Here is a 71,945-nt window from a genome sequence, read left to right on the forward strand (position 1 = left end):
GATCTGATAATCATCCACATCTGTTTCTAGTTAAGTCCATTATCCTCGGTATGTTTTAAGGTCATCTTCTACTTTTATCTTTTTCGTTTTGTCACAGAGTCCTGGTTTTTGTGCTCCATATTGCTCCTTAAAGGAGTAAAAAAAAATTATACATGATGACATCACAGAAACCATCCAGAAAATGAATGGCGCAAAAAATCTCTTATTGGGGTTCAAGAAATACATTCAAAATCCACTAATGAGACGTGTCAGGGACATCCGGAGGCAGTTTCAGGATTATTATGGGATGGCCACAGAACCACCCCGCCTTCGCCCATCAGTGGCCGGGATAGGCTCCGGCACCCCCGCGACCCCGAAAGGGACAAAGCGGTCAGGAAAATGGATGGATGGATGGCCACAGAACCTTCAGCTTAGTACACAATATTTGCAATTTAAAAAAAAATAAATTCTTCAAATTCTTTGTACGCTTTCTACAAATTATGCATGTTTGGTATAAAAATCACTGTCAGGATATTATTGACGGCGGGTAAAAACCCAAAACTGTGTTTACAGTTTCCTTTATTGATATTCACACATTTGTTTGTGGTTCTGATTTGACTGAGAAATTATTTTAATTAGCAATAATTGCATTAAAGTTCTTACTTTACCAAATGTAAACTTTTTATTTTTTGTAAGAATTTATTGAGATTCATGTTGAGTAAGGATTTTCTGCTTTCATACAGAAGAAAGATTAGAAAAAACTCTGGATTTAACCACAAGTTGAGGTTTTCTACTGTACATAAATGTGTTTTTTCTTCTTCTCTTCATCTGAACACACATTGTTGGCCCCCTGGGGCCTGCGTCTGAAGCACATGTCATAAAGTATTTTTAACTCCTTTGCTAAGCAGAAACGAATTTGTCTTCAGAGCATGAACGCGTTTTTCAGTGTTTACTCTGGTGCCGGCTCATAAATCTTGGCAGCTTTTGCTGCACATTTTACGTTTTTTTCCTCTCAACTTTTCTGTAAATGACAATAGATCCAGTAGTGAAATGAAAACAAGAATAAAAGCCAGATCTTCTGCACTGTTCGGCCTCTCTGGTCTCCAGGGTTCTGACATGGCCGGCGGTATGGGCCACAGGATGATTAGATTAGAATTGTGATGTGAGTTTCTTCAACTGAAAAATGAAATGGGGTTCGGGGTGTTACCAGGCTCTCCTGCATTATTTAAACGACTGAGTCTCCAGTTTTTGCTCAAAGCTAAATTTCCTGCTTTCCTTTTATTGTCTTTTGATGCAGAAAGATATTTTTTTCTTGTGAAAGCAGTGAAAACACTCCTTTGAGATCATAAACCCAAGTTCAGGTTGGGTGTTTTGACATTTCTGCAGCACACGCTGTGTTTTTGTCAGATTTATTGATGGTTTTCCTTCATTTAGACCCCATAACTCCTCTTTTGTAACGAGACAAACCTTTTATCTCACTCCTAATAGAGTCCAGTCATCTTGAAGACGACATGAATGCGGCGCTGAGTCACCGGCGTCTTCAAGAGCAGCTGCTCGTGACTCTCCGTCTCTTCACAAACATAATAGCGCCGTAAACAAATTAAAACTTAAAATCGAGTTATTTTTGCTTTCAGGTCCCCAGACCTTTTTGCACTTCTTTCTTTACCCATCGACTCATTGTTCTCCACGGATTTCCCAAAGGTTTAGAAAGCCAGCAGATGTTCCTTTTACCACGTCTGAGAAGAAGCTCTAAAAAGTGTTACTTAACCACGACCCTGTAACCTTCCTCCTCCTCCCCCCTCACCATGTTTTTAACGTTGGCGTCACAGTGCGGCTGAAGACTTTAAAGTGTGGATCCTTCTCAGACAGAAGCCACAACAATACCATCAGCTGGGCTGCAATGAACATTGACATATTAGGAAATTTGAGTTTGAAGTTGCATTTTCATGGGAAAACTATCTGACATCACAGAGTGAGACCGCACCCTCCAGGAAGAGTCTGCTCTGCCAGCTCCGCCCCCAGTCCAACACAACGCCCATCGTCTGTGCTTCTATCCTTGGACCTCGTGGACCTCGCCTCTGGCTCATCTTTTCCTCGGACCTTTCCTCCACCTATCCTCCAGTCCTATCTGGCTGAACTCTCTTCAAATACATAGTTGTAGAGTTAGATAATCTAATTCCTCTTTAGCAGTCCTAGTAAATCTCCTGTTCGTCCTAGAAGAGGATCTCCTTCATATTGACATTCTTAAGGTTTCTTCTTTCTTTCCTGACTCAGGATTTTTTTAGGAGTTTTTCCTTACCAGGAAGGAGGGTCTAAGGACAGGGATAACCAGTTTTATTTAGTCTGTTTAGTTTAGCAATCAGCTAATATTTATACTTCTGACCGACTTTCTCCTTCTGGTAAATTTCTGTCATGAAGCCCAGCGAGGAAATTCTTTTGTGATATTGGGCTATATAAATAAAATTGAAATGAATTGAATTAAAGATGTTTGGTGTACTTTGACTCCTCTCTTTAAAAAAAACAAGTAAATCTTTTAAGCTAAGTGTGGAACTTTATTCATTTTCATTTCAGGAGTTATTGACAATGACACATCTGATTTAAAACAGCAGCTTTGGAGCTGTCAGTCTGAAGGACTGTCAGTTAAAGATGATGTGTGGCACAGCTGCTTCATAGCTAATTTAAGTTTCTTTGTACATTTCTTTGTTCCAGCCTGGAGCATTATTTTACATTGTCAGACGGCTTTTTTCTCACCCAGTTACAGCATTTCACACCCTAGAAAAATCACCTGCGCATCACAATCAGTTGTTGGTATTTATCTCTATTGTTTGTTCACCTGTTTTCCCTCAGTTATTCCTGCTCTGTGTTTAATACGATGTAAAAACCCAATTAATTTGTACAAACACTAAAAAAAAATACTATTTGAGCGACAGACGCACTATAGGCAAAAAGTGGCCATAGAGGACGCAGCTGTGCACCACATCACTTTTAATTGAGGTTGCCTTAAAGTGGCAGCTCCGAGGCAAAGACGTCTCACTCTGTTAAGTGGCTTTTTGCTCCCACTGCTCTGCCCTTCTGTTTCTGTAGCTTTTAATGCACATACACTAAAACAAGGGTTCGGCTTTAATGGTAAACAGGAGCAAATCTGCCCAAAAAGTGCAAGAATTTAAACGTAGATTTTACAAAACTGTTACTTTTTAATTAAATAAAGTTATTTTAATATAAAAATAGGGATGCTATGACACCTGAAAAAGGGTGTCCGGCCTTCACAGGGTCTGTTATGCAAAAGGTAAAGTGTTGACAGGCTGGAGGTGGTGCGGATTTAAGAAAAAATAGCCTTTAATGACTGAAAGTTGCCCTTTTTCTAGGATTAAATGTGTAAATTAGGTTATAAAGTTATGTTTTTTATCATTATATTGGAAAAAATAACAATTAATTGGCTTTCATTTGATATTTTAACTCATTTGCTGCTTTTTTTAAATGGAAGTACCACAGAAAATATTGAATAGAATTTCTAATCATATAGATCTAGATCTGATCCATTCTGCTAAGACCATCTGATCAGACGAATTAAAGGAAGAGTCACCTTTAATGCGCGTCTTCATCATGATCGGGGTGCTAAGTGCCACAGCGGGGTAGTTAGGCCGGGTTGTTGCCGTGTTTTTCATCTGTCACTTCTCATACATGGAAAAGCTTTCAGGGCTGACATAATGACATGGTTTTTATAACATGCTGTGTTAGGTTTTCTCAGCTGTCAGAGGTGAGATATCCATTTGAAGAGAGATTTTCCTGAGCCGGATCTCCGCGATCTATCAGGACGACGTACAGTACAAAACCCTTTTGTCTCTAACTAAGGTTTAGGAGGCATGTCTGCACAATTCACCCGTTTAAAGTAAATTAAGATGGTTTACAAGTGTAAAAATAACTTAATTAACATAAAGTGTTCATTAGGTTCTGATTTATTGACTATAATCCAATTAAATCCAAATATGTTTCTAAAAAAATATAGAAATTAACTCAATGACTCAAAAAAGAAAGAGTTTCATTGGAAGTGAATATTGTTCAGTTTAATGTCATTGTGCACACGGGCAGCAAACCAAAGATAAATAAAGTCAGGGCTGTATATTTCAACACATAATTAAAACTAAGTTAATAAATGAGTTAAAAAAGCATTTTTTCCTTGTTGAGTTGCTGTTTGCTCAGTGTCGCCCCCAAGCAGTCAGTCCCTGGAACTACATGACTTTCTAAACACTAAAAATTTATCTACGGGTATGCTGCGGCATACGTTATTAATTATTAGTGTTTCTGCATCGGCTAAGAGGGTTGAAGGTCGTCTGTAGGTCAGGAGTGGGTAATATTATTACAATTTTTTTTCTTAAATATATTTACTTCTTATGTTATTTGTTTTTTATTAACATTCTGAATTAAAAGTGCTATATAAATAAAGACTGACTGATAGGAAGTACAGTTTGCTATCAAAAACATAAATAGTATTTATTACTAATTTTTACTTATTGTCTTATACTCAAAGTAACAGGTAAAGCCTCGGTCCCTGCAGGTGTTTGGGTTCCCGGGTCCGTGGGGGTCGTAGAGAAGAGTGGCCACATCTTCAGGGTGTCTTTCAGATCCCTTGAGGCTCATACGGTCATGTCAAGGATGTCATAAAAATACTGTCATAGAGGGGTAATTCTTTAGTGGGGTATTAGTACTTAGTACTTCATCTGGTACCGGTTTGGGTCCGATACCATGTCTGGTACTGGTTTGGGTTCAGTACCACATATGGTACCGGTTTGAATCCGGTACTACATCTGGTACCCGTTTGGGTCTGAAACCACATCTGGTACTGGTTTTGGTCTGGTACAACGTCTTGTACCAGTTTGGGTCCGGTACTACATCTGGTACTGGTTTGGGTCTAGTACCACATATGGTAATGGTTTGGGTCCAATAATCCATCTGGTATTGGTTTTGGTCCTCTACGACATCTGGTACCGGCTTGGGTCCAGTACCGCATGGGTACCCATTTGGTACCCGTTTGGGTCCGATACCGCATCTGGAACTGGTTTGAGACCTGTACCACACCTGGTACTGGTTTAGGCCCGATACAATGTCTGGTACCGGTTTGGGTCCAGTACTGCACCTGGTACTGGTTTGTGTCCACCACCGCATCTGGTACCGGTTAGGGTCCAGTACGTGTCTGGTACTGCTTTGGGTTCTGTATCACATCTGGTACCAGCTTGGGTCCAGTACCACATCTGGCACCAGTTGGTACTGGTTTGGGTTTTGACTTTACGAACAGCCAGCACTTCAACAAACGAATTGGGTTTTACCCTTCAGGGCTGTTGTGACTGAACATTTGGGCTTTTTGCTGCCTCTCTGCTGTCTCAGTATTTTCCTCTTGCAGAACAAATTCTTCTTCTCACTTAATGTTTTACAAGAAAGTTGGGAATCATAATTTTTGGATAGTGAATTAAACAACCATCCCAACACTCAGTCCTACTCAGTTTGCCGCGGCTCCACCGCAATTGATTTCTTCGGTGGAGTTGGATTCATTTTCTGCTCCACTTTGTTGCACAATCTCTCTCGATTTGAACAACATCAAAACATGTAAAAGAAGAAGAAGAAAAATAGTAATTTCCTGGTTTCATTCTGGGGTTTTCTGCTTTAACCCAGCAGAAGGACAGGAACAACAAACACTTGTTATAACTTCAAGCTTTTGAACTTTAATTTAACAGAATTAAGTCCAAGATTTCCCATAAAACTCTTAACTTTTAAAGCAGAATGAATGTTTTGTTATTTTTGTGGATTAACCTGCAGCTGCACTTAGAAACTAAAAATGTACTTTAAAGCCATTAGATTTATGTAAATTCATCTCTGCTGGAATACTAATTAAACTGTAAAATGTCCATTTAAAAAAGATAATTCTGGTGTCTTTTATAGTCAAACTAATGATGAAGTTTTGACCTCAGCGTTGTTCCTCTGGCTGGTCAGCTGCTGCTCTCAGACCATTAGTGACCCTTCTGTTTCACTGGGATGTTCGCTCATCACCACTTAGCCTTAGCAGGTTAAATGGCCTCAAGTTCGCAACCAAACATCTGTTTAAAGACGGAGGAATGGTGCTGAGAGGCTCTTCAGGAGTTCAGATCTACAGAGTATAAGTATGGTGTGTATTACGATGCGGTACGAATTGCAAGACTGTACCAGAACAATTTTTCTATTTTTTTTAAGAGTATGACATAGAAAAACAGTCTGCCTAAATATATTTAGGGTTTAGATGGAAAATAAAAGTAGGATGCTGAAGGACACTCATAAATAATTTATTAAATATCTTTTAGTTAGCATTTTAAATTGATAAGTATCGCCAAACGAAATATCGCGATATATCGCCAAATCGATTTTCTCCTAGTAATTACTCCTATTTATGCAACATTTGTTTTTTAATTCAAACATTATAAATATTTCTCTTAGTTAAAAATACTTTAGACAAGTGCAAATTGCATAAATCCTTCTAATAACATCCAAAAGAAAATCAAACAAGATTTAAACTTAATCTGAACATAATTCAGACAAAATTCAAATGTTCCTCAAGACTTCTTAATCTGATTGAGTAGACACTACTGGTCACAGAAGGGATCCTAATTCCAAATGTTTTGGTGTTTGTTTCAATTTTTATGAGGCTTTTTTGTGCGTTTGCTGTATCCTTTTGCATCAACTGAACATCTAACGACCAACACATCAAGCAAAAATAATCTGACCATCATCCAGAAATGATATATTCTACATATCAAACAGTATTCTTAATCATCTATTTTTCATTTAGTACTCCATGCCTCTGTTTGGTGGAGTGTGATTCATATGTTGTCCCTCTTTCTCTCTCCCCTCTGGGGGAGCAAGAGAGATTCCAGATTCCAGTTGGCTCTTCTGTGTTCCTGTCTTTGGTAGTGGACCTCGCCTCTGGCTCGTCTCACGGCCCCAGCTGTCCCCCAGTTCCTTCATCTAGATGGAGCTGATGAGCTCATTCTGCTGTAACACTCCTGGTATATCCTGTCCGTCCTGGGAGAGGATCACTTCTTCAGGTGGACTTTCTTGGGATTTTTACTTCTCTTTTTTTCCAGAATCTGATTTCTTTTAGGAGTTTTCCTTACAGAGAAGGAGGATCTTAGAGCACTGATGTCCAGTTTAGCTTAGTTTAGTTTAGCAATCGCTATTGTTTACATTTTGGGATTGATTTTAGTCTTTTAAAGTCTTTTAATACAACTGTTTTATGTTATTTAGGGTGGCCAACATAAAAGCAAAAACCACAACACAACGACAAAAGTTGAAGTATGACAACAAAAGGCTAAGCACTACAACAGAAGCCACAACACAATGACAAAAGCTGAAGCATGATGACAAAAGCCGAAACACAACAACAAAAGCTGAAGCATGACAGCAAAAGCACAACGACAAAAGCTGAAGCAGCACCAGTGGCTTGAAACTGGATGAAAAGGCAGTAATTTATTTCCGTTGTGAATCATTTCTGTTGTGTTGTGGCTTCTGTTGTTCTTCAGCTTTTGTTGTCATGCTTCGACTTCTGTTATTCTTCAGGTTTTGTTGTCATGCTTTGGCTTTTGTTGTCATGCTTCAGCTTTTATTGTCATGCTTTGGCTTTTGTCATTGTGTTGTGGCTTCTGTTATCATGCTTTGGCTTTTGTCGTCATGCTTCGGCTTCTGTCGTTGTGTTGTGGCTTTTGCGTTTATGTGATCCATGTGGGCCACCGTAGTTATCGGACCATATTAATAAAATTGAATTGAATTTTCCGCTTCTGATTCCTTTCAATAAAGAAATACTCATAAATGTTATTTAGAACTTTTTTATATGTTTCCTCCATCATCAGAAAAACGCCAAAAGAACCCGTCAAAAACACAATTTTTATTGGAACGTCTCTTTAAATGTTCAGGATTCTGAGACGAAGCAGAAGTTAAGATCCTACAGTGTTACCGCCCCACTTTCCTTTGGCAGAGTCTCTGCAAACAAATTCCTGTCTGTTCAGCTCACATTTCAGTTCTGACCGATACATATTTGTGTTCTCGTTCTAATGTTCTGAAGAAGCCTAAAAGAACTCCAGAGATTCATCTGCTCTTCTTTTTAAGTCATGGAAGTGATTTAAAAGCCATTTTGCGAACTTCAAGTGAGCCGTCACAAACCATCTCCTCAACAGCGTCCGTCTCACCACGACGGCGTGGATGAACTGTCGCCCAAACGCTGCACCTCCAGACGTCTCGCCTCCTCTGCATCCTCATTCTCCTGACACGCTCAGAACCGAATTAGCCATAAAAAAAGCAACTGTGATTGTTTTGTTTCTTATTTTGTTCCATATCTGCTCATCCTTTTGACTCAGATACATTTTCCTGCAGAACTGATGACATGAGTGACGATTGATCGTGATTTTAGTGCCGCTGACTTTTAGCAACGTCTGGAGTGTGCAAGTGGGAAAAGGAAATATGAAAGATGGTTGCAAAAAAACAAAAAAAAAATCAGTTTATGTTGAATGTTAATCAGGTGTGGGTGGCAGCACTGGAGTCACGTTTGATTATTTTGCAGTCTGTATGTAGGACATTTGATTAATGTAACATTAAGCTAAATGAACAGAAGACTGCCAACAGAAACAGATAACATTAGAGTCCTCTCCAAGAGCCGGGGCCGTGCCAACGGCCTGAAGAGGTCCAGCTGGAGTCAGGGAGGAGGACTGTTGCCAGCACAGACGCGCTGCAGCCTGCAGGGGCCACAGACTGGATCCTAGTTGACCGTGGCGTTGGCCTGTTTATGTATCAACATCTTAAAGTGGAAAGGGCAGGCAACTGAGCTAATGATTGTGAAGCATGAAAGAAAGAGATCACATGAGGCGCTGATGTGATCCCGGTTCTGCTGCTGCTCTGGTCTCTGTAGCACAAACTCTGACAGAGGTTTGTGAGATGCTGGAGGTTTTCAGTTGAGAAATGTCTTTCAAATGTCAGAAAAATAAAGAAAATAATCACATTTTGGCATTATTGGCTTATTTTATGAAGGCCAACATGTGATCCTGTTTGCAATCTGTCTGCAGCAAAAGCTAAAATAGGAGGAGGGCGAAGCGTCTCCAGCCCAGATAAAACACCAGGTTGTGTCAGGAATCTCATCCAGCATAAAACTCTCTGCCAGACTACCTGAGCAAATCAGTAAAAGCTGATTCGCCATAAATTGATATGTCCAAAGATGTACAGACAGATTTATTCTTTTAGTTTAAAAAAAGGGAACATTATTTAAAATGCTTTAAGGAGAAATACATTACAAAGTGTTATTTAGGTTTGTCCACTTCCATTGAAGATAAACTGAATTTTTCAGAAGCTTAAAACAAACAAACAACAACAAAAAAAAAGCAGAAACTTTTCAATAATTAGATATATTTTTTTATTATTATAAGCCATTTAGTGCATAATAGTGAGGACATTTATTTTTACAATTGAATTATTTAAATGGTTTTAAAAAGAGAAATACTAAAAAATTCCTTGACATACAAATTTTTACAGAGCCCCTAAAGGGACATCGGAGTAAAAAAAATACAAAACAAAAACAAAAAATTGTTTCTTGAGCGCATCTGGTGAATATGAAAACTAACACCAGTTATTATCAAGTGTGCACAAGAAACCAGCAATTTTGTTTATTTTCGGCATCTGTAAATGACTAGATTCTCTTCAACAGTCACTATCTCAGTACATGAGAAGTCACACCAGTTGCTATCTGGAACAAACCAGTTACTATCTGGACTAAACTAGTTGCTATCTAGTACACACGAGAAGTAATGCGAGTCACTATCTGGTGTGCACATGAAGTAGTACCAGTTACTAAATGGTGCACACCAGCTACTACTCGGTGCACACCAGTTACTATATGGTGCACACTAGTTACTATCTGGAGCACACCAGTTACTATCTGGTCCACACCAGTTACTATCTGGTGCACACCAGCTACTACTCGGTGCACACCAGTTACTATCTGGAGCACACCAGTTACTATATGGTGCACACCAGTTACTATCTGGAGCACACCAGCTACTACTCGGTGCACACCAGTTACTATCTGGTGCACACCAGCTACTATCTGGAGCACACCAGCTACTACTCGGTGCACACCAGTTACTATCTGGTGCACACCAGTTACTACTCAGTGCACACCAGCTACTATATGGTGCACACTAGTTACTGTCTGGTCCACACCAGTTACTATCAGGACCAAACCAGCTACTAGCTGGTACGCATGAGAAGTAAGACCGTTATTATCTGGTGCACACCAGTTGCTATCTAGACCAAGCCAGTCAATATCGGGTTACTATCTGAACCAAACCATTTACTATCTGATGCGCACGAGAAGTGGTGCCAGTTACTATCTGGTGCACACCAGTTAGTTACTATCAAACCAAACTTGTTGTTATCTGGTGCGCCAGATAACCAGTTTTTATGATTTTTTTTATTTCAATGTCCCTTTAGGGGCTCTGTAGATGTTCTTTTGCAGATTTTGAAAAAAAGGTAAAAAGACATTACACAAATTGTGCTTTCACTCGGTACAAAGACTTTGTCCTTCAGCACATTTGTGATGTACGTCACTAACACACCTTTTTATAATTTGACTCACACTTTTTAAAATCAAATAAAACACCTAATAGGGGGATTATTTTTGCTTCGTGAAGCCCAATGAGGCTGTATTTCATACTTTTTACTGAAGACCTTCAAGCTCTTTGGCCTGATTACAGAAAATACATTTTTTTAACTGGATGTTTGGAAACAAGTCATGAGTCTCTAAAGTCATGAGAACTGCAGGAGACTTAGTGGGACAAAAAGAAAGAAAAGAACACGCTTTGTGTTTTCATTTTTTAAGTTTTTCCTTGTGTCATATTTATAAGACGAAAAGTTTGTTTTTCAAATTAAAAGACTTTGGGAGACTTGTGGCTCCTGAAATCTATTTTCCCCAATATTGTTTTGGATCGTATAGCCATGTACATCCATGGTTCTTGGAATTTGTTGGAAAAATGTTCAGCAGATAAAGACTCCACAGGACAAGATGTTCTCAGAGAATCTGGAGAAATCTCTGTGGGCGAGGGGAGTAAACTGAGCCTTGAAGACCCTGGAGCAGCTTTACATTAAAAACAGATATTGTTGTGAAATTGGAATTGATTCGTGGGAATGCAACAGAAAATTACACTAAGATCATCATCATCTGCCGAAATGTCCACAAACTCTCTGGAGAAACAAAGTAAACATGCGCTGAGAGACGTCTTTTCATGGAAAAAGTCAATTTAAACAAAATTCAGTCCAAATGTGGTCAGAACATATGAAGTCTTCTGTGCATAAGGTTTCAGTCCCAATGAAAACTAACCAAATTAACAGCTGCTGCAGGTTCTCCAAATAGGAAAAACTCTTTAAGCAAAGTTTTTCTTTTATTTAATTAACAACAAATTGTCAGTTTCAGGAGTCTTTGTGACATCAGGTTCTGACTTAGATACTCAAAGCAGCCTGAAATGGGTTTAAATGGTTGAAACAATAAATAAAAGACCAATATCTTGGGTAATAAAACGTCAGTCTACCATTTTGGGTGATGATGTGGTGTGCTAATAGTCAGTCTTTTCCCTGTTTACTATGTTCACTATTACCAAGTCCACCAGAAAAACAATCATCTTCAGTAATCTAAAGAATGATCCGGTGAGGCATCAGAAACTGAGGTTACAGGTGACAAAAATGGGAGTAATTTGCTCAAAATGTTCACTTGCTTCAGTTTATTTGTTAGAACGAAGCTTCAAACCATCGACTGTACCTGAGAACTGGAGCGACTGAGTGTGATGTCACCTATCCAAAATGGTGTACATCTTGTTACCATCCAAATTAAGTAAATTCAGTCGCTATTTTTTCTTTTTTTGCTGTACGGACGCCGCCATGTTGGAGCCAGACGTCGTCACTAAGCAGTCCGAGTCGGTTCGAGTCGGCATTTCTATGGTAACCACTCTGGCCAATCAGGAGGGAGCTTGAACATAAAATATTTCAAACGTTTGACCGTTGGACGTCAGGCTCCACCTACTTTTACTGAAGGATCTGATTGGCTAGTAGATAATTTGAATAACTTGCACTACAGAAAAAAATAGAATGAAAAAACACTAAGGATTAGTGAGATTGTGCTAAATAAAAATGGATCAGATGAAGAACGGTTATTCTGACCAATAGAATGACTGAGTAACAGCTGTTTATTTCTCTAAAGAAGTCTGTGGGATTTTCTTGCAGCCAGCAGGTACTTCCTGTTTGGAACACCAGGGGGAGGAGTCACTCAGTCCAGTTCTCATGTACAGTCAATGTTTCAAACCAAGCAACTTAAAGAGACCCTACCATGATTTACTTTAACCTTTCAGAGTGAACTATATCTGTATATCTAATCATATATTATCTTTGGAACATTAAAAACAAATTATTTATGAAATATTAGTGATTTTTCGTGAGTTTGTCAGGATGTTAACCCTTTATGAGCCTCGCGTCTAAAGTAACGAACACCTGTTTGAGCTGGAGTTTATTGAAGACAGAACACAACTGGAAGTTATACCATATTCTGCATCTAAAATGAACGTTTTTTGCTGATCTCCACTAGCTCTGTGGAGAAATTGAGTGTTGGGATGTGTCCAAATTCTCCCCTACTCACCATATAGTGCGTTTGCAATTTTCTAGTGCAGTCCGAATCTACTAATTTCAGAATTTCCCAGGAGTCTTTGCAAAAAACTAGCGTGTATCGATGCTCACTAGATTGGCAAATATAGACCACAATGCATTGCAGTTGAACAATTTTGAACAAAAAAACGTGTTTACATTTTTTTTTTTTTTTATAAACCATTTACATTTTCATCATCAGAACACAGAGGAGTCATAAATAAATGATTTGATTTTGACTTTGTGAAATCGAGACGTCATATCCGACATTTAGAAAAACGAAAGAAAAGTAGAACAAATCGTGTCCGAATTACCTTTAAAATCCAGAGTCCTGCACTATATAGTTTTTTAATAGTTAGAGGTTAGGGAGGGAATTCAGACACAACCCTGGTGTTAGTCTGGGGGCGGAGCTGTCAGAGCAGACTCTTCCTGGAGGGGGCGGTTCACATCGATCTTACATCAGCACGTTTCCAACCGCTCGTTTTCGTGGGTATGGGAGGGGCTGCTGCAGACGGCACAGGTTTTTAGAGGATTACTCTTAAATACATGAACGGATCAAATTACCACTTTGGGGTTCCTTATAGAGAAGAATGAACAGTAAAATGCATTTAAAACCTCAAAAAGTAGAATTTTCATGGTAGGGCCCCTTTATTTAGGATTGTTGTATAAATGATTAAAGTTGTTTTATTAATAACCTTTGAGTTTTGTTGTCATGTTTTTGTGGAACTTCCTCATGGATCCAAACTTATAGAAATAACTTTATATAGTAGCCAGTATTTTACACTAGAACGCTCCAGGTAAAGACACAGTCCAACTAACAATTTTTAATATATTTAACTTAAAAATTTAAGTTTCACAAAAATGCTCATAAACAGGACAAGGTTAATTTATGATAAAATCCCTAATAGGAATTTCTCAAGAGGCTAACCTTGGTGTTTTCATGGAAGAACTTGTTTCATTAAACCATTATAAAAAAAGTAAATAAACAGCCTAAACAAGACATAAACAGTCAAATCAGCATGGAAATTAAAATTCAGATGCCACAGAAAAACTGGTTATTAAAACAAAAAAGGAAATTAGAAATAAAAATAAAGCAGAATGGAAGAAAACAGGAAGACAGGATAGAAAAAAGAGAAAATACAGAGGCTAATATGATTATATATGAAAAAAGAGGAAAAATTACAGCATGAAGGTCTACGCCTGCAGTTTTAAAGCTGCAAAATGTTGACCCTGGCAAAGCATTGTGGGTAATATTGATTAGTAAAAAAGCAGATAAAGTGTGTGGACAGAGAATGGACCAACTGTGGAAAAAGATGAGAAAAAAGAAGAAAAATATTTAATAAATATATTGGTGGATTTAAAATAAATAAAGCTTCAACAACAACTAAACGGATAGTAAAAATATTTCTTAGCTGATTTAAAAATAAAAAAACTTTTTTTCAGGAAAAACAATTATTGATAAAAGCCTTTTCCAAATGTAATCAATCTGACACCAGCCGTTCTGGACTTAATGGCAGATCAATTCTGATGATTAGTTAACCTCAGAGGCAGGAAATGACATAATGTCATTGTGTGTTGAGGCTGTTACAAAAAACAAAACAAGATTTAAATCTTGGTTAAGATAATTCAAAATAATTCCCAAAAAATCATTTTTTAATTATAATAAATGCTGCTGGAATTGTAAAATTAAAAAGTATTTTCATGTAAGAGTGTTTGTTTTATTTTTTCAACAGCATTAGCATTGTGAGTTTGCAAAAATGCCGTTTCCTCTGTCGATCGCTCATTTCAGAATATTGCATAAATTTAACGCATGAATCATTGGCTCAAGCTGAACAAAACAATATAGCACATTGTATGAATATATCAGGAAAGTGGGCGTGGTTAGCAAAAACATGCGTTACTAAGGAAATGAAAAAATGTACTTTAGCCGATTCTTCTAAAAATATAACCAACTTATCCGTCACTCTCGGGCGACCAAAAAGTAAAATGGTTGCTATGGAGATAAAACAAAGGAAAAGCCGCCATCTTGAAAAAAGTTTGTGAATTTGTACAGGCGGCGGGGGAGAGCGAGGGGCGTGTAGTGCCAGCGTCAGCGGGGGTGGGTAAAAAGGACACGTTGGGGGAGGGGTTGGGGTAGCGTTAATATTTTTCAGTAAAATTGCCCTTTTGCTTTGTTTAACTTGTTTTGAGGTAACACTTAAAAATACAGATATACAGAGATGTAAATAATATGCAATATTCTTCATTAAATACACAATTAATTACGATTTACTGTACATGAATTATTTTAACTCATGTTTTCATGATTCTTCCTGGGACATTATAAACTTTATTTGCAGTCAGGGAATCTCCTGAACAGCATTTGCGTGTTAATATTAAATCCATGTATTTGCCGCCCATTGCTTCCTGTTCGTTGTCGTCCCTTTCATGTTTTTTTTGTTTTTTCAAATGTCATATCTCCAGTCCTCCAATACTTAAATCCAACTGTTTTTTAAGCCCAAATCCTGCTGTCCTTTAGGTCTAAATCCCGCTGTCCTTTTAAGCTCCGATCCAATTGTCCTTTGGAAAGATGATCAGCTTCTATTTATTTTTCAGAAATCTCATGAAACTAATAAACCTTTGATACCGGCGAGCAGTAAGCTGGAAATTTACAGGCAGAATTGGGAGAAATGTTGAGTATTTTAAATGAAAAGTAAAGTGAATCATTTATAAATAAATAAAATCTAAGAGATGAAATGGAAAAAGCACATTTAAGGTCGTTTTTACTCCATATTTTCTTTATTATAGCCCTAAAAATGGGCTTTAATTTTTGTTTTTCCAGTCTTGCTCTTAGTAATAATCAACAAATATTTAAAAACGGAACAAAAACTTAAACTATTGTCTGTTTTTTGCATTTTGAGTAAAATGGGATCAAAGAAACCGATTGAAATGTCAATAATTGTTCCACAAAAAGAGCATTTCTAGAGGTTAAAACTGATCATTAATAAAACAGATTTCCTTGGATTTTCCTGAAAGGATTTCTATAATTGTCATAAAAGCATCTCTGCTTTATTATGGTCTGGATGAGGAAAAACACTTATTTGTATTACCCATCATTCCGATGATGGACCCTCACTAAATCCTCCACAACTGACATACGTCTGACTTGTAAACATCTCTAAAAATAGAGATTAATATATTTTCTAATTGATTATGTACAGTTTTTAGCTAAAAAAGACTCAAATATGTTCTGATCATTTTATTAAATCAACGTTTTTATATTTGCTCCAGTATATTGGATTCTTTAGATGTTTTTATGATCCTTCCGTGAGGATATCAGGCCCTCTAGTGTTTCAAGTGAGTAAATGATAAAAAAAATTAAATTTAAATAAATTGTCAGAATTTTGGACAAACAAGTTGTGGTATTGCTGAAGGAAACATTAATATCTGCACTAAAACATGATTTAAATAAGACGCACATTAATAATTTAAGTCGGGGGGCTAGACTTGATATTCTCAGTGTCTCCGTGTACAAAAGAGTAATTGGATGAATATTGAATCAGCAAAAGCATCTATTATTTATTGATCTGTCATCTCACATTGAGGCGGCGAAAGGTCTGCAGAGTCAGAAGGAGTCAGAGAAGATCAGACAGATGTCCCCGCTGCAAGAAAATTTATTTATAGAGAAAAAATTAATCTTTTATGACAATTGCAGTTTTATTAAGTGGGAAAATGTTAAATAATCAAAGGATGCCTTGATGAAAACTCAGAGAAAACTAAATTAAAGACGTTTTAAGACCTCAAGAATGTGTGTTATTGAAGTTGTGTCTTTGTTTTCTTTTAAATATGAAGAAAAAAAGGTAAAAGTATATTTATTTTAGACAAATATTATAAATGATTGAAACTTTGTTTCATTTTATTTCAATTTATAGACTAATGTAGAACTTACAAAGGGGATTATAAAGAGAAAATATTCTGTTTTATTCATTTTTAATGAAGTTGGAGCACAAAGAAATATTGAGTTTATTATTTTCAACTTCATTTATTTTTTAATTAATAAACAATTGGTCCATAATTAAAACATAACATGGTAAATCAAATATTTTCAGATGTAATTTAAAAAAAAACTGATGGAAAAAGATTTTTATCACCCTAAAACTTACATTAACTTAATTAGACTCAAAAAATATAATTTTGTAAATTATACTTTTTTTTTCATCTTTTAACTTTACAGCTCATGTCAGTGTCGAGAAAACATAAAAATTAACAATTAAATCACCAAAAAGTAGTTGAAATGTCCCATTCTCACCACTAGAGGGCAACCTTGCTCAATTTAAGTACTTTCTTTGGTCACATTTTCTAACATAATTTACATATAAATATAAAAAAAACTTTATGTATGTAAAAATGCAGATTTATCCACAAATTCTTATTTACTTAGACATTGGAGGACTTTTCATTTTAATATAATTAGAAAACAGCCTCTTTCTTCTTATCCAAAACCTGCAGTTTAAATCTACTTTTATCAGCAGATTATAAATGGCCTCCTGCTGAAATGCATCAATGTCAGCGTTATGTGACTGCCCTAGCAGATAAAGTTTCAATATTTATTTTTCACAAAAATAATTCGGCTCATTCCCAGTTTTTAAAAACAGAGGTTTGATAAATGTCGCCGTCCTGCCAGAGACTTAAAACAAGTTTGAAGCGAAGCCTGCTTGACTAAGACGAGTGAACCCTGGCACCAGCAGAGGCACTTTCCTGTACGTCTCTGACACAGGGGTTCACTCAGCTCAATCAGGGCAGCCGCGCACAAAGGGGGTATTTGTTTAATCATTCGGGCCCTGACGGCGATGTGTGCCGACAGCCTCACAGCCGCAGCTTGTGTCATGTCACATGTATGTGCCTGTGAACATGTGTGCAGCTGCATTTCTCCTGTTTATTATCTTAGATTTCATTTCACCTGCTCTGGAGGAGTGTTTGCAGAGCAGCGGGAGTCATTTATTGCAGCCGCTCATTTGAAAGTTGATTTTTATGTCCCGCAGCAGTCCTGGACCAGATTGTTTTCACAATTCTTTATTCTTAATGCGCCTTTCAGTGAAGGTTTCACCTTCGACACGCTCAAAAACTCACCAAAAGTTACCCAGAACCCATAAAAATCAATTTTTGACTAAAAAGAATGAAATATCTTACAAAAAAATATAAAGATCTCACAGATTATGTTTGTAATGCATTCATAAAGGAGTGTCCAAGCTAAAAGCATGATGGGACATGTAGTGTCTGTACAAAATAATATTTTACATGTCAAAACCGTCACCAAAGTGTCCAAAATCTCTTGTAGGGATGAAGAAAAAATGTCAAAATTCATAGTGTTGAAAATCCCAAATTATGGGATGGCAACAGGAGCAACAACCTGGCGGCCATATTGTGGTAAAGTGCGAAATTTGGCGATTTTCACATTTTTTTCTACAAAAGAAAACCTTTGTTCAAAATTTCTCACAAGCAGCCGCCAGCTGTCAACAACCACCACTAAAGTTTTGTTGACCTTTGACCTGTCGTAGAGGCAGCCATCTTGAATTTAAAAAAAATCACTATTTTAAACTAGGAGTTTAGGATACAATACATATCACAATACACATCTCACAATACACATATCACGATATGATACATATCCAGAGAGATAATATTTCACTTTTTTTTTTTAGAAGAATATGACTGAGAAAAAAAAACTTAGTCTGAATACTAACACACATTTTACTGCTAACCGCACAAGCTGAACTACACGATTAAGTATAAATTATCTCAGCTGCATTTTAAATCAATACAATCATCACTAAATCAAATATCGAGATACTTCACTGAATCGATTGTTAACTCTTGAGAATTTTATATCTATCTTCTAAACTTTTCCAGCAGCACAGTAAACTACTTGAAAAAAAAAAAGTTGGATTCAAAGTTTGTAGATGTTGAATGGCGTTAGCGTAGCTAGCTAGCACATGTGGCGTTCCTGTGTTGCTAACTTTACTGAAATATTGTGAAAACTTAATACATAAATCTCCAGTTTAAAACTTACAATAGAACATATTCAAAATGTGGGCTCGGTTAATGGAAAACGCCGTTGCTAAGGAAATCAAAAAAATTACTTTTGCAGATTTTTCTAACAATGACATAGACCTGTTCGTCACCTTCAGGCGACCAAAAATTAAAATGGTTGCTATGGAGATAAAACTAGCAAAAAGCATTTTTCGAGGGAGAGTTAAAAAAGGGGATAGTGTGGGGGTGGCGGGGACGAGGGCAGGTAGCGCCCGCGGCCCACACAACCCCGCTAATTTCTGTCGTTTTTGCAACTGAATCCAACTTTTTAAGCTGTCAGAAACGGAGAACTTCACGAGCTGAATCCAACATGTGTTCGCCGCCTGAGGCCCTGGCTCACCGTCAGTGATGTGTCCATTTTGACTGCAAACATTCAAAAAAAGAAAGAAGCCAGGAACCCGATCCCTGTTGACACAAAGTTTAAATGACAGTGTACCATAAACACAGAGGCGGTGGGCCCTCCTCTTGGGATTTGTATGAGCCTTCAGCTCCTGTGTACAGTTTAAATAGCTTGTAGATGATTAGAAGGGATCATATGGCCAAGGGATGAAACCACAGAGGGGTGCTCTGGTTCGTGTGAAAACATTAAGGTGCTCATTATGATTACTTACGACCTGTTGACTCACTGAAATTGCTGTGAAATTGGGCATACTGTTGAGGAATGCCGTGCCCAGACAGACAGTAATTGCATTTCCTGTTAGTCTCTAACTTCACTGCGTTGGTGTGTAGAGAGTACTGACACTCAGAAGGGATGAAGTTTGGCTGCAAACGCTTTTTCAAAAGATTCAGCTCTTACTAGAGGGTAGAAAGTCACCTCAAATGCCTTTTTTTAAACATATGTCTTCAGTAAAAACCTCTTTCTAAAGTGGAACGCATCTCTAGAAAACATCCAGAGCAAAGAACAAGCTCCCCCTCCGTCTTCCTGCCTGATCAAACCGAGCGTTTGGGCCTTTGCCATCACTGGAGGCTTAGCAGGATGCAATGACTCGCAGAGGTCTGAGACCCCATTAAAAAACTGCCACTTTATTCTAAGCAGCTGCCACACTCTCAAGCCCCACATCCTTCTGGAAAATGAATCAGAGCTCCAGAGTTGGCGAGAAGTCGTCCCGGCGACGCTCAAACTGGGACCGTCTGAGCAGCTCCTACCAGATGGCTTATGGGTAAGAAAGATTTTAACTGAATCAAACACATGTAGGAATTCGAGACAAAAAAAGTCATTCATGTATTGTTTTAGCGGATCAGATCAAGACCCCGAAAACGTCACAAAAACACCATTTCACCTTGAAACTCTTGATTCCGTTACCCTAAAAATTAAGAAACTTATTTAAAAGAATGTTCTGGAGCTTAGAAACGACAGTGGCCAGAAGAAAACAGGTAAAAATGCACATTCAAATTATAACTGGGGGCTTATCCGGGATATAATCCAGGTCAGGATTTAATCAGAACCCAAACTGGAGCAAGAGGAACTGGTCGCAGACAACAATATGACCCCAAGATGTCGCCAAAGCACCAGTAGCCTCAAGTTCTCAATCGAAGATCGAACAAAGTTCACGCTCTTTCCCTAGCCTAACTCTAACCGTAGAAACCCGGGTTACGGTAAGGTTAAGGGTTACAGTAAGAGTTAGGTTAAGGGTTACGGCTAGAGTAAGGGTTAGACAAAGGGCTATGGTCAGGATAAGGGTTACAGTTATGGTATGGGTAAGGTTAAGGGTTACAGTAAGAGTTAGGTTAAGGGTTACGGCTAGTGTAAGGGTTAGTCAAAGGGTTATGGTCAGGATAAGGGTTACAGTAAGGGTTAGGCTAAGGGTTGCGGCTAGTGTAAGGGTTAGCCAAAGGGTTATGGTCAGGATAAGGGTTACAGTTATGGTATGGGTAAAGTTAAGGGTTACAGTAAGAGTTAGGTTAAGGGTTACGGCTAGTGTAAGGGTTAGTCAAAGGGTTATGGTCAGGATAAGGGTTACAGTAAGGCTTAGGTTAAGGGTTATGGCTAGTGTAAGGGTTAGGCAAAGGGTTATGGTCAGGATAAGTGTTACAGTTATGGTACCGGTAAGGTTAAGGGTTTACTTTAGTCGATTCTTCTAAAATATAACCAACTTATCCGTCACTCTCGGCCAACCAAAAAGTAAAATGGTTGCTATGGAGATAAAACAAAGGAAAAGCCGCCATCTTGAAAAAAGTTTGTGAATTTGTACAGGCGGCGGGGGAGAGCGAGGGGCGTGTAGCGCCAGCGTCAGTGGGGGTGGGTAAAAAGGGGACATTGGAGGAGGGGTTGGGGTAGCGTTAATATTTTTCAGTAAAATTGCCCTTTTGCTTTGTTTAACTTGTTTTGAGGTAACACTTAAAAATACAGATATACAGAGATGTAAATAATATGCAATATTCTTCATTAAATACAGAATTTATTAGGATTTGCTGGATATTAATTATTTTAACTCCTGTTTTCATGATTCTTCCACACACATAAGAATATGTTTGGGACATTATAAACTTTATTTCCAATCAGGGAATCTCCTGAACAGCATTTGCCTGTTAATATTAAAGCCATGTATTTGCTGCCCATTGCTTCCTGTTCAGTGTCGTCCCTTTCACGTTTTTTTTTTTGTTTTTTTTTAGTATTGTCAAATGTCATATCTCCAGTCCTCCAATACTTAAATCCAACTGTTCTTTTAAGCCCAAATCCTGCTAACCAAAGGGTTATGGTCAGGATAGGTGTTACAGTAAGAGTTAGGTTAAGGGTTACAGTTACGGCTGGGAATCTTCTAGTGTAGATACTCAAATCCTGCCTCCGTCGCGACATTTCCGCTTCCCTCTAATAATGATATTAATGTTTTTTTGGACGCCATCTTGCCACGCACCAGGTCGACGGTAGTAACACATCTCTGTTGTTCCTGTTGCTACAGTATTTTGAGCCGTTAGAAGGTGACTAAGAACAGTTTTTTTTTAAACAAGTTAAACAGCTTTTAGAAAATTCTAGCAAGATGAAATAATAAATATGGATCATCTCCAGGTAATAAAAAAAGCCTGTATTTCTGAGCACTTTGAAGTTGAAAACTGGTCTGGAAAGACATGGACTTATCAAACCATCCCGGTTCCTGAGGCTCAAAGATGACGTTTAGTTTTTCCTGCATCTAACTGGAGACAACTTTGAACTAACATGTTCTGAGCTTAAGTTTAGCAACAGATCATCTGTAAAATGGTTGATTCTTCAAAATATAGTCACCTGAAGACAAATGACATTTGAAATAAGTCAGTATATTCACTAAACAAAATCAAAAATGGGCCCAAAACCAACCCCTGTGGAACTCCATAAAACAAAAAGAGTCACTGACAATGCTTTTTTAGTCAACTGTATCAAGAGTAGATGATAGATCCAACAAAATGATCATCGTCTGCTGCCTTCATCGCTGTCTGTTTTTAAAAGAGAAATATGCAAGCTCTTCTTTGGGAATCGTCACGTTTTTTAATTTAATTTACAGAAACCAGTCTGGAGTTTAATTATCATGTTTGCATTTATGAGACAGAACCTCAAACTGTCACATTCCTACAACCATAGACTCAAAAACATCTACCTTCTGATCACATCTACTGTTTGCCATTGTTGTTATTGTAAGATGAAACTCAGCTCTTCAAACCTAAACTGAAAACCTGTTTGTCATGATGCATGTTTTCCATTTGGCTCTGATTTTCATTATTAAATCAGTTTCTTATTTAGATTTGTGTTATTGGAGCAACCTGAAATCTTCTTCCCACAAAACAAGTTACTTCTGAGCCAAACCTAAATTTGGTCAACTCTGATTTTTACACCCGTCTTGGGACAACTTCAGACTATGACGGGGCAGACTAAACAGTCATTGTCTGGCAGTAATTATTACAGTTCTCATTTATCAGAATCAGTGAACGCACCAGAACTGAAGTCCCCCCCCCTCATTGATTTTGATTGGTCCTCGTCTTAGCCCCGCCCCAATGTGCCACAAGAAGGCCAAAAGTTTTGTAACTGAAACTTTGAGATTCGTAAACGAAAAAAAAAAGAGTTGAAACTGAAAAAAGTTTTTAAATTGACATTTTGAGTTTTGAAACCTATTATTTTCGGCCAAACATTGATATTTTTTCAAAATATTTTATTTTGGTTTCAAATAATATTGGCCCCAATTTAGCTCCATACAGCTGACTGCATGCCTGTGTTATTTCGGTCCTTCTGTCATCATAAAATGCACTTTTTAAAAAATTGACCTGATTTCTTTATCTCTTGCTATCTTTCTGATTACATTGGTTCCAGTTTGGGACTCATGTAGTCTTTTTATCCGCTAAAAATGGCTTCAAAAACACGCTAGGTGCGGCAGACAGTCCGCCTGCCTCACCACAATATACATGCCACCATTAGAGGGCGCCGGTGAGCCCAGAGCGTGTATGTGACACCGCGGCTAAAAAATAGTAGATTTAGCGGTAGTAAAACAAGTGCAGCCGTCCAGTTACTCTTTAATGTTGTTTAGCATCAATTTCTAAATGGAGGATTTGGTTTTTAAACCTCTAAACTCAAGAATTAGTTCAGACACGTCATTGGTAGTGATCTCTACTGAGACAGAGAGACTTTTAACTCTGAAGAAAGAAAAGAAATACTTCTACAAACAGAACATTCATCTGTTTCTTCAGGAGCAGCGCAGACTTCATTCATAAGTCAAAGTAAGTAAATTTTTGTGATTTTTTTTATGCTACAGTTTGTGAACAGAAGTAAAATGTTGAATGGAAATTGTAAACACTTTATCTGTTGTCAGTCAAATGGTGAATAAGCTGCTCTGTAGGTAGTGTTGCCAGATAGTGTCAGAGCTTTCAAGTTATTTATTTATAGAACTATTTATTTATATAAATGTTTATTTCATATTTCCAAACAGTTGGTGGGTGTGTCAGTCCCCTAGTAAAGTTTGTAAATCTGATTTTTTTTAATATAAATAATAATTATGTCTATTTTTTGGCACGAACAAAACAAAAAAACAATTGAACGCTTGACAGAAGATCAAATAATTTATTTTCAAAATAAAAGACGCTCTGTGTGTTGAGTAAACAAGACGTCTTCAAGTAAACAGGATGTAAAAACCTACATAGTTTATCATCTATGTGCAACTCAGCCTTCAATTTATAAATGTAACTAATCTAAATTAAATAAATGCCTTACTTTTTTTTCTTCGTTTTTCTCCTCTTTGTCCTCAGCAGTCTTACTCTGCTGGGTTTTGTTATTTTAGTTTGGGGTTGTAGTCTTAGTTTGCAGGCTTTGTTTATTTATTTTCTTTAGGTAGTTTTGGCCCCATGCTGTTGGCATGCAACTGTTATGCAGACGATGTGTGCTTGTGATACGCAAATACCTCATCTTTTTGTTAGCATGTTCTCTACGACCCATTTCCTGCATCACACCCGTAGAGAAAAATATGGATTAAGATTTTCCCTGTATGAGTTCATGAAGTGGTCACCTGTGTGTAGGTTTGGACTCATCGTTGTGGTTAAGACATAACGTGCAGCATGTTAGTGTAAATGCAGATAATAAATTCTGACATTATCTTTGACTTTAGTCTCGCTCAATACGCCTCATATATGACATCAGTTTGAAAATAGACTATTCATTGATGACGTGCCTTATAGTGCGTAAAATACAGTACATCATTTCTAATCACTTGACTCAATAACGACATTTTAAATGTGAAACAGCAGGACATAAAACACCAATTCCCTTTTACAGAGCTGCCAATAAATGTTCACCAACGTCCACAACTGTCTGCTTCTTCTCCACTTTTGTATTTATGTCTCCGTCTAGCTTCTTTTACACCCCCCCCCCCCCCCAAGAGACAGATATCCAAAGTCACACAAACAGAACCGTCTCCATGTACGTGGAGCGGTTCAATTCTGCATGCCTGAAATCAAGCTGGCAATTTGGTCCTTATAGCATGCAGATGGTTGATGTCGGTCCAAAGTAAACGCCGGCGCTGCCAGGGAGAGCGTGCGCTACCTGCCAGCGGCCTCCGCTCCACCATGGTCTAGTAGTGTCCACCAACCCGGTGCCTCACAGTGGGCGTCTGCCGAGCAAACCCATACACACACAGCCTTGTTCCTGTTGTGCTTCTGTCCTCAAACGCTTAGGGATGAGGATAAACAAGCCAAGAAAGCCAGCTGTTTATTGTTCCAGGTATCTGCAGCCGAGGCGGAGTGATGGGGCGAAAACACGCCTGTTTATTTTAGATCCAGTTCTGAAGTGTGCCTGGAGACACTGGACCAATAACACATTAGGGAGGAGGAAAAAAAAGACAAAAAGCAAAATAATCAACACTCAAGCAGAAAGACGGAAAGGGGGAGGAATTTTACTAGAATTTTGCAAGAGAAGCATAAAATTAGAGCTGAAATGTGTCTTCTCGAAGCCGTGTAAAAATATTTGAGTAGTGGGAGAAATGAGGGGAAAGAAAGACGAGGCGGCTTTGTTTTTGTCTGTAAGAGTTAAAATGTTTGGCTGGGCTGGGAGCCAGCGTGGAGGACAGCCCGCCTCAGTTCCACGGTTCTCAGGAGCCAAAAAAGCAGGTCTGCCAAGTCTGTTGAAATCAACTGAGCACCCATGATAACAGTGTGGCAGAAAGGCCTCATGGGTAATGGCATGATTGTCTTTTTGAATGGAGAAACTTATTTACTAGAATGTTCTGTAGCTTATAAACTAAAGTGGTCAGAAGAAAAGAGGCAGAAAAGTAGATTCTGATTAAAGTTGGGGGCTTGTCCGGGTTAACAATAGGTTAGGATTTGACTGAAAACCAAACTGGTGTTGCTGCAAGTTTGTGTTCTGTTTGAAGGCGACTTATTACAGGTTTATCAAAATAAGTAGAATCAAAAAAAAAAAGTTTTTTAAGAGCCAAAAGCAGGTCTGTTGAAATCAAATGAGCTCCCACAAGAACAGTCTGGCAGAAAGGCCTCATGGGTAATGACACGATTATCTGTTTGAATGAAGAAACTTATTAACCAGAATGTTCTGCATCTTAGGAACAACAGTAGATAGAAGAAAATGGACAAAAGAGTAAATTCAGATTATAATCAGGGGCTTGTCCGGGTTATAGTCTAGGTAGAGATTTGAGTTCAAACTGGAGTAACGTATGTCTTTTTTGTTACTGTGGCATTTTGTTCCATTTGAAGGTGACTAAGAAAGGTTTTGTTAAAACAAGTAAAAACAATTTTAAGAAAAATCTGATGGTTTAAATAAAATACAGCATTTGTGAGCACTTTTAAGTTGAAAAATGGTCTCAGTTTCACGGTTTTTACCAGAAAAGAAATGACAGTAGCCAGAAGAAAACAGGCAAAAGAGTAAATTCTGATTATAATCGGGGGCTTGTCCGGGTTACAGTCTAGGTATGGATTTGAGTGGAAGCCAAACTGGAGTAATATACGTCTATTTTTTGTTCCATGGTTGACTTTGTCCAGGTTTGTTAAAACAAGTAAAAACTTCTTTTTAGAAAAATCTGATGGTTTACAAAAAAACTACATTTCTGAGCACTTTAAAGTTAAAATGGTCTCAGTTTCACGGGTTTTAGGAGCCATAAAGCAGGTCTGTTGAAATCAAATGAGCTCCCACAATAACAATGTGACAGAAAGGCCTCATGGGTAACGACACGATTGCCTCTTTGGTTTGGGTTAAATCTAATGAGCATTTTTTTAGATTCTGAGCGAAACCCCCGCATGCGAGTCGGCACAATTAGCCAAAACTCGACGCTGGTTAGTCCTCGAGTCTGGATTCTGACCTCCGATTCGCTCTCATGTCAAACAGCCTCACGGTGTTCCAGACGTGATGACAAAAACAGAATTAAAATAAAACTATTCTGATCCCTCTGCTGCAGCAAAATCCAGATAAAACAAAACTAAATCCCTTTCAGATTTGATACGAATCTGCTGGGTGGAACCGGAATCCTGGAAAAAAAAAGACACTTTGATGGATGTAGAAGCTATTTGAAATGCTAGACCGCTACACGATCCTGCTTAATCAGAATGAGCCATGGTTTTCAGATGGTGTTTAGATATCTAATGCTAACAAATGAGGCTTCTCTTCTACACTCCAAGCGGCCTCTTTTGTTTCCTGAAACATGGAGCGCGTTCGGTTATTATCGTTTCCCCTCTTAGCATGTAATTGCACCGTTATTGCCATGAAATGCAGAGTTTGGAAAACTGTTATCGCCGATCTCAAACTGATTAAATACTTTTTGTTCTTTTTTTCCTCTCATTTATGCCCCGCCCACTTCACGGCTCCACATGAAGGGATGATTTTTTATTCTTTATTTTTGGGGGTCGGAGTTTTCTGACGGGTTGCATGAGAGCACAGCTTGTCCCGCGGAGCTATGCGGGCTGCAGGGGCTCCTGTTTATCTTGGATGCCAATGAATAACATTGTACGAAAAGGGAGGAAATTAAAAATGCAAGGTTATAATTTACAGCAGAGGGGAACTGATTTAAAAAGATTGGAGTTTTTCTTCACGCTGCTTTGCTCAAAGTTTTCCCAAATATGCCACAGCTGAGTGTGAACTGAGCTTCGTTGTGCCGGTAATAACAACCCGGGCTCCGCTGCCAGCTCTCTGTACCTTGCCCCCTCGTACTATTACTTCTTGGCCCGCGCCGAGGCGGGTCTTCATGAGATCCAAATGCTAAACATGCCTAACTGATTATACATGTTGAGAAAAATGCAGCTCTGCAGGATCAGAAAGAGTGAAGGTTTTTTCGTCCGGAGATGATGGATGTCACGGGGAGCGTTTTGCGACCTGTGGGCGACGCCCCGCTGGGAGGCAGGTAACCTCCGATTATTGGTGTCATGAATCCAACTTTACAATCGAAACCACGACGAGGATGCTCGCCTTGCGGCTGCAGAGAGGGCCCTCCACTGTGTCTGCTTCAAGAAACTCCACTTGCGTTTGGTTTTACAACCTTCTCCCTTCATAAACCTCAAATTTGCTGCTGCGTAACTCGACCACTTCCTCCCTTCCTGTGAGATCAGGGCGGCCGAGCGGCGTGGGCTGCAAACAGCTGGCACCGCAGTCGCTGCACCTTTGGCACCTGTGGGTGGGAGTCAACACAGCCGGCTAAACAAACACATTAACCGGCGCTTGCCGTGGCAGCCAGAGGTCCACCTGCAGCACAGGAAGCAGACAGATATGTACACGGACGTATCAGGAAGCGTAAGCTTACCTGCTATTTGTGGTTCTTTAATTGATTTGGCTGCTCAACTTTGCTTCCTGCTCTCCTGTAGATGGCGATGTTGCCTTGATTTGAGAGGAATTCCAGTCCTGGTAAAGCTGTGGTCTGCTCTGTGTGAGGCCTTTTTCCTAATTGATGACATTTAAGCACAGAAAAAGTCTCTGAGTTCATCTCAGCTAATGTCAGGAAACTTTTTCTGAAAGAAATTCTGTCAGTTCTTTCCTAGTTTTCCAGACATACACTGTAATAAGTGAAACATTTGGCCCAAATAACAAAAAATATGTGATTTGTTACATTTAATATTTTCATTTTTCATTAAGTTAAAATTTGGGGTTGATGGTTTACTAAACTCAATTACATAAATTTAGTTAATTGATCCAATCTTTTACTTTTTACAGTGCATTGAAAGATTCACTAAGACTCAAAAATGTTTCTTTTAGTGTTTCACTTGCAGCAAGGAGTGAACAGACGATGGTTACGGTCAGTCTGCATTATGTCAGTGCATTCAAAAATTACCAAAATGTTCTAGACACACAAATCTCCACGACTTCATGTTTGTGACCTTTGAAGTCAGAGTTTGCTTTGAAACTGCTACAAGTTTGGTTGTCACATAATAAAAACAGAATAGAGTGTCCATCAAGTAAAAACTATGATAAGAAAACATCAAAAACAATATTCCATCCAATCTGTCCCTTTCTGGGTCACAGGGATGCTGGAGCCTATCCTGGCCACTCGTGGGTGAAGGCGGGGAGCACCAGTCTGTGGAAAGGCCACAATCACACTCATTCCCAGGGAGAATTTAGAGAAACTAATTAAGCTATGAAGCATGTTTTGGACGATGTGAGGAAGCAGAAGTCCCATCATGCACGGGTAGAACATGCAAACTCCACACAAAGATCCCCGTTTGTGATTCTGTTTCAGGTCCCCCTGCCGGGACTTGAACCGGAGTTCAGAGCCCTCAAGAACAATGATGCATATGAAAACATGTGAGGGATAATTCCTATCGAAGCGTGAATTATCAGAAGTTAACGCACGACATGAAAGCCTGAACCGTCTGACTTGAAGTGCGTTACTTTCCGATAATGCACACGATGAAGAGCATTATCCTGCTTATGTCACAGTCCAGGCCTCGAGGGCCGGCCTCCTGCTGGTTTTCAAGAAGCCCTGACGTATCTGTAGTGGGCTACCAAACACATTCTTATTCTCACATGTTGGCAGATGGTTGGGGGCCCCGCCGCATCAAAAGTTAACATTTCGGGTGTCCCTGATTCGTCGTTCTTAGATGTGCTGGCTGTTCCAGTTAAATTAGGGCTCCCCAACCTCTTGGCTATAAACTGGTACTGGACACACTGGTACCCTAACCCTAACCTGGTACTGGACACACAGGACAGGAACCAGGCGGTACCAGACAGTACAGGAACCGAGGATATGGTACCAGTTTGTGGACAGGGTTAGGGTACCGTACCATCCTGAGAACTGGTCTACGTCCAGTCGTTTTTTGATGTGCTGGATATCACCATTAAATCAGGGATCTACAACCTCTTGGTTGTAAACCGGTACTGGGACACACTGGTACCCTAACCCGGTACCGGACTCATGTAGACCGGCACCAGGAAGTACCAGACAGTACCGGAACTGAGCATCTTGTACCGGTTTGCGTACTGGGTAAGGGTGCGAGAATTGGTCTACGTCCGGCCGTTTTTTGACGTTCTGTCTGTTCCCATTAAATCAGGAGTCTTTAAATCTCTAGGTCGCGAACTGATACCAGTTTGAGAGCCACAGACACCAGTCAGGGGTCCCCAACCATTTGGACGTGGCTCGGTACCGAAATGTGGACTGGACCCTAATCCCAAACCTGATACCGGTACCCCAATCTTACCCCTGATTAGTGTCTGTGGCTTGGTACCAAGTGACCCTTGAACTTGTACCAGTTCACGACATGGAGGTTCAAAGACTCCTGATTTAATGGGAACACCCAAAAGATGAAAAAGTGACTTGAAGAGGTCCTTAAGCAAACGTTACTATCTGACGACTCGGGAATGAAAATGTGTTGCATTACATGCATCAGGTGTGTTTAGCCAATTAGGAGCTTCAATGGCAGGTTGGTTGGAAAACATGGTCACTTACGAAAGAAATAAATATCAAAATCAGTTTTTTAGTACTTTATTCTTGCTATTTTTTCTGTTTAGATTTTTCCACAAAAAGTGGACTATTTGATATGTAGAAAAGCAATAGAAATGCTGATCGGTTAAATAAACTATCATTTCAGAAACAAAGTTCCCCTCTTACTGGTTATTTATGTCCAGATGAAGGAAAAGTTTGTTTTAAAGAAGCAGTGATATATAACATTTTGGACTCACTTTTTAATCCACACCCAGCAGCCAATCAGAATCAAGTTTTCATCCAGACCATAACTTTCCTAACACCTAATATCTAACACTTCCTGAAAATCGGTTGCAGCTTGAGAGGAGGAGGCGACAGCCATGCAGGCATAGAATGGAAAACGGTGGAGTGAATGGATGAAGTGGCAGCAGAAGGTTCTGTTTGCCCAGCAAACTGGAAACGTGTCTCAGCGACGGTACACAAACTTACAACTGGGAGGCGGGTGAGGGGAGAGAAATTTCCAAAAATAAGGCAGGAAAAGTCACGGGCCGGCGTCACAGAAATAACATGAAGGAGAGGAGAAACGGACCCTCCAGAGAGGAGGGAAACTTTCCACAGGCTCAGTGTTTATGTGGGCCTGGCAAAGCCCTCTAATGAGGAAACGATGCTGAGGAGATCTGACACGTTGCTAAACAAGCCCGACTTTCCCCGATCTGCCCTCGCTGGTGCCGGTCTGCTCGCCCCCCGAAGATGTGCTGATGTCCAGGAAACGAGAGGAAGCCAGAACTCCCACTTTCATGATGACAAAGTCTTTTTTTTCTCCCCTCGATGGCAGCCCAGAACAATAAAACACAATCGCAGACCTGAAGTCAAACAAGCAAGCTTAGCCGTTGTTGAAACAGATCAAATAAATATGTCACGCAGGTTTGTCAGATTTATTTTTAGGGAGCAAAACATCACAATTCTAATAACAATCTGGAGAAAATAGATTTAATTTACATGGAGAGGCCATTCTTAAGAGCAACAAACTCTCCTCACACAAAGGCCGCAGTGTAGGCGGCGTCCCCATCGCTTCATCTCCATCAGCGCACAGACGTTTACTTTTCAGCCCTTCAGTCTCCGGGATGACAGGCACGCTGGGGAATTTTGTATATGATAAACTATGTGATAGGTAACCTTCGCTGACCTCTCCTCCACCTTTTCCCTCACTTTTTTTCCTCTTAATAAATCCATCTCTCAGATTTCCTCCCCCCCCCGGCCTCAGCTGCTGGCTCTCTGCCCACAGCTGAGGATGTGAGTGCCCGGCGACGCTGTGGGGGTCCCACTGGGGAGCCAAACGGTGGAGAGGCGGGAGTTGGGCGGTCAGTGTCTGAACGGGCTGCAGGGAAAACCACAGGCCAGATCCCAGGGGATCACGTTAGTCCTTCAGATCCGGTGATGGACGGAGATCTTCTCATGAGCAAACCTGTTCAAATAATAACAAAAATGACCATCTACGGTCTCTAACCCTCCACAGAAAAGACTTTTCTGTCCTGAACGCTCTGCTCTGATTTATGCTTTTCCATTAAATTTCATGCTGTGCCTCTCTGTGCCATACTTTCTCAGAACGCTGGAGGCTGCGGTTCCAGCCGTGTAGAGTTGAGCCGGACTGACTTTATGGATTTACCTGCGAGTTTTTAAAAATATCCTCCAATACTAACAACTGTTTGCTTAACTGGGTCAGAGGTTAATGCAAACCTGGTTACTGGGCTGGATTTGAACCATGGGAACCTGTTAACCCAAACAAGAGTCAAATTTGGGTCAGCCGCCTGTCCGAAAATGTGTTCATAAGCTTGATGTGGGAGGAGCTACAAGGAAATGTTTTCAGCCTGATCGCTACAGGGAGTGGTGTCTATTTATCTTGTTTACAATGTATGGAAGACACGGATAATGTTGAGAGATCAGCTCTAGATTGTGAGATTGTTCTGCTTTGGGAGCTGCGTCTTTGTGACCCAGGTTGAAAGTTTGCTGCGGTCCTACATTAACCAGAGAAGCCAAAAATAAAAGCAAAAATAAAATTAGAAGAGCTTTTTTTTTTATTGTCTCGATTAAAGGAAAAATATAAAGTAGTTCAGGAGGCCTTCCCATTCCGCAGCAGCTCCCTGTCTGCCGGCGTAGCAAGCAGGCAGGTTCTCATGGCCCCTGGGCGAGTTCTGATAACTCTTTGTGAGTTCTGATGGCCCCCAGGTGAGCTCTGATGGCCCCTAGGCAAGTTCTGATGGCTCTTTGTGAGTTCTGGTGGCCCCCAAAGTATGCTCTGATGGCCCCTTGGGCGAGCTCTAATGGCCCTTTGCAAGTTCTGATGGCCCCTGGGTGAGTTAAATCCATCCATCCATCCATCTTCTTCCGCTTCATCCGGGACTGCAGCAGTCTAAGCAAAAGATGTCCAGACTTCCCTCTCCCAGGCCACTTCCTCCAGCTCCTCTGGGGGGACCCCGAGGCGTTCCCAGGCCAACCGAGCGACAGAGTCTCTCCAGAGTGTCCTGGTTCTTCCCTGGGGCCTCCGCCCAATGGGACATGCCCGGAACACCTCTCCAGGGAGGCGTCCAGGAGGCATCCGGATCAGATGCCCAAGCCATCTCAACTGGCTCCTCTCGATGCGGAGGAGAAGCGGCTCTACTCCGAGCTCTCTCTGGGTGACAGAGCTTCTCACCCTATCTCGAAGGGAGTTAAAACTGTGTCAAACTGTGTGACCACAGCGAAAGAGAAGCTGCATCAGCGGACTCAGAAACGGAGGGAAAATGAAAAAGATAACCGTGGAGGATCATAATAATCCTGAGCAGGTGTTTATTATGGATGAAGCCGGCCTCTACGTTGCAGAACCGTCTATTGTTCTGAATTAAAAAGAAAAAAGCTCTTTATTTTTAGCAATACTCCAATGTTCTTCAATAAATGTTTTACAAGAATGTTTGATGAGTATGGATCGGTAACGGACATTCTTTGGCCGCAGGAGTCGAGTGAGTTGGAAATGGGGAGGTTTCCGTACTGGCGGATTTGGCGTGTCTCCGTTCCCCAAAGCGGAATTACTGGGAGAATACTGTATGTAAAGCATTTATCATTCTTATATCCTTTATTTTCATCCTCGCTTTTTGACCCTTCGATGTCGGCTCTTCCTATCATTGTGAAGCAGAATTCACCAAGCGTTAGATTGTTCACCCACTAATAGGGAACGTGAGCTGGGTTTAGACCGTCGTGAGACAGGTTAGTTGACCAGTCTCCTCCACAATCTTGGTGTCAGAAGTGGGATTCCGCATCCTTCGTCGTAGCTCAGACCGGAGGGATTGATCAACCTCAATCACAGACAAAGATTCATCCTCACCTCACCAAATCCTGAAGAGTGACAAGGACTGTCGTCCAGCATCCGAGATCGACCGCGATGGAGTCATCGGACTTTGTTGGACGGATGGATCCAGGGAGGAAGATTATATTTGAAAAGAATTCAAGTATTTTTTGCATGGGGTAATTTGGAACATCAATAGCATCCGTTTTTTTTCAGAAAAGAAAAAAAACACTTTTGAAACCCATCATTACAAGAGTCTTATGAGTATAAGCTATGCAAGCACTTAACAAAGGCCAAAACTGCTTTATAGTCATCTATGAACACACAATGATGGTGGATCCAAACCGCCAATCCTCTAAACACGGCCACCTTTAATCATAGTCCCATCAAACTTAATCGATTATCCTTCTCTTGTCAAAAACTATTAAAATCCTTCTTCAGTTATCAGGTATAAATGTCTCCCTCATTTACTTCCACTGAATTTGGAGTTTTTGCCGATTGTCAAAAGCTTTTAATCCATTCAAGCTTCAACCGATTACACCAGATTTAGCCGAAAACCTGGCACCAAGTTTTGACAGAACAAATGCGCGTCTCGGCGCCTCTCAGGGGACTTCCCTTCCCCTCTTTAGAGTCAGTAACGGTTCATCTTGGTTTGACGGTAATCAAAGGCAAACGCAGTCACTCTCTCCTCCTGTGTCAACACCCTGACGGTGGAGGGCTCGCCAGCGACTGCGGTCTGACCTGTCGTCGTATTAGTCCTGACAGGCCTTAACAGGATTAGAACCCCGGCCGGCACCGAAACAACAACACTGAGAGAAAGTCGGGACGCGGCGAGCTTTGCGGTTGTCATAATACACACGTGGGTGTGAAGAGGACGGGATTAGAGGCCTGTTATGTGTGAGTCTGAACATACATGGCCCCCAGAATGTGGTGAACGTCACCTCCCGCCCCGCTCCACGCACTTACACGCTGTTTGTTTTTACAGTTGCATTGTGGGACACCGGTGCCGAGTGGCCCCCGCTCCTAACTGTCAAACATGATTACTGGGGGGTGCCCCCGTCTTCACACGGCGTGCAGGACTTCTCGAAAAAGATACAGAAAACGACGAACTCGCCAAGATAGACAGACATAACAAACAGAGAATTCCACTATTTTCAGAACAAACAAAAACTCTTCAAAAGTGGCTCTTTATGGTTTTAAATTGCACAACGAAATTGGATTCGGGTTCAAAGTGAGCCCACTGAAGGTCTTGGCGTATAACAAGAACCATGAGAACGGCGTGCATAGCCTGAGGTGAGAAAACACATGAAGTGTGAGGAAAAACCTGCATGAATGAATGGATGGAGAATCTCTGAAAAAGTATCAAGTTTGTGTGGAATAGCACGTCCACTTATCTGGAAAGAGAATCAGCCGCTTTCAGGTGCACCCCGAAGCAGATAAGCTCCGCCCACACAGACTGAGAGCCGTTTCAGGAGCTGCAGGTTTATGTTGTTTCACTGCCGTCCAAACGCCGCAGCGTGGCAGGTTTGAAAAATCTCACCGAAGAATTTCCAGCCCCAGAGAGTTGACCTGTCACAATGCCCCCAGTCAACCATAAATGATGTCACATCTCATTAGGTCTCCCTGAAAGCAGATCCTTTTTCTCAGTGTTGTTTGGCCGCGACGCTAAGTCAGAGCGCAGACACCTGGAGAGGAAGGAGCAGAGCGGGGAGGAGAGGTCTGCAGGAGGAAGCCGCTATAAATCAAGAGAAACTCAAATGGAGGCGGCTGGTTGTGCCTCCTTTGTTTCACAAAAACACAAAAATTATTAAAAAAAATAACACTTTGAGAGGCTAAATATAGGAAACGTTGAAATGAAACAACAAAACTTCAATATAACAGTAAACTGAAACTAAAGGAAGCCAAAAACTTAAATAGACTGAGGAGCAATTAAGTGAAGTGGAAGCAGCTGTGGGTGATTAAAGGGATCACCTGGTGGGAAGAACAACCTGAATTTTGTAGTTTGAATTAAAAACATCAATTATAACACAATATTATAATGAATAACAAAAATATTAACGATAAATTATCTCATTTTTATACTATTGATCGTTTCTATCTAAATAATAACAGAAAAGGCAAAAATACTGAATGAAAAGTTGAAAAATCACAAACTAATTTGTCCTATTTCAATAGAAAAAGTAAATATTTGGCTTTTAAAAGGTATTTTAGCCGATATATATAAAAGACAATTAAATCCATATCATGGACAAAGTTTTCCAACTTTTATCGAGTCCTACATTGAGTTTTTAACAATATCATATATTCAAATTATTTATTTTTGTCATTTTAATGTAAGTATGTTAATATAAAGTTGATCAATTTAAGGTTCTTACAAAGTGATATTAGTGACATTTTTATTTTAAAATGTTAGCAACTTTACTGAAGTTAAATTAGTAAAAATAATTGAAAAATGACATGTTGCAAATGTAAGAAATGAAAAATTATATGTATATTTTTTATATTTGGGTCATAATTTATAATAACAAATGACAAACGTAAATTTAAGTTGAATAGTTGAATAAAATAAGAATAAAATCACAAAAATAATCCAAAATACATTTCATAATTTGTCTTGCAATACCTATTATAATGTAAAGCTTATAGAAGAACAAAAAACATGAACTATAGCACAGATTTTTTATAAAGACACAAGAAAAACATCAATAAAATTTAACACGAATAAGTATTTATGTCTAAATATTGATGAAAACACTGAAAAGTAAAAAAAAGTGTTACGCTGTTTTGATTAAAAAATAAGTAAACATTTTATTTTAAAATGTTATTTTAGCAAATTCAAATAAAATAAAATTACATCCATATCAAGGAGAAATGATTTAAACATTTATCAAGTCTTATTTTAAGCTTTTAACAATAAAATAAATTTAAACAAAATTTTAATGATAATTTTAATATAAGTGTGTTCATATAAAGTAGATCAATTTTGGTTCTTACAAAGTGACATTTGAAATGGGGCATATTTATTTTAAAATGTTAGTATTGAATTTAAATGAGGAAACATCATTAAAATATGTTTTAAAGATAAATGATCAAAAAATAAAAATTAATGGGAACAGAAGAAAGAAGAATGTAATTGTGTCCCATCGTTGATTGATAATTTTACCATAATAACAATAATAAATAATAAACATAAATAAAAGTTGAACAGAAGGATAAAATAAGAATAAAAGTACAAAAAAATCAAAATACATTTCACAATTTGTCTTGCAGTACCTATTATTATACCAAGCTGTATATTTTTACATATCACAGGGGGAAATGTTTTGCTGACTTTTCTCATTGGAGTAAAAGTATTTTTAATATTTCTTTTAATTGGATTCTTAAACATCAATTTTTTTAAATTACAAGTTTCCTCAAATTAAATTATCAGCTATGACTATGATTATAGCTATGCTTATATTATAATATAGTACGATTGTTTTTTTATGTCAAAAACGTTTCTAACATCCACAAACATCTTTTTTTGTTTCTAGTTCTCTTTGTAAAACCAAACAAACATCTACATAGTATATGACATTCATTTTAGTTAGACAATCTGCTAACAAATATCCTCTTGATTATTTAAATAAAATATCCAAAAGTTAAAATGATCTGTGATTAGATAATTATGCAGTTAACATCTGCACAAACTAAAAAAGCATCAATAATGAATCGTATTTATAAATGTCCAAAAATGGTCAGACATGATGGAAAAAACTGGTCAAATCACGTTAACGTTTTGTGATATTTTCTACATAAGGTTGACTTGTAAGCTAATTATGGGATATTTTTCAAAAGATGAAAAATATCCCATAAAATATATTTTGAAAAAAGTTGAATGCGTCGTGCAATATTCAGTGTACCCTGACCTCACAATGGATTCAGCTCATTCTGAAGTTGCTATTTGTTCTTTCAATCCCCTTAATTAAATTTGATTAAATTCAATTTTAAGTTCACAAATTTAGACACATTTTTTTAAACTACGTTAATAATCTATTTATGTTTTGAAGATATTCATATGAATTTGATACAGTTCACATACTGTATTAGTGAAATAATAATGAATTGTTTATATAATCCAGTGTTACAGGGATTCTCAAACTGAGAAGTTCCAACAATTGTTCTCCTGGAGGGCGTTTCAGTTTGACCACTAGGTGGCAATTGTGCAATAGCCGTACAACTTATTAAAGAAGAAGAAAGTATGAGCAAAAAAACTGTGTTTTAGACAAAAATTGTTAGTTAAAAAATATTTCATCAAAAAGAGTTTGGAAAATTCATGCCTGTGAGTTTATAAAGATTTCCATTTAGTCAGCTGCTTCCGTCGACTGAGCATTAGCATTAGTCGTACTATGTGAAATTCCATTATACATTAGTATCAAGCTAGTGGACTTTAGCATTATGTGTTTGATTGATCTCTATTTTTATGGATCGATTATTGATCTATTAAGTCAGGAGTGTCAAACTCAGTCACACAAGAGGCCACAATCCAAAACACATTTTAGGTCGAACAGGATAAACATTTTTTGAACAGTCTAAAACAACATTTTTAAACTTTAAAACTGTAACTTTTTTTACATAATTATGAACTAGATATACAGCATTACCTGTAATAATGCTAGTATGAATGCTGTAAGATGAATTTGGCCACTGAAGATGCTGAAAATGATAGGTAAAAACACTGAAGTTCATAGCTGAATTAGCTGAAGCTGATAGCTAAAATATTAGCTAAATGCCAAATTAGCCTAACGAACTAAAAAAAACACAAAACTTAGATTAGCTAAAACAGCCAGCATGTAGCTAAAATATTAGCTAAATTCCGAAACAGCCTAAAAAAATCTTAATAAATGCTAAAATATACCAAAAAGCTAGCAGAATGCCAACTTTTAAAACCTTAAAACTGTAACTTTTTTACATAATTATGAAATATAAAAAGGTAGGAATATTATTCCAGAATAAATCAACTTAAACCTTAAATACCTTTCAATATTTTAATATTACTATTTCAAGTGTAATTATACAAGTTAGAAATGAGCTCAAGATAACATCGGGCCATTAATAACAATAAAATGATCTGGAGGGCCGGATAGAATTACCCAGAGGGCCGGATCCGGCCCCCGGGCCTTGACTTTGACACGTGTATTAAGCTTATATCAGTTCAGATTGATTTTATTAACCCGGTCCTAATCAAATGAAACCTGATTCTAGCGTCGGGATGTTGAAGAATGTTTAAAGTTTCTTGTTTTTGGAATGACGTCACTGAATCTTCTTCTGATTTTCTGTTGAAGATCAGATGTTCTTCTTTGATGGTGCCAAAGGAGGCCACCTATGCAGCTCATAAAAAACAGAAACTGCCCCGCTGAAGTCTGATGTGATTTATGACGCCTCTGCCGTGGAGGGAGATGGTGTTTCACACAGCAAAGAGTTACAAATGGAGAGGCATTAACATCTACCTGCAGCTGTCAGACTGATCCAGACGAGAAATACCATCGAATGCTGAGCAGTCAGCTTTTAGACAAGCTGCATGTTCTGCATGATCAGTGGTGGAAAAAGACCCACATCAGCTTCTCCGTCCTCACATGTGTGAAAGTTTTTTTCCTTTGAAAGGGGCAGGTTATTCACGTCTTTCAACCCATTTCATGCAGCAGGGAGTAGAAATCCTGAGAATGAAACATGTCTGCTGCAGAGGCAGCCTGTGTGTTCTCATGATGACATGGAGTAACACCAACACAAGTGAAAGTGATAAATTCGACAGGCTGGCAGTGAAAACACGTCAAAGCGAGTATCCCTTTCCCAAACATTCCCTCTGCATGTATTTGTTTTTTGATTCGTATTTTAGTAGATCTATTACCTATAAATATCCCGGCGCACGGACCAAGAATAACACGGCCAGATAGAGGGGGCTGTGTTGGTTATGATATGCGGCGCTCAGATGCCACATTAGTTAAGCAGCAGCGAAACGACACAACTGCAGATTTACGGCTGCAGTTGGATCCAGGAGTCGTATTTTTAGTGGGTGTGCGGAGACTTCAGCCATTCATCTCTCATCATCGCCATGTTGATAACATCCTCCTCCGTGCGACACACACATCCCATTCAGCTCGCCGCCGCTCCACGGGGGCGGCAGGACCAGGTGGCGGTCAGCTTCCTACAAGCGGGGTTAAATAAATACACGGAGATGCTCCCCGTTTGTGATCCTTTTGTGTGATTTGCGGATGTTTAACAGGAAGTTGTTGAGGAGTGTGTACAGAGCGGCTTCCTTCCTGAAGTGGAATTTCTGCTCCCAAACTTTCAGCCCCACGTGTTTATTTCGAATTTCTTCTTTAAAAAAAAAAGAACTTTTTTTTTTTGTGGCAGCTGTCCATTGATGGTCGTCAGCTGCACATGTGTGCATTTTTTTGGTGCTCATTTGAATATCAGAATGGGTGATTAAGCGCTGGAGATGCGTGAGCACAACTCTGCAGGTCAGAGAGCAGAAACTGAAAGCTGGAGAGATGAAAGGGAGTGGAAAAAGAATTAAAACATCTGAAGACTTAAAACAACCGCTGGCCTGTAATTTAGCTTTGGGGAAAACGTTTCCATAGCAGAAATATGCTTGAATATTTAATTTGAATAAAGTTCAGCAGAATTTTTGCTCCTTTATGGATATTTAAGCATCAAATTGTGTGGAAAATCTATTTCTACAATGAATATAAATTAAATTAAACCAAAAGTCTTGAATTTCCTCAAAAAAAACTTTTAAATACCTTAAATATTAGATTTAAGTGCAAAAAATTTAAATAAAATCAACTATTTTGATTAAAAACAATGTTATTGTGGCTCCTCGTCTTCTTAAGAAGTCATAAAACATCAAGAAGCTTCAGTATTTTTATACACTTTCAATAAATAGTTCATTAGAAATAAGCTAAACTGAGATGTTGTCTTAAAAAGCTTAAAAAATATCTATAAAATGCAAATAGTAATCAGGTTTCATGGAAAATTTGAGGCACTTTGAAGCCAAACATGCAGCACAACTAATCAAAGATTTAGCCCCACTTGGTCCAACATTTTAATTTCCTCATCATCTTTATTTATAAAGTGCTTTAACACAATGAAAAATTGAATAATACTTTAAATCTGAATTTAACAAAAACTTGATTAAAAACAAATTTAATAAGAAAATAAAATATAAAATTTTTAACTTGGTCAAAAACGGGAGATTTGGTTATAACAATATAATTATAATAATACATGTTATCGAATGGGATACTTTTTTATTTTTACCCATTATACAGAAATATATCTTTTTACCAAAATTACTGCAAAGTTGAAATTAAGGAAAAAGTCTGGAAAAAATGGTCAAAGTAAACCTTGATTAATTTGAAATTATATTCATCATATTATTCCCTATAAATGTTCACTGTAAACCTCTAAATTTAAATCATGTGAACCTAGAAATAGAAGTTGGTCTTCTCAGGAGAATAAAGCATTAAATAAATATAAATCTGTTCTTCTCGTTTGACCCTTGAGGCTCTGAAGTTCAAGCAGCCACATTGTTGCCACAGGTTTACAACAGCTTATAATTTAGTCACTCAAAATCAAATCGTACACACAGTTCTTAGAAAGTGCTGCATATTATTGGTTTTCTAAAAGAGGAGCCAGCGTGCAGGCCGGTGGAAAGTTGAGCCACACTTTGGACATGCCAAGCTGTTAAACAGCTTGCAGGAGAATGGTTTAAAACAAGAAATGTGACTAACTAAATTTTTTTTTCTCAAAAATCGGGAAGAATTTTGAGGTTTTCTTTCTAAAATTAAGTTTTAGAAAGTTTAAGTTTAAGTTTTTTCGGTAAGGAAAAACTCCTAAAATAAAACAGATTCAGGGACCAAAAAAAGAAGAAACCTCAGGGAGGTCCACATGAAGAGAGATCCTCTCCCAGGACGGATAGGCAATTGGTGGGTCAAGTCTAAGGCGAGGTCCACAACCAAGAACATGAGCACAGATAATCCACCTAGAATCTGGAACAACACATGAATCACACTGCACCAAACAGAGGAATGGAGAACTGAATGATGGTTGGTGATTTTACAGAGGAGCTGTAGATCCAACAATTCCAAATGACACATATCCAGTTCAGCTGTATTCAGTTGTTGGTCACGACTCATTAAATTAGAAAAAAGTGTTTTTTTAGCAATTTTGTGAAAATGTCAATTTTGAAAAACCACGTCCTCCAAGAGCAAAAATTATTTTCGATAAATGCAAGTTTTTCAGTATTGACATGTTTCCATTAGGCAAATTAATATTGCAATTTGTGCAATTTCATAGTCAATGGAAATGCAGCTATCAAAATGGAAAATATCAAACACTTGTATAGCGTTTTCTACCTTCCTTAAAAGCCCAAAACGCTTTACAGTCACAGACACATTCACACTCTGGTGGCGGCTCCGCCAACCTTCCACCAGAGACGATTTGGGGTTCAGTGTCTTACCCAAGGACACTTCGACAAAAAAATATTCATAGTTGTAATAAAAAAAGTCCATAAACAGATAACAGTAGCTATCAGTCTAAAAGAGGCAGAGCGAAGAGCCACATTTAGTGTCACATTAAAACTCTGTGACGATGGCTCCATGATTGCGGTTCAACCATAATTACCTAAAACCCAACGTGTCAAATGAATCATGAAATATCTTTAAAATCTAAATATATATTTTGTGATTCTGGCCTTCCAGCTCTGTTTATACCTTCATAAACAGTTTTTCACTACTTATTCTCCAATTACCTCAGATCTACCATGAATAATGAAGGTGAAACTAGATTCACTCCGTCTTATGAAGAATCTCTTCATATGAACCTGAACCGTAACGTTATGGTGATGGTTCCAAAGTAAAGAAATGTATTTATGTAAGCTGGTTCTGCTCACAAACTGTGTCACAAACCAGATGCTTTCGTTCAGCTTCTTTTGTTGCAGAGGCCTGAAAAGTAAGCGTGATAATATAAAAAGTCATTACTGTTATAAGGAAATGATTTTACCCAGAACAATTTAAATAAATCATTTCTAACTGATATCAGCCAAATCAGTAATTGGAGCCAGATTTCATCGTGACAAATGGCGGCGGGGGAGGAGGGGGGAGGGGGTGGTGGAATCTGATTTCATTTCGTTTGCTACCGGGATGCTGCCTCCCTACCGTACCGATAAAAACCACAAAATTGGTCCCAAACAATCTCTATACCTCTGGAGCTTGACCGCTTTAAAATTGGCCCGTTTGGAGATTATAAATATGGTTATTTGATGGCTCTGTTATTACGCTTGGAGGGGGGGGGGTCACAGCTGTAAAGGCCGGATGGTTTCTCTTGATGTGGGCAAAAGCTTTGAGAGCTTCCACACCGCACGCTTCTGTGCACCGTGCCTCCAAAATGAAAGCAACACCCATGTGATCAACCAAATAAGCAGCTGATGATTACTCCAGTTGTGAGATTTGTAAATAATTTATTTGTCAATATGTTTTTAAGAGGTTTTGCCTCCTCATTAAGCTCCTTACCTTTATTTTGAAATGTTGGCTTCTGCGTACTTGCACATGTTGGGCATGGAAGCAGCCTTAAACCACAACGCTGGCAGGAGCCCTGAATGCATCATAAGTCTTTATGGTCCCTGGTGAGCTGCACTTCCAGTAAACAGGCCGGTTCTTCCCTACTATAGGGGTCAACGCCGGAACCATGGAGTCAGAAACTAAAAAAGTTAACAAAAATCTTCTCGTTTTTCTTCTTCTTTCAAACACACACACACACTTCTTCTTCTTGCTGTGGGTAGCTCCTACTGGGCTGACTCAGCCCTACGCACTATATTTGGGTCTATACACTCTGTGTTGACGAAGCCTGTCTGGTGGCCACACGCCACCGACCGATCTTTGTTCTCCTCTTGTGCTGAGCCACCGATCCTTCACGACGGCCGCTTGACCGGCCAGCCCATCGATGGAGCATAAGCAAAACCGCCCTGCATCAACAAAAGGAGTTTGTCTTTCTGCGATTGAGAGGGGCCAATGCAGTGAAATGCGATGCCGCAACTACTTCAGTGGCAAAGGATGAAAATAAAAATGGCCGCAAGAATTCCAAAGTATTCCCTTGGCTTTATGGGTCAAGCTGCAGGGTGAATATCGGCGGCTACATGGGAAGTTTTGTTACTCAATTTAAGAAGGGAAAACACAACGGTTGGGTTATCCCAGGATTCTGTTCTGACTTTAAAAGTTCATGTGAAGAACATTTTGCTTCTTATCTGAGTTTCTTTTTCTGATTAAAAGTGAACCAAATAATTGCAGAATCTTGCACAACTATCCGCTGCATATCTTTTGATGTGTGTCAAATTTACTGTTCGATGCCTGTCATAAGTATCCATGACGTGTGTTGAAGGAGCAACCGTCAATGTTTTCTGGACTTTATTGGTTGCCTCATCATGACAACGTGGATGATGCTGAGCGAGTAGCTTCAGTTTATATGTTCTGGAGAGCTCTACAGAGACACTGGCTAGCATGTCGCTGTGTCTGGGTTAGTTAGATTGTTCGAGTCTCTCCCAATGTGGCGTACTAAACACCTGCTGCGCCTGAATGATGGCCGTTGAACCCTGGATGGAAGACCTCGTTAGCTCTGCCAGAACATGGGCAACAGGCCTCAGTAACTCTGTCAGACCCTGGTCGCCAGACTTCGCTAACTCTGCCGGACGCTCAGCGGCAGACCTCCCTAACTCTGGCAGACCCTAAGTTGCAGACTTTACTAACTCCGACGGACCCTGAGCGGCAGACCTCGTTAACTCTCTCGGACCCTGGTTGGCAGACTTCCTAAAGTCCTCTGGACCCTGATGGGAAGACCTCGCTAACTCTGCCGCACTTTGGGCTGTGGACCTCGCTAATTCTGCCAGACCCTAGGCAACAGACCTCACTAGCTATGCTGACCCCTGAGATGCGAACCTTGCTAACTCTGCGAGACCCTGAGTGGTAGACCTTGCTAGCTCTGGTGGACCCTGGGAGCAGACCTCAATAGCTCGGCACCACCAGGCGTAGCTAGCGTAGCCAGCCGCCGTAGCCTAGTGTAGGGACCTTGACTCGTTCCCAGAACAGCTAAGAGACATAGTCTCTCTAGAATGTCCTGGGTCTTCCCCGGGGCATCAGCCCAGTGGGACATGCCTGGAACACCTCTCCACGGAAGAGACCAGGAGGCATCAATGCCCGAGCCACCTCAACTGACTCCTCTGGACGTTGAGGCACAGCTGCTCTTATTCTTTCGGCCACAGCCACAATGGATCGATACAGTGGTTGCATAACACTCTACTCACCTAGAGAGGACAAACTACCTTTTAGCCAACATATAGACTATATACCATGTGGTTTATCAGTTTCGAAATTTGTTTTATTGTTTAATCCAACAAATCCAAATCAGAAGCATTTTACTTCACCGGTATGCAAGCTAACGTAAGACCAGAACAACAGTATTGTATTTAACAGATAAAAATGATGTAAAAATGTTATAAGACAAAAAAATATAAAATAATGACAGTGTTAAATCAGTGTGTACCCCCACCAACAAAAAACATGTCATTTTAGGATGCCGGAGCATAACTGCATGTTTGTGGTTGCTGTTATGTAATGACATTTAATATCAGACAAACATGCTCTTGACAGCTCTCCTGACCGCAGTCTTAACAGTCAAAAACACGGCCGTTCGTTGGGCCCGTCTCGCTCTGTCCGCCCCTTTCTGGCGGGGGCCTTCATTCCTCAAATCCAGTCAAATAAATACGGCAATAAACAGAGAGCAGGAGGAACGCTGCCCGTCTGCGTCCTGAAGATGTGAGATAAATTAAAAGCATGTCTGATATTAGCGAATGCAAACTTAAACCATCTGGGGAAGAGCTTATTAGAGAAGACCCTGAAAGCAGCGTAACCCTCATCAGATTCTGAAATGATATTTCTGCTGCACGGAAAAGGAAAAAGACAGGAATGACGGAGGGCCTCGGGACACCAAGGATAGAGAGATGCTGACAGCAAAAACATCAGGAGGCGTGCGCTCTGCCGTCTCCGTGACCCACATCCCTTCAAAGGAAAAAAGAGCGCACAGATCTGGCATCCGTCGCTCATCAACCGACGCTGCCGTTTGATAGCTGACATGGCTGCCATCAGCTGGAATCGGAAAAACCGACTAAAAAAAGGAACTCCAGCGGATCGTGTGGAATGTTTGAAGAGGAATTGAATCCTTCGAATTGGAGCCGCAGACCACTTTTATCAGTTACATAAGGCTTTACAGATGCCAGCCGCTAATCTAATGATGAATATCGACGGTAGACTTTGTCAAAAGCTTTTATATTGACGGTTTCAGAAAATACCTAGAAATTGAAGGCGCTGGGATAATAAGTTATGTCACAATCTGCGTAAAAAATCTCCTTTCAATGAACGCACTGTCTGAGTACTTTACAGTAGAGCCAATCGGCCTTCATGACTAAAGCACAGTGGGAGGCCAAGATGGATCCCCATCACGGTTTCCCTCTCGGCAATTAAAAGTTCCCCTCAGAAGCAAAAGCTGGAGCGGCGAGACCACAGCTGTAATTGAAACAGGGCCCAGAGTCCAACGGCACAGCTATTTATTTATTTTCAGCCGTTTAGCATGTCTGAGATCTCTGTCTCGCGCGGCTAATTGCTCCTTCCGACAGGAAGACAGTGAGTCAATGGGCAGTTTATGTACAAAGAGATTTTAATCTGGACCCCCCTCCAACCCCCCTCCCCTCTCTCTCTTCTTGTTCTCGTGGAATCAGTTGAAAATATGGAAAGAATGAGGCTTCTTTTTTTTCCCTGAGTTTCAACAATGCACCACGATCCCCGACTGTTTAACTTGTAAATATTTTAAATGTTCGCCGGCTTGTAAACATTTGGTTTTGTCTCGATCAGTGCAACAAAGTTTGTTTTGTTGTTGATTGCATCTGTGCGGCCGATGATGTAATGAGTATGATTGAGTACAGCAGAAAGGCATAAAAGAAGACTTAAATTATAAATTATAAAGAAAAAAGGGGGAAAGACGTCTTTCAACATAAGCAGAAATCCATCTATAGTTGCTTAAATTCAGTCCAAAATACTTTAGTAAATCTTGTTTTGTCCAGGCAGTGCAAGGTTTATTCTTAAGAGTAGAAGAAAGAAAAAACAGAGATAAAGTTTAAAAGCATGTGTGCAAATGTTCACATGTATTAACTAGAATACATGCAATTAATACAAACAGAACAGACCATTATAGCAACATAAAAGTGCAATCAAAAGAAAAAGAGGCAAATTCTGTCTGGTTGGGACAAAAAAGTATAATCCAATTATTACAAATTTAGTAATATTTGTGTTTTTTTAATCATTAATTTGTATGCCACTTTTTCCATTCTAAATATCTCTAAAAAATTTCAACCCAATCGTCCAAAGTGGTTTAAACTGGTTCAGCCATTTTCTTATTAATGTTGTTTTACTTGCTACCAAAAGAAGAGTAATTAATCTAAAACATTTAGCCATTGGTGTTCAACCTGAACAAGCAGGGAGGGGCCTCTTCTTCTACTGTTTACTACCTTTTATGTAGCAGCAGTGAAGATTTACACTAGCGTCACATAGTCAGTGGAGCTACTCAGCTCAGCTCCCAAAGCCACGCCCCCTCAGAGGAGACTTTGGAAACAAAGGTTTCAGATCAACATGAAAAATTTAGGTTGTGGAATTTTGGTTAAAAACTTCATAATCATTATTTTAACAACATTTTATTTAATTAAAAAAATGTCATGGGGGACTTATTACTTCTGGGGTTTTTTTATACTGAAAAATGTTTTGTTGTGGAAATCAGACAATAGTGACTATTCACTTTAAGAACAAATATTTCTCAATTTACCAAAAGAAAAGCACCATAAGTTTGTGGGTAAAAGCAACTTGTATATGAGATACAGCTGCTGTGCTTAGCGTTGTGATCATTAAATAACATGAATTTTACTATTTTATTTCCATGAAAGCTGTAATAATATATAAGTAGAATATTTTTCTAAGTCATACACTTAAAATATCGCATCGTATAAAATATCATATTGTAAGACCATGTAACCACGATATGTATCGTATTGCATAAGATATCGTATCGGGAGAAATGTATCATGTTATATATTGTCTTGTATAAGATATCATATTGTAAGACCATGTAACCACGATATGTATTGCATCATATAAGATATTGTATCGTAAGACCATGTATCATATCGAGAGCCACGTATTATATCGTTTTGTATAAGATATTGTATTGTGAACCATGTATCACGATATGTATCGTATCGCCTAACTCTTTCCAATGCACACCCTTAATATTAACTATTGCCGCTCTACAGAAACTTTGTCCTAGAAAATGACTTTTTTTTTAGGCTAAAAATACATCAAAAGATGATTGGAGTGGAACTTTCATGTTGATAAAAGTTGTTTTTTTTTCTTAGACTTCAAATATAAAATGCATATTAATTCTTGTAAATATATATATGTATATGTTCTGTTTTATATCATAGCTGATAGCTGATTGGTTGGCCTTCATACATTTTCATCTCATATTTGGCCCTCTTTGCAAAAAGTTTGGACACCCCTGCAGTGTGGGTCTTAAATAATCCACAGTTTAAAGGAATGGAGGGAGAAGGAAAAGGAAGGGAAGCACAGGGTGAAAGGAATGTAATCACGCTGGGCTGGTGGATGCACTCACTGACAGATCCTCTTAAAATCCCATCCGATGAGTCTCCCAGACCACTCCAGAACTTTCTCTGGTCGACCACACTCACCAGCAGTGTACCCGAGGCCACTTCAGCAGCAACCACAGCTTTGGGGCTTTTTTTACCCATCATTATTTAGATAATTGTGCTCCTCGCTGTGGGTCATTTTTCCACGCGTCTGACTGTTGTGTTTGCTGTATTAGTCGAGGATCAGGTGAAAGGCGGGAAGAAAGAACCGAGGACACGGTCGCTGCCGCCGGCCGGAGCACATCTGCCGGCCAGCTGTGCGTCTTTACACCTGACCTCCACCAACTTCTCCTTCCCTTCCCGCAAACTTTCCTGCTGTCGAGGAAACTGTGAAAACACGCCATGTGCGCTAAGGTCTAAAAAAATCAGTGGCGATTAGTTTAATTAAAGTAAACTGAGGTTATTGACGAGAGGGATCGTGTAAAAGCGGTCAAAGAAACGGGGATGGATTTCAGAGACGATTTTCTCCATCCATGCAGGATATACAATCGGACTTTCCAAAGAGGGGAATTTAGATCCTTTCTTTATCCACATGAAGCCGTATGGAGAGCAACAATGTTTACACTCTCTCAGACAAGGGGAAATCTTGGTTTGAACGATGGCTAAACAATCGTAATCGCCGCGATAAAAATGGAACATTAAAATCAGAGTTCAATAAACACCAGTCGCAGAATTACAAGAAGTTTGACTTTGATACAAAGGGGATTTTCCCCGTCAGAAGTCAGGATTTGGAGAAGAACTGGGGTTTTAGTTGCCATTTTGGTTGAAATAAACAAATCTTGGCAATCAAAGTCTGTGTTTAAAGTCGTCTCTACAAACATCGGTCGGTTTCTTGAAAGGAATTCGTCTCGCATCCTAAATGCTCCTTAGATTTTTCTGTTTACAAATCTTTGACGAGTTGCATGTATATGTTGAATTGGACGAAAACCAGTTGAAGCTAAAGTGCTCTGAGCATGCTCAGTGGGTTCCAAACCGCCGTTTGGGCTTCAAATACAGCAAGAATAAGATTTGGAAAGCCTTCCAACTTAGTAGAAATTTGGCGTAGGACCACACGTTCTTAAAATTTTAAATGTTTCTCCATTATTGTTAGTAGCAAACTCTTGACAATTATATTTTTAGATGTTTAATATCAATACTTATCATCACTTTGGAGATTGTGTAATGATATCTACTTATACTGACCATTGAGGAACTTTAGTTAGCAGTATCTCTGCCTTAGACATAAATATGGTATTATGTATTCATAGTTTTTTTTTTAATCTTTAGGCTTTTAAAGTGCTGTCTGTTGGTCATTGCCAAATTTTTGACAAATTAAAATAAACTTGTTTAATTCTTGAAAATATAGTCTAAAACTGTGTGTGCTGCTCCCTACAGGTTGAATCGAGGTATGACAGTTGCATTTTGAAACCATTTCAGTTTCAGTTTGAAGTCATGATCTACTGCTCCAGTGATGATAACAGTCCAGCCCCCAAGCCCCGCCCCTCTGACTGGATTTTCAAATTTCGGCTGTGGGTGGAGTCAGCCTCCAACTTCCCTGTTTGGTTCCCTTTAAGTTGTTTTCATTTCTGTTCAAACTGAAAAATGTCCGCAAGAACATTTAACTGACCACATAAGTATGGCTTTTGTTGTTTATTAAGGCTCAAAAACTCAAAATCATTTAAGAAATAAAATAAATTTTAATTTGACGCTATTTTGTTGCCTTTTAACAGGATGATATAAAGAAACATTCTTTATATTTAGATATTTAAGGTGACATTCTTTTTCTGGTCGTCTCTGGTTGGTTAAAACTCTTTTTAAGCTCCGCCCTCTTCCTCCTCCTTTCATTGTAGAGGAGAGCACAGCTGCTTGCACTTATGCTAACCAGGTTTTGTGTTTTTAAGATGCATTTCATTTTTTAAAACTTTTTTATTGGGTTACAGTCTCTTTTTTACTTTTTACTGATAATATCAATATTTATGATCAATAAAATCTGTTCAGTCAATGTTTTGGTAGTTAAGAAAACAGTTCCAGATTGCTAGCTATTAATTTAGCATTGCTGCCCCATGGAGCTGCAATCCCACCTCTAAACACAACACAGCAATTAGCTTCTCAGGTTCCCCTCGTTCTTCCGTTCTGTCGTTTTTAAGCTTGGAAAGACTCGGTATCGTCGAGTCAGGAGAAGTTTACTCTGTTTAGAATTCCACCGGGTTCGCGGGAGGCGGCACGCACGAGTGGTATGCAGCAAGGCTGCGTGTACCATCCTACCCGGAGCGGTCGGAGGGGGTGCAGACACCCCGGCTCCGGCGCAATAGTCTGGTCGACTGGTGTTTCTAAACACCGCCGAAGCCGCTCTCCCATCACTCAGCACACCCTGTGTTCCAGCAGAACGCGTCCCTCTGGCTCTTACCGCAGCATCCAAGACTCTTTCAACCCTTCCACACCCAATTTCCACCAACCTTCTCCCCTAACTAACACCCCACCACCACCCTCCTTCTGCTGCTTACTTTAAAGACCCACTCTGATGAAGGTGGTGTTTTTGACATGTTCTTGTGATGGAGTTCATATATTAAACGGCCTATATCATTAAAAATCTACTTTTTGAGCTTTTAAGTGTATTATAATGTTCATTTCTCTCTATAAACAACAACAACATGATATTTTGATCTGATCACGCATATCTGAGCATTTCTCTGAAAATCTATGCTTTGAGCACCACCCCCTCCTAAACCCACGAAAAAGAGCGGGTTTTCATGAGATGATGTCACAAACGGAGAACAACCCCTTTCAGGAAGAGTCTGCACTGCCAGCTCCGCCCCCAAAGCTAACACAAAAACCCAATTTCTCTGTCGCCAGCTTTATCACTCAGCCAGGAGTGATCAGCCGCTAACTAAGCTGCTAACCAAGCTGCTAAGCTGGCAGTGATAACTCTCTAGCTAAGCCACTCCACTAGCAGTGATCAGCCGCTAACTTTACCACTCAGCTAGCGGTGCTCTGCTGCTAACTTTGCAGCCCAGCTAGCGGTGATCAGCTGCTAACTACGCCAATTAGCTAGCGGGGATCAGCTACTAACTATGCTAAACCTCTCGTGGTGATCAGCTGCTAACTATGCCGATCAGCTAGCGGTGCTCAGCTGCTAACTTTGCCGCTCAACCAGTGGCGATCAGCCCCTGACCAAGCAGATTAGCTAGCAATGCTCAGCTAGCAGTGATCAGCTGCCAGCTTTGCCGCTCAGCTTCCAGCAATCAGTTCTAGCTTTGACGCTAGCTGAGCATGGACACTCAGCTAGCTCAGCCGCTAACCCCGGCCATCACTACAACCAGTTTAGTGATGATTGGGGCTACTAAAGGCAGATTTATAATATACGCATCTTTGCAAAGTCACTCTGTTTGTTTTCGTTGCCAAAGCGCAGACATGATTCCGAGGCTGGCTCTTGAATGATGTCATAAAATGGGCGGCACCCATGAGCAGTGAAAGGCGGAGCCTCTGATATCGTGCCGTCTTACTTCTGGTTAGCAAAAAAATCAGGAAAATAACTCATATTTCATAATAATTTACTCTTTTGTGTTCCAAAGGTAATGCATGACTATATATATCGATATAATTTACTCCGAAAGACTTAAGAAAACCAGGATATAGACCTTTTAATAAAATTATCTCAATTGCAAGTGTTTATTTATTCAAATAGTTGTAAATCAGGAGGAGACCAAAATCTACCATTTGAAAAAGATTGTATTTTTGACAAATGGCTCCAATATTGCTTTGCTAAACTGGTATTGTTAGGTTGGGGGGTTATGGGGCTGTAAGTTAGCGGGAGATCGATCTAACAGAGAGCTTTCAGCTCTTACGGTTCTGCTCTCAGATGAAGAGCTCTTGTACTATGTTACATGAAGGTTTTTTAATACTTTTATTTTATGTTACATTTCTATACCTTATTATTAACAAATTGATGAATGAATTGTCCCCAGACCAGTCGAAACCAGTTAGGGGGTGGTTCTAGTACCTAACCAGTGCTTCTCCATTGTAAAATAAAGCTATAAATTACCCTGCTGGGAGGAACATGGACCACTCAAGACGTAGACTTAATGAAGACGACCATAAAAGTAAGTAAAGACCATGGTGGGCGGGGTCTTTTGTCTTGAAAAACATTGGCCTGAAGCCACACATGACCCGCCCCGAGGACTATATCTGAGGAGTCTATTTTACAAAGTTTTCATGGTAGAGATCCAGAGTTCTCTGTATGAGTCTGATCCAACTTTTTTTTACAAAATGAAGAAGTTATTGTGTGCAACCTCACAGAAGTATGAGGTGAAATTCTAATGAAGTTCTGCTGCTCTGCAGACTCTATGTCCAAGAAAATTAAAGTTTTGGCTAAAATCGGCATCACCATGATTTAAATTCCACTGGGAATACATTGAAAATAGATCAAAAGATATTACGAGTCACACCTGAACTCCAACTATGATGTGGTTCTAGCTCTAATTCAAAATATAAAGACAAAAAAAGGAGGTTTGCAACCACATTTTCTGTAAATACAAGAAAAGTCGTCAAACATTTAGTGAGTCTCTCAAACACAGATGAAGGTCCATTATGTTGCCCGTGTACCGTCCTCTTCATCACGCGTCTGATAGAGAATAGAGGCTCCTTGTTCCCCCTTCAGGAGCGCTTTGCACCAAAGGGGGAGAAACTTTTTCACGCTCAGCTGAAGAAACTTGAGAAGGCTTATATATGAGCTCTTTGGGACTTGCAGAATCCAGTAGTGATTCGAACCCGTTAAGAATAACACACTCTCACCTACTAAGTACCGTTTGGGCTAATATTTTTTCTGCCGGCAAAAAAAAACTTCTTGTCAGAGCACGGTTTTGTTTGCATCTCTGGACTGTAATTTGTCATTTCCCATTGGCTGTCAGACCTTCACCCTCTGAGAAATCCAGGTGAATCCCTGCTGACCAAACCTACAGTATTGAAGGTTTTGATTTTTGGGTATTTCAATAGGCAGCTTAAAATCTACATTTTTTTTTTTTCTTTTCCACTGATCATCAGAGCAATTTTTATAACTAAGAAAATGAACATGAGTTATGTTCACACCAAAGTTTAATAGTGGAGGGACTTTAGTTTCCTGTAATTAACGAGTTTGATTTGTGAAAACAGTGAAAGGGTCTATTTAAAGCTATAAATTACAGCTGCTTGGGGAGATATAATATAAAAGGACAGAGTAAAAGTCTATATAAATGATAATAATAGTCTGGTAAGGCACACATCTCCACGTACGCAAATAAAACGGTTAAAATTTCCGTGTTGCAACCGTTTTTTACTTTCATTAACCTTTGAGAAAAAGTATACGGTCATCAGCAAATGTCGTTATCAATCTCTGTCTGCAGTCTTAACAAATGAAGCCTACAATCATATGGAAACAATCTGGCCCCTGCCCTCCAAGAGACAGAAAACAGAGCCAAATGAAGAACATCCCTTCTCTTAAGACCTGTAATTTGTTTTTATTACCTATTAGGTAAAACACCTCATTTATCACTGTCAAGAGCCTCACAAAATGATAGCTGTCCGCATGTAAATCAGCTAATGCCATGTATGGTTCAGAATTAAGTGGGTTCTTTCTTATGAAATGCTCCACTCTGTGGGCTCAGTGACCCAGCGAAGCCACCCACGACCAGACGTTTTCCTTTAGCCGGGGAGGCGCGCGGAGAACAGTGAAAAACAGGTCTGATTAAGCACAGACCCGACCGTGTTTCTGCCCTTCACTCAGCGCCGCCGCCACTTCAGGAGCGCCCCAGAATGTTGTTTGATCGCTATTTAGAAATATACGTTTTCAGTGTTTACTCGCCACGTCCTATGGATCAAAAACATTAGTACATTGAATACTATTAACATGTTTGAAACACGTTTAGATAAATAAGTAAAGTACTTTTCTCATAACACAACAAAAACCAAAATTTTACTTTGACTTTTTGACAAAACCTTTAATATTAACTATTTAGTACATGGATGTGCAAATGTGAGAATAGACTGTAGGTGTGTAGGTTTAGATCTTTAGGTGTAAGTGTGTAGGTCAAACTCCAGGCCTCGAGGGCCGCACTCCTGCATGTTTTCTAGCATACCTGCTCTGACTTGTTCTAATTGGCTGGACACACCTGAACCAGGTAATCATTCATGAGTAAGGCTTGGATATCTGGAAGTTATGCAGACACGGCGGACCTCGAGGACTGGAATTCGACACCCCTAGTGTAGGTGTGGAGGAGTGTGTAGTTGTGTGTTTTTAGGTGTGTAGTCATGCTGGTGTATGTAGTTGTGTGTGCAAGCGTGTGGTGTGTGTTTTGGTATGTGTACCAGTGAGTGTGTAGGTGTGTACATTTAGATCTTTAGGTGTTAGTGTGTGTAGGTGTGTATTTTTTGGTGTGTACTTGTGCAGGTTTGTGTATGTTGGTGTTTTGTAGTTGTGCTGGTGTGTGTTTTTAAAGTTTGTAGTTTTGCAGGAGTGTGGAGATAGATATGTGTGTGTGTGGGGGGGGGGGTGCATGTGTGTGTGTAGCTGTGCAGGTGTATATAGAGGCGTAGAGGTGTCCGTGAATGTGTGTGTGTAACTGTGAATACAAGTGTAGGTGTGTATGCAGGTGTGTCTGTAGATGTATCTATAAGTGTGTCTATAGGTGTGCAGGTGTGCTATACCTGTGCAGGTGTGTCTATAGGAGTGTTTTGAGGAGTGTCTATAGGTGTGTCTATAGCTGTGTCTATAGGTGTGCAGGTGTGTCTATAGGTGTGCAGGAGTGTCTATAGGTGTGCAGGTGTGTCTGTAGGTGTGCAGGAGTGTCTATAGGTGTGCAGGTGTGTCTATAGCTTTGTCTATAGGTGTGCAGCTGTGCTATACCTGTGCAGGTGTGTCTATAGGTGTGTCAATAGCTGCGTCTATAACTGTGGAGGTGTAACTATAGATGTGCAGGTCTGTTTGTGGGTGTGTCTATAGGTGTGCAGGTGTGCCTATAGAGGGGCAGGTGTGCTATACCTGTGCAGGTGTGTCTATAGGTGTGTCTATTGCTGTGGAGGTGTGCCTATAGAAGTGCAAGTGTGTTTTAGCTGTGCAGGTCTGTCTATAGGTGTATCTATAGCTGTGCAGGTGTTGGGGTGTCTGTACAGGTGTGTATGTAGGCTTAGAGGTGTGTGTTTCGGTGTCTATATGTGTGCAGATGTAGTTGTGTGTCTGTTTGCATCTGTGAATTACAAAGTTTGTATTCGACCTGATGTTTTAATGCCTTTATAATTCATGAGTCCAAAATAACCCATAAAAACGGTCTTTGTACTTCAAAGTCTCACTTTTTCTGATAGATTCCCTTTAGGAAAAAAAAAAAGTTAGAAAAGAATAGGTTAATTTTACAACAAATAGTCATGGTAAAGGGTCACTTTTTACCCACAAGGCAACCCAAGGGTTAAAAGTTGAAATCTGTATGTTCTTACACACAAACCTTCACTCAGATGTTCCAAAGAAAATAACTTTGTTTCTGACATGTCCAAATATTTTCCTGCATATATAAAATTGCATATAAGCTGTCTGCTGCTATTCACAGGCACCTTTTATCATAACGCGTTCGGCTCTCTGTGCCATCATAAGCAGCACAAAGTACTACTTTTAGTCAAGCGAAAGCACAATGAGCGACAGGCGTCGTTTAAGCCGTGCCAAGCCACACAACTGAAAATACATGATACGGAACCATCCAAACTACCGTAGAGCGGGTCTGTCGATGTGGAGGGCTCCTCTAAGACAGGGACCACATGCTCTTTATTGGAGCCAGTAAAATGTCTCCGAGATGTGGCTGGACTTTCTGCTCAGCTGCCTCGAACAATAGTCAGATTGTGTTGCTTCTCTCCATTCCTTTCGAGGGGCTATTATTATTATTATTTTATTTTTTTTCGAGCATTTGTTATTCCCACTTAGACTACAGGCTGGCTCCACGAGTGGCCCACAGCATGTCAGAACCGGGTCTGTTCAGGCCAGGAAAAACCCGTTGGAGCCAGACGAATAAAAAGCCAAAGCGCCGACGCCGAGCGGCTCCCAATCTGGTTCCTGTCAGGGGGACATCAAGGGAACACCCGCAATGCAATCTCCAAGCCTTCCTTTTCCCCGTCTCCACTTCTCTCCCTCCATCTATCTCCACCCTTCAAGCAATACGTCTTACAGATGACTGAACCGTCGCCAAACGCTCCCAGAATGCCTCCTCTTTTTCTTTCTGACTCCATCCCCTCCCCGGTTCTCGTGTCTCTGGGTTTGGAGCGAGCCCACATGGATTGGGATCAATTTAGGGTGAAATGATAATTACCCTGTCAGTTTCAATCGTGACGTGATGAAGTGAGAAACAGGAAATGTAATAAACATAAATGGAATCTCACACGCTTTTGATTGGGAGAGGAACTGGATCAGACTCCATAAACTCGCTCGAATTGTAAATCCGTGCCATCGCTGCTGGGAGACAGCTCCACGGCCCCGTCTCACACCGAAATGCTGCTTGAAGCATTTTTATGGCAGATAATTACCAAATTCCACTCTCGACGTGGAGACTGTACGACTGTTTAGTTTGGAACTTCATACATGAAAAATGATTCTTTTTTTTTTCCACCAGGAGAACTTTTCCTTCAGCAGAAGCCACACATCACTTCCACATCCAGCATCTGAACCGGAGGAAGCTTGGAATTCTCCGGTCCGTTCGGTGCATCGGCTAACGGTAGTCAGCCCGGCGTGCCGGCCGCGCCACAGCTGATGCGTGGAGATGATTCCTGGCGGGTCGCGCCGAGCGGCCTGGATTTGTTTAACCCGGCAGCTCAACCTTCAGACAGAAACATGTGCGCAGGTAATGGCTGCCATATGGATGCTACGGCGCGGGGACTGATGAAAACACCCACACACGTCCCACAAACTGTCATAAAAATACAAACAATATTTCTTTTTTTCAAATAATAAAAAATGATCAAAATAAAAACTCTAGACATCACAACTCGAGTTTCAGGCGCTTCAAAGAGCAAGAATTTAAAAATATTGACACAAAGCAGAACTGATGATGTTTACTGTTAATTTGCCAGCGGCTTTAGGCTCAGCCGGGGTTTGCCGACGGTTAACTGGATAATGGTTGGCTCTGGGAAACAAGCAAAGGACGAAATAAACACACTGGATATTCGATCTGCTGTCAGATCTCAGTCTAAACTCAGGATTTCTATTTTTGAGTATTTTTTTTATCTTTTTGTGTCAACCTGCTACGGAGCCCCTAAAGGGACATGGAAGAAAAATTGAAGTTTAAAAAAAAAAGTGGGTGAAAATTTTTTTTCCAAAGATCGAGGTGAAAAAAAATTCCAGTTACTTTGTGGTGTTAATCAGTTACTATCTAGTGCGCACCAATTACTATCTGGTGTTAGTCAGTTATTATCTAGTGCGCATCAGTTACTATCTGGTCTGAATCAGTTACTATCTGGTGCGCATCATTTACCATTTGCTGCAGATCTGTTACTATCTTGTGCACACCAGTTATTTGCTGGTGTGCATCTGTTACTATCTAGTGAGCACCAGTTACTAGCTGGTGTGCATTTATTACTATCTGGTGAGCACCAGTTACTATGTGGTGTGCATTAGTTACTATCTGGTGCAGGTCAGTTACTATCTGATGCACACCAGTTATTTGCTGGTGTGCATCAGTTACTATCTAGTGAGCACCAGTTACTAGCTGGCGTGCATTTATTACTATCTGGTGAGCCCCAGTTACTATCGGGTGCAGATCAGTTGCCATCTAGTGTAGATCTGTTACTTCCTGGTGCCCATTATTTACTATCTGGTGCAGATCAGACACTAGCATGTGTGCATCAGACACTAGCTGGTACGCATCAGTTACTGTCTGGTGGGCACCAGTTACCATCTGGTACGTACCAGATAGTAAACAGAATTTTTTTTTTCCTTTTTTTAGAAAAACCCTTTTTTCAGTTACTGTCTGGTTTGCATCACTTACTATTTGGTGCACACCAGTTAGTAACCAGCATTTTTTTTTACTTTAAATTTTAGAAAAATATATTTCAGTTACCATCTGGTATGCACACGTTACTAACCAGAACACATTTTTTTAAGTTTAGTAAAAAGGAAAATGAACATTTCTAGATTGTAACTCGTGCACCAGGTAGTAACCAGAAAAAAGGCTTTTTTTAACTTCCGTGTCCCTTTAGGGCCTCCGTAGTCTTCTCATTTGTTCTCCTTTTTATTACTCATTTTTGTACTTTTTCAGTTTCAGTTTCAAAATAAGATGTTATTTTATTTTGTTTGTTCAAGTTTTGCCAATTTGTTCTTATTTTTCCTATTTAAAGTTTTCCTTGATAATTATTTATGTTTATGCAAATTCTCTTTTGGTATTTTTTTGTTATAATTGTTTGTTATGTTTTTTTTATTACTGTGCAGTTTTTAATGTCCATCCAGCAACTTTTCTGATTTAATTTTCATGCTAACTTTGACATATTGTTCTTTTATTTTGTGTTTTTTAAAATAATTTGCATATTTAATGAAATTTATTGCAGTTTTTTGTTGTATCGTCCTTATTTTGGGTTATACTATATTTTTGCACGTTCTAGATTCTTTTTTCCAACATTTATTTTGCTAAAACATTTTTGATACGTTTGCTGAGCATTTTTGTTTCTTCCATCTCCCCGTTCACTCATTATTTCCTTTTCCTTCTTTCCTTGTTTTCATCTTACATTTCTATTTTATTTGCACATTTTCTTTTAAGGAAAAAAGTCAAATTTTAGGCTTTTTTTAAAAATTTCTTTCCAAACATTATTATCCGGTTGGATGAGCGACGTCTGTCGAGGTTAAATGTTTTTTTTTTTTACTGGACCTCAAATTTTCTTACTTCTTTAAATGTTTTTAACTTGAGAATTTCCTTTGTTACAGAAAATATACCTACTTAAAACAGCTTTAAATCCTCTTTTTGATCAGCAGCTACAATTCAATCTTCCTTTCTTATTTTTAACGAGAACACATTATTCTCCAGAGAACATGTCATTCAGCTCCTGGCAGAGATTTCTGTCCCGTCTGGCTGCAGATGTCCTGAACACTTGGTGGCAGTGTGCAGGCTGGTGCTGAGGCTGGCAGCAGCTGAATCTGTCAGCAGCATCCTCAGCAACATTTCAGTTTGTGACGCAGCAGCCGGAGGTACACAAACCCCCCCCCACTTTCATAAAAGCGGCCCACATTTCTGCAGCTCTGAACATAATAATTATCCTGACCGCTCTTTTCCTTCGCTCTTTGTCTCGCTGTCCTCATCCTCCTAATTTCCTGCCTCCTCCACGCGACAGAAATAGACGCTCGGATTCCAGCGCTGGGTGGCGTTTGCTCGCTGCTTGTTTTTTCCACACTTTTTAATTAAAAAAACATTGAGCGTTACATAATTTTGGTGTTATTTTTTGTCTTGCACGGAGAACCGCCTCCTTGTCTGTGTCGTCTGCTGGGTCAGAACAGCCCGCTCCTCATTGAAAGGACTCTCTGTGAGGTTTCCGCGGCAGAAGGACATCTATTAGGAGGTTAGCAAAACACTATCAGGTAATACGACCTGTAATTACAGCAGCGGTGAGGAAACGCAGCGCCGGAGCCAGTATGGAAACAATCTGACAATGCAAACACGGAGCCTCTGCACATACATGTGCGTGCACGTGCGTCCTCGTCCAGATTGTGGCTGTGCGAACTGTCAAATTGGAGTGGATGGGTGGGTGTGGAGGGAGCACATCTGGAGGGAATTTATTGTATAATTCAGTCTATTATTGCTGCGGTCGGTGCTTAAGGAGCACGCACACAATTACTGTCCACTCTGCAAGGCTACAAGTGGCCTCTGGCCTAAACTAATAAACTGTGGACGAGGGTGGAGAGAGCAGAATTCAGTTGAGGTTATCATCAGCACGCCGCTCGCTGCTACCTCTCACACTGACACGCCGTTTATTAACAAGGAGGAACACCTACTGTTAGGGACTGCGGTCTAATTAAGAGTCAATTGGCTTTAATTAAAACGAAAAAATGCAAGCAGGCGTCAATTGTGAAGGTTTGAGTAAAGGTCACGTTTTATTAAAGTTTGTGTGAAGAAACAGAAAATCTGCAAAACTTGTTATAGCGTTTTCTCAAAAAATTTGATTTTTTTTGTTGTTTGATAATGAGGAAATTATAATTAAAAAGAGTCCAAACTCTTTACACTGTAAAAAGTGAAACATTTGACCAATTAATAAAATAATATGTAATTTATTACATTTAAAATGTTAGTTTTGTTCAAATTATGTTTTTTAAAGTCAGAATTAAGTGAAAACTAATCATTTTAAATGTAACAAATTCCAGTATTGTTAATTGATCCAGTTTTTCACTTTTTACAGTGTAAATATCAAAACTTGATTTAAGATGCAAAACATTTGAATTACACTGGTTTCATTTTTGTTTTAAAATTTCATTAATGGAATTAATTTGAAAACAAATTCATAGATTTATGTTAGAGTTTTAGATTTTATTAGGATTTATGAGCCAACTTGTACTAAAATTCTTGTTTTGTTCAACTTTTTTGATTAAAAATATGTAATTTTTTATTTTTTATACAGTTTTTGTCACCTTATTCAAAATACACTGTAAAAAGAGAAACGTTGGATCAATTAACAAAACATCTGCAGTTAAAAATATTATTTTTTGTCAAATTATATTCTTAAACTGACCAAACTCAAATTTTTTATTTGATATAAACTAATAATATTAAATAACTTTTGTCAATTATTCAAATTTTTCACTTTTTTAGTGTAAAATATTAAAACTTGATGCAAAAAATTCATATTACACTGAAATTTTTGGTTTCATTTATTTCACTAACGACATTAATTGTCGATAATAAAGCTAAGGAACAAATGAATACGTATATATTCTAGTTTTATATTTTATTAGTATTTGTGAGCTAATGTGTACTAAGATTCCTGTTGTGTTCACCTTTTTGACTTAAAATAAATCACTTCCAATTATTACACTATTATTTTGTCACTTTAATCAAAATACACTGTAAAGAGTGAAATGTTGGATTATGAACAATTAACAAAAGTTCTTTAGTTTGTTACATTTAAAGATATTAGTTTTTGTCAAATTACATTTTTAAGCTGTCAAAATTTTAATTAGTGTAAACTAAGAATTTAAATGTCATTTTTGTCAATTGATCCAAAACATTAACCCTAAGTTTCACTTTTTTTGAGTGTACAATATAAAAACTTGATTTAAGACCCAAAAAACTTGAATTAGATTGCAATTTCTGGTTTAATTGAGTTCATAAATAACAAATTAGTAGATTTATGTTCTAGTTTTAGATTTTATTAGGATTTATGAGCAAACTTGTATTAAGATTCTTGTCTTGTTTAACTGTTTTTGTTTAAAAGAAATCATTTCTAAATATTACAATAGGATTTGTTTTGTCTCTTTAATCATATTGTAAAAAGTGAAACATTTTATCATTTAACAAGAGCACCGTGATTTGTTACATTTAAAATTATTAGTGTTTGTCAAATTAAATGTTTAAGTCAACTCAAATAATTTTAACTTTTGTTAATTGATCACATTTTTAACTTTCTCCAGTGTAAAATACTATTAGGTTCAGAAAAACTCAAAATATTTGCTTGTAACTAGCAAAAAGTATTTATTTTTTTGGCTCTATAGCCTTCATTTAAAGTAATTCTGTCTAACAGTTTTCTCTTTTTGAAGGCTTGTCTTTCAAAGTTTTTAAGTAAAAATGGATGAATCTGTTTACTGCTTATTTTTTTCCTTAAGTGTTCTTTTTTACAAGTTTAAGGCTACTTCTTTTTGCAGGAAAAGCTCCTCAGTTTGTCTCACAACTGAAATGCTTCTTAAAAGAAAGATTATTTGCAGATCAATTACATGACTAGACTTTTAAAGAAGTCAGGTTGAACTTTGCTTTGAGTTCTGCCACTATTACTACGTTTTAAATGAAACCAGATGTTTTTTTTAAGTCCAAATCTGAATTTTAACTAATTTTAATCTAACATTAGTCTTACTAAGACAAGAAAATGTGTTTTAATGACTAGAATGTCGTTTCTTAATGTGAGAATTCTTGGTTAGACCATTTTTTAGCATTTTTTTAAAGAAAAGTTTTTACATTTTAATCATTTTTTGACTGTTTTTTTTTGCTAGGAATAAAAAGCAGCAGAAAATGAGAATTATTTGTGTGTTTTTGCCTCATCAGAACTTAAATTGCTGCGTCGTTTTCTCTCACACATGCGGTTAAAAGGACTTTAGAGTCACCAAACTGCAGCAGGTTGAGAGGGACGAGGTTCTGGACGGGTCAGCCCACACACAGAACGCCGACGTCCACGCATTAATCCGTTCTTCTGGTGATTGTTTCAGCTCCAAACAAGCTCCGTACATTCACAGGTCATCGTCGTCGCCTAGATCGATTCTGCAGCGCTCCAGTTTCATGTCAGAGTTCTTGTGTGGCGCCTTAAGTAGGTGCACGAGCAGGAAAACTGCAGCGCTTTATGAGGTGATGGCTTTTCATATACATTAGTATATGAAACCCGCCTCGTCTTTTCCATTTCAGCATCAGGATGAAGACTTTACCAGGAAAATAAGAAATAAAAAGAGAACTGCCCACTGCAGGAAGTATCTGGCTCGGCAGCCCCGAATGACCCGCAGTGGGAGAGATTTAGGAGCTCCTAACAGCAGCTTGTAAGCCAGAACAATAAATTAATTCTCCTGCAGGACTCCCGGCGGTGACCTCTGTTAGAAGTGAAAGGTTCAACTCGCTACACGTGTCAGAAATGTGACCCTTCACCCCCGAGAGCGCTCGCTTTTCTGCCGCTTCTTTCCTGTCCTCCCAGTGAAAACGTCCCGTTCCACTTGTTTTCTCTCTTCATTTGTAAAATCCAGAAGAAGTTAGAGAGGATTAGAATCACACTTTTACTTGGTTAAAACTCAAAAGAATTCAAACTCAGTAAGTTACTTATTTTATTAGTCATTTTTCTTTCCCGGATGGAAGATAATTATTTAAAAGGTTAAAAAACAAAGATTTCTAGTCCAACTTATTATATCTTATAATAAATATGTGTGTAATATTAGTAGTAAATATCTTATTCTGTGTTAGTCCTCTGCTCTTTAACTACAAAACAATGTAATTGAACAAAAACAATTATAGACGTCATCCTTGAAACACGGTGGTAGTGCTATCATGGTTTGAGGCGATGCAGCTTTTTTTTTACATTTTGTCTGGATCGGTCCAACCAAACATTCACCTGATGTAATGAAGAATCCTCAAAATAAGATTTTCTGATTAAAACAATAATCAGTTTTAAAGAAAAACTCTAGTTTGTATGGCCCGTTTAGCACTTTCATGCACATTTATGGTTAAAATCAATCTTTCATGGCCTTCATCCTCTGTCTAAAATGATGTCTAATGGGTTCATTTTTAGTTAAAGCTTTAACACTAGAATCCCTGGAACTTTCAGCTTCTGCTGCAATCCCCCCCTCCCCTTCTCAAAGTAGTGTTGTGGTGATCACCTTAAACCATCAACAATGACTTCCTGATTTCGTAATAGAGATTGTAAGGTTTAAATTTGCAGGTGAAAGAAGTATTTTTAACACAGACAAATACAAAAAATGACAAACTGGTGACATGGGGGAGGAGGGGGGGTGATACATTTTTTATGCTTTTAAACCATGAACATTGTTGTAGCGGCTGCGGGCTCATGAGCCGCTAGAGAGGCTGCGGCAGGACCTTGTTTGTGACACGCTCCAAAAAAAAGATGATGAAAACGTCCTCTGGATGTATCTTGATTTATTTAAGTTCATCATAGACTCGGGTAACAAAAAAATGTGTTTGATCGTTCCAAAATAAAAAGGCAAATAAAGCGGTCAACAAAAAATACCGGGCCCTGTACACCCTCTCTCTGAACCAACAGAACCAAAACCAAACCCAGGTGAACAGGTCCGGCTAATGATCTCTTTCCTCATCACGTGACACACAAAAAAATTGAAATAATAAATAAATATTATCATGGCTGCTACAATTGTGTTTACTTTTAAATTTTATTTTTACCTCAAAACTGTTCAATGCAGGTGAAAGAAATATTTTTAACACAGACAAATGCATTTAAACCATCAACAATGACTTCCTGATTTCGCAATGCAAAATGTGATGTTTAAATTTAAGTTTGACATGCATTCCAGATTCCGCCACTAGACGGTCAAGTGGTTATGGCTGCAGACTCGCATTCAAAAGGTCATGGGTTCAAATCCTGCTCAGGAATAGTCCACATGAAATATTAGTTTTTTACTTTCAAATTTTATTTTGACCTCAAAACTGTTCAATGCAGGTGAAAGAGATATTTTTAACACAGACAAATGCCTTTAAACCATCAACAATGACTTCCTGATTGCGCAATGCAGAATGTCATGTTTAAATTTAAGTTTGACATGAATTCCAGATTCCGCCACTAGACGGTCAAGTGGTTATGGCTGCGGACTCCCATTCAGAAGGTCATGAGTTCGAATCCCGCTCAGGAACAGTCCACAAATATAAACAATAGTTAAAAACTAAGACTAAATAAAACTGGCAGAACTTAACCTTTGACCTTATAAAATTTTTTCTTCGTAAAATAGCGCCGAAGGCCGTGTCACACTCCCACGACGTGCATTTTATGCATTTTTTGTTTATGTAATTTCGGCCTTTCGTGATACATGCGTGATATTCGTAATTCATAAGATCTTCTTGCATTCGTCATTCTTTATTTAAGGCCCGGTCCTCTGTCTGTCAAAGTGAAGAAATTCAACGACGTTTACGTGTTCTTTTTGTGGTTTATTTGTGATACATCTCTGAAATTTTTCAAATTCATCAATTTATGCAACATGTGTAAATGGTGCGACACAATCTAAAGGTCAAAGAGTCGACCTGAGATTAGACAGTTTGTACCAATTGATTTTATGGCCGCCATATTTGAAAATGGCCGCCATTTGGGATTTTTCTCATGGCAAATGTGGTTTTCTGATTGATGGAATCCTAAAATAAATCCTAGCCAAAGCTGGTAGTACAAGATGAATGATTTTTCTAAAGTATCAACCTACTTTAATACTATTAATAAAGGTGTGGACGCATTAAATACTTTTATGTCATTTCCTCGTGTGCCGTGTTTGCTTCTGCTTTCCATCGCAGACATTTTTTGTCAGTGCCCCAAATGAGCTTCCTGGAGGTCATTTTTTCTAGTTTTGTAAATTTAAATGACCTTTTTTGCTTCTTTTAACCTCCTGCCTCTTTGATCTGACAGATAACCTCAGTTCCTCAACATCTTAGCCGTCCATAAACAGCTAATTAAAAACAATAAATCCTGATGTGTTAAAATAGTTGAGTTATTAGAGAAATTTGGAAGCTACCCTTTTAAAGCACAAAAATGATCAAATAAAGCCATTTATCATTACCAAAATATTCAACGTGATGCTTCTGTTCGTCTCCATCTAATGCGTCTTTGTCATTTTATTCACACTGTTGTAACCGGACAAAAAAAAAACTCACAGTTTTTATTCTCAGTCATGTTTGTGACGTCTTCCCTCTGCTCATCCACAACCCAGAGGACTTGAAGATATGGCACTACCCCGAGATGAAGTTAGTATTAAGTCAGGAATGTGCTTGTGGCAGATCTCCACCCTTGATTGTATAGGACGAGTTTTTTCTCCTCGAGCGGTTTTGCCCACTTGTTTTTCTCTGCGTGTTTTCACTCTTCCAGTAAAAAGTGTGTTTGTGTTTTTGGAGAGGCTCGTTTTATTCCAGGTTACTGTCTGTGTTGGTGGCTTTACTGGCTTTACAAGCTTGGGGTTGTGTGTTGGAATGTAAAGTCACACATTTCCAAACACAGTTAAAGTTTTCTGGTTTCACTTCCTGTGCGTAACATCTTTGCTATTCATTCTCTATTTAAATGGTCACTGTGACAGTTGTCTTGAAGTTGAGTCACAGGAACTGGACATAAAATCTTCTTTCTTGAAATGTGTCGCTGCTGATCCAAGTGACTTTATCAATCTCAAGATGTTATCTGGATTAATGAAACCTCACCAGCTTACTGTAAGAACTGCTAATGTCTTTGGTGTGTTGCAGTAAGTCTTTGGCAGGGGTCCCCAAACTTTTTCTAATGAGGGCCACACAACTGTTTTCTTCTCTCATGGGGGGCCGAGGTCGGTTTGTAGGCAAACAGAAAAAGTCCAACAATCACAGCCTAAACATAAAGGTTTATGGTTTTCCAGAAAGCCACACATAGCCACATTTTAAATGATTCATTTCTGTAATTTTCAGAAAAAAATAATACTAAACCATTTTAAAAACCTGATATATAGCATTACCCGTGATACTGCTAGTGTGAATGCTGTAAGCTAAATGTGGCCACTGAAGAGGCTAGTGCTGATAGCTGAAGATGCTGAAATTGATAACTAAAACTGCTGAAGCTGATAGCTAAAATCACTGAAGGTGATAGTAAGCTAAAATATTAGCAAAGTGCCAAATTAGCCCAAAAAACGGAAAAAAACTACCGTAGCTAAAACAGCTAGCAGGAGGCTGAAATATTAGCTATACTCAAAATAAGCTTAAAAAGTTGGTAAAATGTTTGATTGAGCAAAATCTGCTAGCATAAAGCTAAAATATTACCTTAAATCTAAATTAGCCTAAAAAACGAAAAAAGTCAAAATTCGGCAAAACAGCTAGCATGTAGCTGAAATTTTAGCTAAAGTCCAAATTAGTCTTAAAAACAAAAAAAAAAAGATAAGTTAGCTAAAATAGCTAGCATGTAGCTGAAATATTAACTGAGCTCAAAATTAGCCTTAAAAAGTAAAAAAAAGCTTTAATTAGCCCAAACACCTAGCGCATAGCTGAAATATTAGCTAAACTCCAAATTAGCCTTAAAAAATAAAAAAAGACTAAATTAGCCAAAATAGCTACCATGTAGCTGAAATATTAGCTAACTATCCTAAAACAAAAGCTAGCATAAAAAATTTAGATTTTTTTTCTTTTTTAGTTTTTTTAAATTATTTTAATATTTAGCAAATATTTCAGCTACATGCTAGCTGTTTTGGCTTATTTTGATTTTTTTTATTTTTTTCGGCTAATTTTCACTTTAAAAATCTTCAGCTAGTAATCTATCGCAGGTAATGCTATATATCTAGTTTTTAAAATGTTTTAATATTATTTTTACTATGAAGATTACAGAAATGAATCATTTAAAATGTGGCTATGTGTGGCTTTCTGGAAAACCATAAATCTTCATGTTTAGGCTGTGATTGTTACACTTTTTCTGCTGCCCTACAAGGCCCATCAGAGACGAAAACAGTTATGCGACCCTCAGAAGAAAAAGTTTGGGGACCCCTGGTCTAAAGAATGTCAACACCAGAGCTAAAGCTAACTAATAGCTTTCCTTTGTGGCCAATCCCAATTAAACTCCTGCCTTTATTTTCATAGGTGTCTGTTTATCTGCATTCCAGTCGTGTTCGCCGGCCCTCCTCCATCCTGTTCTCTTGGCTCTTGCTTTGTCACAGTCTGACCTCAACCACCGTCAACATCTAGGCTCTGAGGTTTTCCACCATAGTTCCATCCCATGCATGCAAGACGTTGCTGGCCCGCCAAAAACGGTGCACTTATTTCATGCATGGTTTCTGTTTCACGAATCGTGTCACCAAGATCTCTGGTTGTTGTAGAACATTTTATTTTGCAGGAACAACAGTTTCTTCTCCAAACCTCTTCCTTAAATGCCAACATGTATTTAAGTGGACAGTGTATTTGTTGTGTCTTACAACTGTTAATCCACTTCACTGGGAAGTGGCACACCATTCATTTATTACTGTGGCTCTGCGTTCAGCAGTTCAAATGATATGGTTTCCTTTGTCTGCCCCGATGTACAATTTACAAACTTAGTGATTCGGTCAGACAGAGACCACAAGATGAAGGGCGATACACCACAGAGCAAGTGGCAAAAGGGGCAGGAAATGTGCAGTGAAATGGATGAGGTCAGCCACACTCAGAAACCAAAAATCAAGACATTTGCCGGCTCAGAATTTTAAAATAATAATTCCTCTGCCCAACAACATCTGCGAGACCGCCGCTAAACCATATTTTCCTCCGCCGAACATACATTCGTGCAGGCGGGGGGGCTCGGAGACCACATAAGATGCAAACAGAAGCCAATTAGGGAACGATGAAGGGGAAAAGAATGACAAGAAATGAAATGTCATGAAACAACTGCGGTGGGGATTTGTGTGACTGTTAACAGGCTTTCATAAAAGAGGGAAGAGAAGAAACGCTTTACATATCACGAGAAGAACAAAGGCCGTTCAAACCAGAACACATTCCTGCTTTTGTTGCTTTTATTTTTGGAGAGCGGACACTTTGAAGGATCTTTGTTCTTGGGTAGCGTGTTAAATTATGGATGGGTGTAGTTGAGTTTTCCTGTTTTGTTTGGGGGGGAGGGGTTTATCTGCTTTCTTGTTCTTTTTTTTTATCTACTGGTTTTATTACGGCAATAAAATGGACTGACATAACAGATGGGCACGACAATCTGCCTTTGGATGTCAGTTGAACATTTTCATTGGTCATAATATTTGTTTTGAAGCCACAACTTCATAACTTTGAGGAATGCAAAATATTAATCTGGAAACCATTGGAGTTTAGGGATCTTAAAATGAAACTAAATAAAAGGTTTTAATGGAATTTGAAGTGTTTCAAGAACCAATACCTCATAAATAACCATTTGATTGGTGAAATAATCCAGATATCATTTTAACTTAAAAAAAATGGTCTCTCAGATTGTTATTTGCTAGAACATGTGTTGATCTTCATTGGCCTCACATGTGGGATGAAAACAAAAATGATGTAATTTTTTTTGGTTTTACTGGCTGAAAACTGGATTTTCAATGGCACCATCTTGATTTATCTTTTGTCTCAGCGACATGTACACAGGATTTGTCTTCGTTCTAACACAAAAATGAAAAGTCAGAAAGGTCTTAAGGCATCTGATGCTTTCTTGAACTCAATTTAACTTAATGCCAGCGTACATCCTAGGGTTGTGTATTGGCTAGACCCTGACAATGCGTGTACCACGATACAATAAATATCACGATATATCCCAATACTGTACCAGAACAATTTACCTGAATAATAATAAATCTTTAATTGTAATGACTGAACATTTAAGACAAGCTGGTTGAGTCAGATCTTGTTGTTGTTTTGGTCGTGGTGTAGAGCTGCTCAAAGAGGCTCTGTGGTGCCAGCTAGTGGCTGGGGTTTGGTGGAAACGCTCAATATAAATCAATAAAATACCATCTTGTTGGACCCCTTGAGGGAGATTCAGAACAAACCAGTTGGGGCTGTTTGAGCATTTCGTTTGTCTCCCGGAAGCCTCCCGGTCGACGTCACGTCCATCTCTTGGACGGCTTGAGAACTCTTTACTATCCCTCTGCTAGAGTCAGAGAAGGTGGCTCAGACGAGTGTGGTCTTGAAAAGTTTTCTCAGACTTTTCCCCGCCGCGACCTGGTCTTGCATAAGCAGTAGAAAACAGTGATATATGGCAAACGCTTTAGGGTTTCCAATTTCATTGTCAAATTCAGACAAACTGAACCGAGCATGATTTCTAGCTTCTCCCACATCAAGCAACCGGTCAGCAGAACGATGGTTACTGTGTGCTGATGTTGGGTTTCAAAGGCTAAACACACTCCAAGTTCAATCACTGCGACTCTTATTCTGTCAGAAACCATAAACAGTGGCTCCACGTTTACCAAAAATTACAGAGTAAACTTCCATCTACTGTTTCCAAATTATTTTTGTGTGTGTGTTTTAAAGGGGTCTTATAAATGAATCTGTGTAAAGAGCTGTTTGTTTTTTCATTGGGTCCGCAATCTTCTAATCCCGGAGCACTTCAAAGTGTTTACAGGGACAAGCAATAACAGGATCAGGCTCCGAACAAGGCAGCAGATCAAAGCGCGGGGGCTGCCGCCGACATCAATATGGAAATAATATGACTCGCTGGGAACACAGAGTCCAACGTGGAAAAGACAAACTGATTAGAACACTTTTAGAAGATAAAACGCTTTAAATCCAACTGTGACTCTTCTGTAGAAGTCATATGAGGCTATTTGTTTCCACCCAGCACTTCATTTTCCATTTTTTTTACTGTTTTTCTTAAGAAAATCAAGCAGTAAAAGTTTGACATTGGCTCATATCTAACTATGACACAATAGAGCAGTTTTCCATATTTAATTGAAATGACTAATTTCCCCCTGGTGTTTCTTGAGACAAATATAGACTCGTTTCTCTGGATCTGCTGTTTAAGTTTGCTCTTCACTTTTTATTTTTACTACTTTGTCAGCGATTTTAATCAAATAAACAAGTTTACGAATCTTCCAATATGGAACCAATGAGAGGGTGTGTCCAGATTCTGAGTCGCTGTTGGCAGGATCCTTCATAAAACGTGGACCGGATGTTAACCACTGTGAATTTGGACGGTCTAGCCTTATTATGATAATTCAGCCGTTATATGTCGCCTGGCATCAGCCGCAGTCTGTTCTTTAGTCCATAAAAATACATAAAAATACATTTTCATTAGAAAAGAAATTAAACTAAAAACTCATTATAGCAACTACAAGCCGATTTTGCTATATAAGCTTTTTTTTGTAAAATTTATACTAAGAAATAACATTAAAATGCTTTATATTAATGTTCAAAACCATAAACTTATCAGTTTTATGTGTTTACTTACATTTAAAAGTGAAATTATGACATATCTGAGTTGCGCTTCACAGTCCGTCATTTTCTCCGGGTTGGCCACAATGCATCTTGGGATATGGGCAGCATAGGAGGATACACCGGACCGATCTTTGAAATCGTTAAAAAGAAGGCCGGATTCGTTGGCCGCATTTGAAGGAGTTGTTGAATTTCGACAGCACTTGTTGCGGCGTTGTTATGTAAGCGGACGACAAAAGCAGCCCGGAAGGACGCAGCGCTTGAATATAGAGACACACCAAGAAAAGCTGGAATTGTTTTATTTTTGATTGTCCTTAAGAGAAATATGGATCTTCTTTAGCATATGTGTTTTATTCAGTGCTCAAAATTAGAGATTTTAAGACTGAAACACCAGGAAAACACTGCTGGATGTAGGAGTATGGAACCATGCTGACTACTCAGGGATAGGCTACTCCAGACCTCGAGGGCCGCAGTGTCTGCATGGTTTCCAGATATTTAAGACCTACTCGTGACTGATTACCTGGTTCAGGTGTGTCCAGCTAATTAGAACATGCTAGAGCAGGATATGTTGGAAAACATGCAGGAATACAGCCCTCGAGGCCTGGAGTTGCCTATTCCTGCACTAGCTTATAGCATCTTACAAGCCTAAGCTACAATTAGCTTAGCAAAAAAAACAAAACATTATGGGAGCTAACCAGCGTGAATTTCCGTTTTGATCCAGATTCTTGCTCGGATTTGGAAAACAAAGACATTAATGGATCTATTTGTCTGCAAGTGATGCTTCAGAAGAAGAAGAAGCGTCACAAACGCAAGCTTTTTCAAACCGCTGGTTTTCAACTGTTCCTGATCCAACACGATTTGAATAAAGAAATACTTGGGGATGCAATTTTAATCTGAAATTATTTCATATCATGAAACATTTTCGTTGGAGTGGGTCTTTGGCTAACACTGTGTTAGCGACTAGAAGAAGTGATGTAAGACTTGCATGTGCAGGGAACCAATTCTGTTTTTGGTACAGATCAGGTACCAACTAGGGGTGTGCCAAAATATCGATATTGCGATATATCGCG

At 39.1% G+C, this 71,945-nt stretch overlaps 1 long non-coding RNA gene across 1 annotated transcript; it reads left to right on the forward strand.

Moving 5' to 3' along the window:
- The first annotated feature begins 22,802 nt into the window (after positions 1-22,802).
- LOC112158348 lies at positions 22,803-60,231 on the forward strand. Its single transcript, XR_002921298.2, has 3 exons — positions 22,803-23,421; positions 56,743-56,970; positions 59,570-60,231. It is a non-coding gene; the product is annotated as an uncharacterized LOC112158348 (long non-coding RNA).
- The last annotated feature ends 11,714 nt before the right edge of the window (positions 60,232-71,945 follow it).

This window comes from Oryzias melastigma, linkage group LG24 (genome assembly GCF_002922805.2).
Source record: "Oryzias melastigma strain HK-1 linkage group LG24, ASM292280v2, whole genome shotgun sequence".
Classification (NCBI taxonomy): domain Eukaryota; kingdom Metazoa; phylum Chordata; class Actinopteri; order Beloniformes; family Adrianichthyidae; genus Oryzias; species Oryzias melastigma.